The sequence below is a fragment of the Sylvia atricapilla genome, chromosome 1 (genome assembly GCF_009819655.1).
Source record: "Sylvia atricapilla isolate bSylAtr1 chromosome 1, bSylAtr1.pri, whole genome shotgun sequence".
In the NCBI taxonomy this organism is placed as follows: Eukaryota; Metazoa; Chordata; class Aves; order Passeriformes; family Sylviidae; genus Sylvia; species Sylvia atricapilla.
In genome coordinates, this window is record NC_089140.1 from 90,583,223 (window position 1) to 90,655,311 (window position 72,089).

The 72,089-nt window shown below is 40.3% G+C and overlaps 1 protein-coding gene across 1 annotated transcript; it reads left to right on the plus strand.

Moving 5' to 3' along the window:
• Positions 1-1,581: 1,581 nt before the first annotated feature.
• LOC136366523 (gamma-aminobutyric acid type B receptor subunit 2-like) lies at positions 1,582-39,040 on the plus strand. The gene is made up of 2 exons (XM_066327631.1): positions 1,582-1,938; positions 37,923-39,040. Exons 1-2 carry the CDS (start codon positions 1,624-1,626, stop codon positions 37,950-37,952), a joined length of 345 nt encoding a protein of 114 aa, XP_066183728.1. The 5' UTR covers positions 1,582-1,623; the 3' UTR covers positions 37,953-39,040.
• The last annotated feature ends 33,049 nt before the right edge of the window (positions 39,041-72,089 follow it).

A 72,089-nucleotide genomic window follows, 5' to 3' on the forward strand; every position in this document is an offset into this window, starting at 1 on the left:
GAAAGTTTTGCATTTCGCCTGTACTGCCTCCTGTGTGGGATCCACCTGAGATGAAACAGATCAGTGAACTGCTGCTCTGGGACTCTGCGGATCACGGATGTGGGTGGGCAGTGTGAACGCGGGGTGGGGGAACAGTCTGGGAGCAATGCAAAAAGCCATGGGCTGTCTATGGGATATGCCCCAAAGCCACTGAGATGTGGAGACAACTACTTGGGAGAAGAGGCGTGGAAAGGGCTCGCTTCCCACAGGCTATTCACAGGGTTGCGACAGCCCTCGGGGAAGTTCTGAGTCCTATCGCAGCCTTAATTTTTTTTTTCTTCCTCCCCCTTTTTTTTAAATTTTTTGGTAACCCGAGCGGTGTCAGCCTCCGAAACAACCGCCAATTCTGCGGGAAAAAGAAACCGGTTTGGAAAAAAAAAAAAAAAAAAAAAGAAAAAAAAAAACACCAAAAAACCCCAACGAAAGCCCACGACTTCTGCTCTAGCGAAACGCCCCGCTCCTGCGTGCCGCAGAGCCGCCGTGGCCCGGGCCGGCTGCGCGTGTGCGTGTGCGGGGTGCCGAGCCCGAGTGGGAGCGTGTCTGCGTGCGGCGTGTGGCGGGGGAGGGCGGGGAGAGCGCGGAGCCCGCCCGCGCCGGGCAGCGCTGCCAGCGGGCTCCGTGCCGCTGCCGGGCGGGTCGCGCGTGGGGACGGAGCGCGGCCCGCGGCTGCCGCCGGCCTCCCCTGCCCGCCCATGGGCAGCGGCCGCCGCTCGCACCTCCCCGCGCCCGCCCGCGCCCGCCCTGGCGGCTCCACCTGGAGAAGGTGCCCGACCCGCAGGCAGCGAACGCTGATGCCGTGAAGGAGGGGAGCTCGGTCCGGCCCCCGCCGCCGCACACTCGGCTCTGCCCGCATCCCGCCCGGCGGCTTTGCCCGGCCCGGAGGAAGGGCGCAGGCGGCACCTCGCGCCCGCGGCGGGGGCTGCCCCGGCTCCCGCGGAATGCGGCATTAGCACCCCCGCCCCGGCTCCGCACCGCTCCTCTCCTCCGCCTCCCCGGCTCTAGGGGGGGCTTTTTCCTCTTCGGCGTTTTCTGCCGGAGCATCCCTGCTTTTTTTTTTTTTTTTCTTTTTCCCTTTTTCTTTTTCACCCTTTTGGAGGAGGAGGAAGAGGGGGAAGGAAGGAGGTGTTCAATGAGGGCTGCTCGGCTCCCCCCCCCGCGCCTTAGAGGTGCTGTCCCTCCCTGAGCGGAGAGAGGGGACAGCTGCCGGGGAGGCAGAGGCAGGTCCCGCTCCCTTGCTGTGCCGCCGGGGAGAGCGGAGGAGGGTGGTGGGGAGCGTATCTGTGTGTGCGTGGTGGTGGTGGTTATTTATTTATTTATTGCTCCTGGTGGTTGCAGCTGGCAGACCTGGGAAGGAGTAGGCGCCATTGCCAGAAGGATTATTGCCAGGGGAGGGGAGGGAGGGGGGGGGGAAGAGAGAGGAGACCCCGAGGCTCCCGAGGAAGCGGAGAGAGGCAGATCTTTTCCTCCCGCCTTGCCTTCTGCCGCCGGGGGATGCGCCCAGACTGAGAGGGGCTCGGCTCTCTTCTGCCGCTCAGCCCGTTCCCCCACCCTCAGTCCTCCTCCTCCTCCTCCCCATCCAGCAGCATGCATCCCTCTCCGCGGAGACCGGCCGCTGCCACCTCCAACCCTGCCATGCTACTGCTGCTCCTGTGCCTGGGCTGGGCGCCGCCGGGCTGGGGCTGGCCGCGGGGCAGCTCCCGAGGGGCGGCCGGGCTGCCCCCCAACGCCACCACGCCGATCTCCATCATGGGCTTGATGCCGCTCAGCCAGTCCGAGGAGGACCAGAAGAGCAGGATCGGCCGGGGAGTGCTGCCCGCCGTGCAGCTGGCCATGGATCAGATCCGCAATGAGTCCCTGCTCAACCCCTATTTCCTGGACCTGCGGCTCTACGACACGGAGGTAGGGACCGCCGCGGGCCCCGCGCCGCCGGGCGCAGGGGGAGGCGCCGCCGCCCAGTCCCGGGGCGCTGCGGGTGCAGGGGCAAGGGCAGCGCGGACGCCCGGGCCGGGGCTGCGGCTGCCGGCGGGGCCGTGCGCGCCGCCTCCGGGCCGCCTTGCCCGCCCGGCCCCGCGGGCTGCCGCCAGATGTGCGGGCAGCGGCGGCGGAGGGGGAGGACGTGGAGCCGGCCGGCCGTATCCTGCCCGCCCGGTATTACCAGGAGCGGCTGCCCCGGCCGCTGGGGCTCGGCCCGCCGCCCCAGGAGCGCCCCTGTCCGGGAGTCGCCTGCAGCGCGGGGGTGGGCCAGGACGGGTGCCCGGGCGGCGGAGGTGCTCGGCGGTGGCGGTGGCTGGGATCCGCTGCCCTTGGCACGCACGTACAGCGGTGGGAGGAAAGCCGCCTCGCCCAGCGAAGCCGCGGCCGCATCCCTGTGCCAGCCGCCACCCGCTCAGCAACAGATGCACGCCGGGCGCTCGGCTCCCCCGCTCCGCCAACGGGATCGCGCTGCCAGCCCGGCTTATCCCATGCGGCGACGGGACGCGAAGGGCAGCGTTCGCAGCCGTAGCTTGAGGAGGAGGCGGGGAGGCTCTCGCAGGGTTTTGCTGAGTTTTCCCCCGTCCCTGCCCTCCGGCGGGAGTGGCTGAGCGCTCGCCCGGGGGTGCGCGGCGGCGGCGGGGCGCGGAGGCGCTCGCTTCTCGGGAAGAACTAAATTTGCAGTGCCGGTCCCCGCGGAGCGCCGCCAGCGCGGATGGATGCCTGCCCGCGTTCCCGAGCGCTGCCAGCGGCCGGCCGTCAGGGCTGGGGAAGTGGGGAGCCCTGCTGAGCGAGGAAACACATTCCCTTTACCTGAGAGACAGAGGCAGGAGGCGAGGGCTTTGTCGAGTTGGTTGCCGCTATCACCCGCCTGCAAGTGCCTTTGGGTTTTGTCACAACTTCGGTACCTGTGTGTTTGCGGAGGATACGCGCGGGTCCGGTACCGGGGCTCCCCTGAAGATGGCAGTCGCTTCTTGTGGAATGCTGGCGGCCGGGGCTCGCTTCCAAGACAACCCCCAGTAAAGCAAGTGACTGCTGAAAATCTTCCCGGCTGTAATTTAAGGAAGCCTCTGTCTGCTCCCCCTCTGTTCTCAGGGTCTGGGGGGAACAAGCTGAGAGCAGCCGTGACAGGCTGTACTGCTTCGTGACAGTGTTTCCGTCCCTGGAAGGACTACCAAAAGCCTCTCCTTTCCAGGGGTTGCTGCTTTTTATTGACATAAATTTGTCAGAGTGGTTTTGGGGTTGGTTTGGTTTTTTTGATTTTTTTTGGATGTCTCTGAGCAGAAATGCATAGAGGGCAATACTGCTGAGGATGTCACTTAGGAAAGAGCAGGCTGCCATCCTGTTGTGTTGTGTGAACAAGACTAGATACCGACAAGGAATACAGGCGAGATCAGCCTAGAGTAGCTGCTTGTTTCCTTAAAAAAATGATTCTCAGGGAACTCTGCAATTGTAATGAAAAGAATTATGGGGGATTTTCTGAATGGCATTACCTGTCTCATAAAGTGAGATGCGTGTTAGGAAAAAATCACAGTTCTCCTAATCCTGTTTTCATGACATTATTCTATATTAGTTCTTCCCTTGGATAGAATTATTACAAAAATAACATATGCACAGGAATTAGAGAAGCCTAGGCAGTATGTCCCTTATTCATACAGTAACATCTTAATCAATAAGGTGCTTCACTTCATTGCAGTCAAAATATTGTGATTTTCTTAATTGAGATTTTGGGTTCTGAACTAGGCAGTTATCACTAAAACGTTCAGCAAAAATTTACCCTGTTTGTTCTACAGTGAATATCAGTTTCTTAAAAATTGCATTTTTACTGTTTTGTACTCCAGGGACATAAGAAATCAGGGTCATGTTGCCAGCTTGCTGTGTTGCATTGAATGCTTTTAAGCAATTAATAAATGGATGGTTATGGAATGCTAAGTCAGGCGAACATATATGTTTGGAGTACAGTTGGATCATTATTCATGCTTAATAGGGACAAGTAAATAAGTTAGTGTCCATGAAGAGTGCTAGATTGACTGCACCCAAAAAGGAACAGGCTAATGCCTGGAATAGCCATTAAATACCTAATGGCAGCACAAACTTTTTCACTCGGTTCAGACATTACCCTTTTCCTTCGGTGCACTTACAGTAAGCAGGAAGGTAGCTGGCTCATCATGCCTACTTGATTCTCAGCCTATTTTCTGAGGCTGCCAATAAATAGATATGCTTGAAGGGCCTGGATCCTTATCATTGCATAATCAGAGACCAGGGAGTATTTCTCCCTCTCAGGGCTTCACAGGTGGTGCTTGTGACATTGTTGGCTCTTGAAAGAGAGAATGTAGAGCTTTGAACACGTGGGATTTCTTTAATAGCTTGAGAAATAATTGCAGTATATTTATAATGCTCAGGAAATGCATGGCAGTGATTTACTAACTCATGTATTCTCTCTTACGTCTCTCCAAAATCCCCCACTGTTGCAGTTTGATCCTTGTATTGCAATTTTCCGTAATGCTTTAACTAAGTGCTTGTGAAAAGCAATAATGAAAATAAACACACTGGACTTTTTTTTTTTTTTATTTTATTTTATTATTATGCATTCAGGTTCATTCTGTCAGGATTGAACTGAATATTCTAGCTGGCTTGATAGTTCTGGTTTGTATGAGGGAAGCATTATAATGCCTTTACTTTCTGACCAACCGTCTGAAGAACTGCAGTGTGCCTTCTAAGGTCAACTGCTGTTTGTCAGCACTTGAACTCGTTAACCTTTGAGGACATGAGCAGCAGCTTTAGTGTTTTTCAAAGCATTTAAATTGAATTAAGCACTTAAGTACAATGTTTAGTTTGTCTCAGTTGAGACTGTGTGAATTACATCTTTGTTACGAAATATGACCACAGGTTACATCATGTACAAAAATGCAGAGGCTTCTGTTTAGGGTATTTTTTGATCTTTAAATGTGCTCGGAGTGTGATCCTGATCCGGTCTATTTTGCTACTTCATGGGCATGTCTTTATCTATTTGGGCATTCCTATGCAGACTCAGCCAATAAGATGAAGCTCAAATGTAGGCATTTGCAGAACTCTGGTCTAAGTGACTTTACTTTGTGCTGTTCATTTCAATGAGCGTGGCAATCTCTCTCTAGATGAGACTTTTGGGCAAAATTTCATAATTGTGTAATTTTAGAAACTCAAGAATTTATAAAGTGATCATCTCTAAAGAGTCTCATCCAAACCCCATTGAAATTAATGGCAGTAATGCACTGATTCCAGCGGCCCTTGGACCAAGTCCTAGAAGTTAAGGGTGCTTGATAGTTTATGGCTTCAGATCAACAACCATGATACAATAGTTCTTCTTTTTTTTTGCCATCCCTATGATTGTAGCTTTAGTTGGTTGAAAAAGGAAAGAAATATTTTGCAAAATAATGAAAGAAAAGCCTCTACAAGCGCTAGATATAGCTCAAGATGCACATAAATCAGGAAAGATGATTTCAGTGTAAGCACTCTGACACACATCATCTGTTGGAGGAAAAAAAGCAGAATAACCCTAAAATAAAGGAATTATTCATTCTAGTGGACCCTATTATCAATTTCAACAGTATTTGATTTGCATCAGGCAAAAATTGACCATATAGTAACTGAAGGAAGAGACATTGTGGAAGAAGGCAAGGGAGGTTAATGGAAGCTGGATATCTGTCCTTCTACATCTGGACATCTTCCCTCAAATATGCACTGGATTTTCTGATTTCTTGTAGGAGCAGTGCTGCAAGTGGTGCCCAGACAGTATTAGTTTGTTTTGAATCTAAACATGTATAGTCAAGAAAGCACTTGTTTCTGAGGACCAAAGTGAGTCTTGACAAGGTAAAGAAAAAAAAAAAAAAAACCAAACAAAAAACTTCCTGAAGTAAGTGGATATATTATCACAAAGAGGAAAGAATATTTGTCCTGAGGGAGATGAGTTTATATAATTTTCTCTAACTACAAAAATACCTTGTGCTAATCATGATATAATCTCGTCTTTGTGAAATAATACATTCTAATACCTTTAGATAGTGGGTTGGTATAGAGGGGGGAGCTCTGGAAAATGCACAGGACTCCACAAAATCTGAAAAAAAATGAGCTTATTGATATTTGATATGTATTTGCCTTTTTCTATTCAGTAACTAAGTAGAAAGTGCCTTTCCTAATTTATCTGACAAGAAATTACAGTCTAGGTGTAGTATGTGTAGACTTTATCTTTGTTTCTTTCTTCTTTTTTTATTTAAAAATTCATGTATTTTCAGTAAAACTCTCCAAGCTTAAGAAAGGCTATGCATCGGTCTGAGTCATTCTTGGCAGCTGTTCTAATCTTTAAAAGACCCTGAGCCCCTAGATAAAGATGCCGCTTCCAGAAGGTCCAGTTATGAGTGGTGCCAACAAAATCCACTCATGTCTTGTTCCTGCAAATGGAAGTAAGAGAACTACTCACTCTTGCTAAGTATGGGGAGCACATTCTGGAAACGGGAGAGCAGGTTTGTGTAAGTGGTACAGAATAAGGTGTCTATCCACTGGAGCTCCACATGGTGGTCCCCAGAGAGGGACAAACAATACTGGTTGCTGTCTGAAAAACTCCACCATTACTGTAACAGGACTGAGCAGGGGCACCTCCACCTGCTAAAGAAGTGCATGTGATGTGTTGGTTAGGCCCTCTGTCTCAGGAGGCATTGATCCAAGTCCCTCCAACAGTGCCTGGATTTGCAAGAGGAAGCACAATGTACCAAAGTCAAGTGGAGTCTCTGGGTGTGAGCCCTGTCATGCTTGTGGGTGCTCTGAGCACTAAGTTGTCTGGAGCCTTATCTTGATTTCTGGACTGCTCACAGTGGGACAGGCAAGGTGGTGTTGTGGTCATCTGAGGGCAACAGCTGAATACACAGGAGATGTCAGAAGTCTGAAAGAGGGTCCAGGTTACAGCAGACAGAGCTGGCAGACCTTTGTTCTTGTATCATCAGGTGAGCATGTGTCTGGCATATGTTGAAGTAGTTGGGTAATTCCTTACCTTTAAATATTGCCCAGTACTTGTGCTGTCTGATACTTGCAGGGAGTGAGGCATTAAAATGCACTGTGCTGCCTGTGTGGTGACAGTCGCTGTCTACTCTGCTGGCGACACTCTCTTGGAAGGGACACACTTCTTTAAATAGTCGGTGTCCCCTTTGACTTCCATGTAACATGACTCCGGTTACCACATAACCTCCTTTTGCTTCAGAGTTTTGTAAACTTGAAGGGAATAATCTAAAAGTTAAGTGTTGATGTTAATTCTATGCTGGCTTCTCCACTGATGTTAAGATGTGGGTGGGGAGAGGAGAGAAATCATGTATTCACTGCACCCACTCCTCTGGGTGCGGATCCCAGACCTGCAGAATGTATATCCTCTAAATATCTCTGCAAAGAGATTAAAGCCAGTTTCTGGCATATGTCTTGCAATTTCTTGTATAACTTATCCTATGCATGCTGCAAAACACTCTGTTATGGAATCTTTTGATTCAAATGCCAAACACGCTCCATCAGCATGGAAAAACTATTTTTTGGAATAAATCTAGGAAGTAGTATCTATCTGCATTTGAAGAAAGAGTAGAAAGGCCTTGTCCTCCTATATGGTTATCAGCCAGAGTTAATTAAAAGAGTTAAAACTCAAGTTTATGAAAAAGATGGGGTGTAATATCCTGGTGATAACTGTGAAGAAAATATTTGCGAGAGGAGAACAGAGAAGAGGGAGCCAGATGAGACACATTTAATGATGGCATTCACAAAGAAAGTTGTTGATACAGTATTTATGTGGTTTTAATTAAATACATGTACCTCTTTGAAATGACATCATAAATAGCATTGCATGCCAAGGCTGCAAAACACGGTGTTGCATCAATAATGAGTATGATGATACATTTGTATATCAAGCTTTGCTTTCAATTTCATTGCGTTATGGATGTTCCCATGGCATTAATAATAATAATAATAATAATAATAATAATAATAATAATACCTTTGAGCAAACTGTAGAATCTGGGAACTAAACACGTCTGTCATGAAAACTCAAGTGGAGCCCATTGCTATGACAGGAAAGGAGGTACTTTTCCTTAGGAAAGGTTGAACCATTGACTGCAGAGGTCTGGCTGAAGGAATCAAGTGGTGGAAGCTAACAGAGGGAAACTCCCCATGATTCCTTTTGACTTGAGAAATTTTTGGGGCAGCTGGGGTTAGGAGAGATCTGTACTGAGAACAGTGAGCACAGCTATGACTCAATGGAGATGTCTGCTAATACGCAGCAGCTCCATATATCCCAGGAAGCCTATTTCAGACTGTGGGATTCCAAACTGAGATGGTGCAGTGCACATACATCACATTTTTTCAAATTTATTTTTGTACTAGGAATCTTGGAACTAAGTCAGTGACAGAGCCTCAAACTTTACAGCAGCCAGATGAACTGTTCTTTGATTCATGGGTCTAGCTGTGCTAGAGATGAGATTTGCAGTACTTTTGTGGTTCTTGGGCTGCAGCATTAATGGCCCAGTAGCCTGACTCCTGAATCAAACTCATTCAGGACACCATTGTTATGACCTGAAGAAGGTGGTGCCCCTAAAAACAGGTGGAATACATTTACAGTCACGCTGTGTCTCCCCTTGCCATGCCACTGACACTTATGGGATGCATTCTTTGCTAAGCAGGGATTTCTCTACTTGCAAAGCCTTTTGCTGTGGGTAACATCTGCTGGATTTGGGGACTGCTTGATACTGCCTGTGGAGTGGAAATTGGACATACTCACTGGCAAATACTTTTTTTTAAGTTTTTTTTTTTTTACCCCTTGTGATGGGGAGCCATGTAATTTCATTGCTAAGTCAGTGATTGATGTTCAATTTCTGTGCCATTAATTTTTCATTATTTCTGACAATTTTATCCATAGTATTTTTTCAAACAAGTTTTCTCAAATATGAAGAGGAAAGCTAACAAGTTAAATATCCACCTTCAGCCTGAAAACTAGATTCACAAAGAATGAAGAATATGTGGGATATTTTGGCAGGGTTGTCCAAATTGTTGTTACTGTGGCTTCTGAGAGATGAAGGCCCAGATAATGGACTAATTGCTTTAAAGTGAACTTCACGACTTTGAATGATGGCATTAGAAAACTTAGGTTTCTTGCTATGGCCATGGTACTTTCCTTAAATAATTAATGAGTCCTAAGATCAGAGGACCATTAGGATTATCTACATTTTACAATACACACCATGTATTTCAGATGGGGATTTCTGGCCACTCTGCTGCAAACTAGAATATATGCCTTAGAAAACCTTTCAATTTTGTTGTAAAGATCCCCCAAAATCCTTGTCCCTGGACAACTTTTCTCTGTGATTTGCTTGAAATCCCTTTAAAGGTCCATTGTTACTTCCAGCTTAAACTCTGCTGACCCTGCAGCAGCTGAAGCTGTGAGAGCAGCAGCTCAAATTTTTTTGTTATATACACTGCCCTCCCTGCAATACTTTACCAGCTACGGGCTCAGGACATCACCAGCAAAGGAGGGGGATCAAAACTTTCTAATTGTTATGGCTGTCTAGGGCATCCTTCCCTTGTGTGAAGGACTCTGATGGATTGGATCCTGATGGAATCGGAAGACTTCTTCACTTTGTCAGATTGTCACAGACTTAATGTGGAAACCTTGTATGCTTGCCTCTTTGCAAGCTGGGTCTGCCAGGCTCATGTGCTCATGTGCTCTGTCTCTGAGAGGGTTCTACAGAACGTTTTTTTGGATTCTTGGCTGAACTGATTTTCTTCTTTACCCCCACCTTTTTTGTAAGACCCTTTTTGCCACAATCCCCATCGGAGGAACTTACTGTGTCTTAAGTTATTTCCATAACCTCTTTTATTTTATTTATCAAATAATCATCACCGCATATCTCTAAGAGTCTTTTTCTTGAATCTTTTATGTCCTTAAAGTAGTCATGGATTCTAATTTACCATTTACCTAGGGTAGGCTTCGGTTTCTGCTGCAGCTTCATTGAACTACAGAATTATGTGAAGATGCATACACACAATAGGTGTCTAAGTAACCATTTTACATCCCAAACCTCCAGGGAGAAGAAGTAAGAGGCCCCTTTTGGGATGCTAATTAACTTCCTTTCCACTGTTTACTGCTCCTGTTTTCACAGGGAATTAAGTGTTTTTCTAGCAAAGAATAAATCTCTTTATTTACTATCTTTATATGAAGGGACAGTTTTTGACAGACTAACACTTAGTGTGGTATAAAATACAACACATACCATTTTTCCAGCATTGTCATTCAGATGTGCACTCGTGTTTATCTCACCAGCACTGTGTAGGTATATTTTAGTATACCTGTATGGTATAAAAATATTAAGCTCTGTGTTTTTGTGGGGGTCTTCCATATAATTTCAAAGTTCTGTAAAAGCACCTTGGGTTTTGCTTTCCATTTTCCCCTGTGAATTTGGCAAACCCGAAGTATTAATAATTAACAGGAGGTTGATCAAGAGAGAAAGCCAACTTCCTCTTTTTTTCCCCCCATCCACTTTCCCTCTTTCTAAAAACTGTAAGCAGGACAAAATTCCATGTTGTTGGTGAAAGTCTAGTTTGGAGGGATGTGCTCCAGACTTTGTGCCGATGTAGCAAAATAAATTTTCAATAGCTGCCTCTATATTAAGTGATACAAAATGTTTTGCATCTTTAAACTTAGCCAAGCTCCCCTCCGCTCTTCATTTTTTGCTGTGAAGCATGCTAATTGTATCAGCTCCACATCACTTTCTTTTTTTTTTTTTTTTTTTTTTTTTTTAAAGATTTTTTAGTTAGGTTCCTGAACTAAAGCTTTGCTTTCCGAAAGCACGGAGTGATTTGCATTTTCTGTCAACAACAGTGGGAATTGCTGAATGCTCAGCACTTTAGAAAGCCAGCCCACCTATGAAAATGCAGTACTTCTATGATGAGGAGACCTAGAATTGCCACTTTTAATTAAGAACAAAGGCACTCATCTTTACTTGCTTTACAGTCTCAAATTGCCTGGTGGAATAAAATGCTGATTTCACTCAGCCTTTGGGATAGAAATCCTTTCAGGATCAATGGCAGTATTAAATTTCATTTTAAATTAGATTATTACATCTCAAGCATCTCAGAGTTGCAAAATATGCAAGGTACGGGTATTTTTTTTAAAAAAAATAATCAATCAAAAATAGTCATTTTTATGATTAACACATATTTGAAAGTGGTGTGTTTGACCTTGGCAAAAATACCAGCTTGTATGAAGTAAACAGAAGGAGTGACACAGTGGGAGTACTGTGTCCCTAGGGCCTTGTTACTCAAGGCAGGTCTCTGTGGCTGGCACGATTCTGTCACTGGTGGGTATCAGGAGGTGTTATCTCAATGTCAGTAGAAGCCCTTACTGTAGTTACAGCAGCAAACATCTTTTTTTACCAGATCTATCAAAGGTGATTTTGTTAAAAGGGTGTAGTTTACTGAAGGGTAGAGAGTGTGTTTTCCTTAACCGCTCAAAAGTTTGGTACTAGTAGAAATTATTTTTTCATCCGCTATAGAGCAAGTTACAGATTAAGCCAGCTCTGAACATTAAACTAGATACAATAAATTGTTGATTTTAGTTTCTTTTTCCTCAGCATTTTATGTGTTCTTGTGTCTTTCCTCTCAATCTTTTTGCAGTTTATCATCTTCTTTCTCAAAGTGCTGCCACTAGAATTTAATCTATTACTTCAGGAGTAATCTCACCGTTGCTGTATATACTAGTAATTTTATCTCTCTTTTTCAAGCTTTCAGTTCAGAATGGAGGAAATTAATTTGATCTTTGTGTTGCAGTGCTGGGAAAGAGGGAAAGGAGGCAGGGAGATTTTCAGCCTACACACAAGGAGTGAGGCACTAGGGTTTGAGGCAAAACTAAATTTTCATTTGCTCTCTCAAAGTGAATCTTTCTAGATACAAGTGAATCTAATCAGACTTGGTAGGACAGGTGGATGCAGATAGCCTGTGCATTTGGGTGGTGCAATGGGAGGCAAATAATTTTATCTGGATAGCAGCTACTTAAAAAGCTGGCACATGTTACAGCAGATAGTAGCATCTTGATGGTGAAGCTGCTCTTGGCACTAGGTAAAGGCTTGGTCTCAATGTCAGAACAGGAGTTGCCATCCAGGATAAATGTATTGGTTTCCAGCACATTACCAAGGTTTCCTAGGATATGCGAGTGCCCTGTACTCTAATTACACTGAGCGATTAAGCAACAAGAGCAGAGACACATGGGACAAGAAAGGGTGAATGATAACCTGCTTTGAAAAAAACTAACATGTGAGGCTGGGATTAGAACATCCTATAAATGTTAATGGGTGTTATTCAAGGGGGGAGAAGCTGTGTGTGGGAGGTGTGAGGTGACATATAGCTTAAATATATAGCAAGCCTTTAACACAGTTAATACAGTCTATAATCAAGGTTTTACATGAACTAATAACTGTTTAAGTGATTTACAATTCAGAAATTCTGATCAGGGGATTGAGAACCGAATTTTAAGTGCTATAAAATTTGACAATAATGTGGCAAGGAGGACAACACTGAAAAAGTTTTCTCCTTTTGCCTTTGGAAAGTATTAGCTATGGACGACACATTTATGCCAGGTGTTAGGGTTTTTTCTATTTTTAAGTTCTTGGGGATTGTGCTTCTACAAGGGAGCACAATTTCCTCCTACAGTTTCCCTCTCTGAATATTACTCAGTTTGTGTGGAACTCACAAAGGAGATGCCAACTGTGAGTCATCTGGTCACCAGCTCTGTCCTAAGGTTTTCAGCTCAATCTTGCAAAAACTACTTTAATGTACTGAACAACAGTGATTGACCTTTGCAAAACTCCCCAAAAGAGTGTAGAAGGCAGTGTTTAAAGTCAAATGACCTTCTTTTTCTGACACTGGAATCAAGTTTCAAAATCAGTGCTATTTCAAAAGCCTCACATTTGAGAAGTGGATGTAGGATGCAGTGAGTTGGTTTATCCTCTTAAAATGTCACTGTTGTTATATTTTAGTAGTAAATTTTGAGGGTGTTGGGCAAAGTCACTTGAAAGACTCTCTTCAAATGTGTAGCAGTGGCTTAGTTAGATGATTTTCTAAGTATTAAGCGTCAGGAGATGCTATTTTGAAAATGAAGATTATACCTATATGATCAGTCATGAGCATTCCAAATACAGCTATTTTATTCATAAAAATGAGAACACACAGGCTTGTTTTGATGCAAGTTTTACAGGAGTAGTTAGCAATAAAAATACTTTACAAGAACCAATTGTCTGGTTAGGTAGTTAAATGTTTCTGTCAGGAAGCAGATTTGCAGGACACAGGTGACAGGAGGCTGCTCTAGTTCATAATCTTGTTTGCTGCTTTGCCAGGTATGGGTTAAATTCAGCAATGCTGAGGGCACACAGAAATAGCACCAGAAGAGAAAAAGACTGGTCTAGGTTGAAGCCGGTCATGGATCTACAGAATAAGGTGATGCTCCCTTAAATGTGTGTCCATCCATGTGGTACTGAAGATTATTTCATAACCTCTGATTTATCATTGCCATCTCATGAATTTAAAGGCAGTGGCTAAGCAGCAGGGCTTCAGTGGTGGCAGATTTGTGTCTTTTTGAGCGCTGAAGCAGGTATTGGATAGTGAAACCACTTTTTTTTTTTTTTTTTTTTTTTTTTTTTTTTTTTTGTAACCTACCTTTGTCAGCTGAAGGCATGACTCTGTGGAGCCCCATGTTCTCACTTTGCTGGTGAGAAGCTTTGGGCATGGGAAGAAGAGCAGTTCAGAGCACCTTAGCTGCTGAGGCTTGGCAGCATGAATGCTTGCTTTCCTCTCCTCTTCGTTAATGTAGTCAATGCTGAAATAATGCTGGTAAGGAAGGCTGGTCCAAGGACTGTTCACCAACAAAATCCCATTTAAGCCTCTAAGAAAGGTATTAAATGGGATTTAAGCAACATCTTGGCCTATACTGGCCCTCTGCTCAGGAAAGGATTTCATCTTAAGTTAAAAAAAAAGTTTTAAAAGTATGTTTTTAGTAATCACATTATAGAATCATAAGGCTTAGGAATGGAAAATACCTATTAAGTCATTGTGTTAAATTGTTGCTATGCAGACTATCAGTGTGCTTCCTACTTAGTGTTGTGCCCAGACAATGTGTTAAATTTCTCGGTTTAGGAAATATCCATAATAAATTTTGATTTTACAGCGTTTGATTTGGCCATAGCCTTGTACAGGAAGAAAAGCAGTGTCTCCTGCCCCACACAAAGGGCTCCACACAGCCTTTCTGCTTTCTGATTGTGGGCAATGGTGATGAAAAAAAGCAGAGGTTATGTAAGGTTTTTTCTCCACCCTAAACAAGGGTATTTCTATTTCACCTTGTGTTTGTCTGTAAAAATGCATTGGGCACTTTCTTGTCCATCCAGTTGCTCAGGTGTGTTGGCAGAAGAGTCACTGAGGACAGTTAGTGATTAATTGAGTGTATCTCTTGCTTGGAACTATTTGCTGGGCCCAAGGTAGATGTTTTTTGCTTATTTATACATTATTATTTTGCTATTTTTAGTTTTATTTAATCTATTTACTTCCATGTCACTTGACATATATATTGGAGTTGTAAATTAGAATGTTTATATCTAGAATTTATGTGGAGATTTTCTGTAAAAACTTCTTAGTTGGATGTCAGTTTCAGAATAATTTGTTGACCTGGAACACCGTGTTTTCAAAATTAAAATAAGACAAGCTACCCTTACTTTCTGCAGCAAACTAATGCCTTTTTTCTTTTTAAATGTCAGCTATTCACCAAATAAATTGCCAAGCTCTGAACATATAATTTCAAATTTGATTTATACCAAATTAACCTTCTGCTTATGAGCCCTTCCATTTGTTTTCCTTTCAGATTATTGAGTCATGAAAACCTTTGAGGTTTTGGGTTTCCATCCCAGCTTGGCACAGGGAATTCTTCTGAAACCTTGGATTTCCACAAGATGGTGAAGCAATTTGTTTTCCAGCTGCATATATAATGAGACTTGCTGAAAATCAGAGCTTTTTTCCTACTTGGAGAAGCAAGCATCTCCCAGATTTCCTTATTTTCTGTGCCCCTAGGCTTGGCCCTTTTGTTTCCTTCCCTTGCCTATGACAGCATTCCAGGAGGTGTGTGGGGCTTGCTGTGGATGGGGAGAGCTGGCTGCTTGAAGGGAGGAGAGGGGTCACCCAGGTGGCTGCCTCCATGAGAACAGTGTCATTGCTATAGGTCTTCAATGTGTGTGACTTAATTTGACAGTTTTCCTCAGTTGTACATAAAGAACTATATATGTCTTTGTTCATTACTGACAAGGGAACATATATTTAAACAAAAAGATGATTAGGGAGGGTTTAGGACCATCAATTCTTTCTTCACCAGCTGTCATGTATTTGCTATAACACATCCCTAAATCTTCATTCATATGTATTTTTATTTATTTTACATTTACATAGGCAAGAACTCTTACCTCAAATTCATCAAAATATTACAAAAAGTTGTCATTGGATAAGAAAGAGCTGTAACACATTCATTTAATTCAAAGTGTGCTTGAAAAATGGCTATACGAGGGACTTACTTTTTCTTTGCTTTTACAATTCACTTCTGCTGCTTTTTCTCACTTCTTCAATGTTGTACAGTTCAGTCACTGAAGATGTGGTTTTTTCCCTATCTTGCTGCTGTGAAAGGGGCAGGGAAGATCTGCCTGTCTGTGGGCTGCCAGTCCTGGGGAGCAGAGGTGCAGGTTCTTCCATGGTGTGGTGATCCTGTATTTAATCCCTTCCCACCCTGGTGAGTTTTGATTAGCAGCAGGGAAGATTTTCTCCAGCATTACTATTTTCCCTGCATTTCTGTGTGTACAGCATCCATTCCATTTTGTAGCCTGGTACATTACTTGGAAAACTGCAAATAGTGTGTTGAAATTACTTAGCTAGCTACAACAATATGTGAAATGCCTGTCAAAAGCTATGTGCCTGTAGATGGGAGGAGCAGGCCTGAATACTGAATTTTCTCACAACTACCACTGATTTTAAGGGAAGCATGGGGTTTCTGACAAAAAGCAGAACCAGGAAGAGGATGTACAGCTTTGAGCTGATGCAGCTTTTGCACTAGAAGTATGTAAAATATTATAAATATGCAAGACTTCATATTCTCTGTTTGACATGTATGAAGCCAATAGAAAATGTGTTTGTGCAAGACAAAACAAACTGAAGCAATCTTCTGACCCAGTGGCATAAAGTTGCTGTATGCAACTCAAATATGAGTTCAGTATGCAACCACTTTGACCAACCCCTAGAATATCTATTTTCAAAGGCATATGAGTTTGTGTATTGATTTGTCACCTATGGTTGAATATTTCTCCTACAGAATGTTTAAAATTACACGTTTAAAATTAGATTTGGCAGAGCAATTTGTCTAGAGATTATTCTTGTGAAGTATTGATTCACGGCACTGCTGTGAGCTGGATTACTGTCCAAATTGGAAAAGCCAGTCGTGGAGAGGTCTTTATCCTTTAATAACAATTAGCTGCTTTCTTAGAGGGACACAGCTGACTGAAGCAAAGGAAAGCCGCAAGATGTCGGGCAACCAGGGAATCTAAGGCCTTCTCTTCAGGGATGTGGACTGCTGGGGAAGAGAAAGAAAAAGAAGAAAAGCACCAAAAAAGATGGTTTTCTGGAGCTGGAAACTAGACACTCTGATGCTGTTTATGTTACTAATAATTAGGTGCTCTGAGGAACTGAATCGGACTCGCCTCTCTCTTCTTGGGCTTTTACCCAACAGCTGCCTGATTAATCAGAAAAACCTCACATCAGACGTGTTGCCCGCGGTCCATTTAGCCTTGAAACATTTATACAAGCACAGATGGATGCTCAAGAACTATGAACTCCAGGTATCATTCCATGACACACAGGTAAATGGCTGTAGGTGTAGAGTTGTGCAGTGTTTGAGCCTCCTCTGTGAGCACACTTTAGAGTGCTTGTGACTGAACTCCTTCCTGGCAAGCCCTGTTCTGCTGAAACAGAGCAAATGTGGCTGTCCAGCAATGTTTGGGCTCTTGGGTGGATGCCTGACTGTGATGTGGATCTTGCAGAGCAATCATGCCCTGCTGGTGCTAGAAGCAGGAATATAGAGTACGTGAATTAGGGGGGTTGGCAAGCACCTACGGCTCTTGAGGAGTGTTTGAGGTCACTCAGAAAGTGATTCCCAAATCCATAGCTTGCCAAGTCCCTCTATTCTTCTGCACTGTCTTCTGCATCTTGCTCTTCCAGCTTTCCACGGTGACAGATTTATAAATCACTGCCTTTCTCTTCCTTCTTCTGTGTGAGCAGGAGAGCAGCCTGTGCTGTGCTGTCAGAGCAAGGTGGTGATGTAGAGCTTTGCTTACCAGTTTAAGGAAAAATTAAAGGCTGATATGAGAGATGAGAGTTCTGAGAAGCAGGATATATTGAGATGATATCTATTTTTGCAATAATTTCAAATTTGAGAAAAGTTTCTTCTAGAATTGAGATATCACTTCATCTTCTGTACAGAAATTAAGGCAGTCTGATTCTAAAACCTGTCTTTTAGTCTGGCCAGAAGAATTGTGTTAACAATTAAGAGGAGGAGCTCACATATCAGGGTGGTCTGGGACTGTAAACATATTCTTAAGGAGATTGTCACTGATAAGAATTTCTGCATCCCACATCAGAAGCTTGTGGTGGGGCAGATGCCCGCAGACTCATACACACTTACAAGCTGCTTAATATTTTGAAGTTGCAATGTAGTGTGTCTCACATGTTTGCTTATCTATAAATCTTTAAACATGTAGTGTTCTGTTATGATGCAGTTATTAAAATTTGACATTATTACACCAATAACAGTTGTGCTGCATTATATAATGGGAAGAAGGTATTATATGTCTTCTTTTGAAACTAGAAAATTAGCCAAGGGAGAAAGTAGAATGTAATTTTAATAGTGTATTTGGTTCGTAAGTGCTTATGTATCATTTTTGAAGTGCTTAACATATAACAAACATGATGCCATATGCTATAAAATTATTGAGGATTGCCTCCATGTTTAATAATGGAACGCAAATGCATCAGCTGCATGTTCTCATCGAGAAACTGCCTGTCTTGTAAATTACATTTGATACAATTCAATAAAAAGTAGTGTTTTATTTATTTGTCTCTATGTTCCTTATGGAAGTGTAATTATAGATATGCAGTCCTGAAAAACGTGTATTTCTTACTTTCTCATGTAAAAAGAGTAACATTTCACTTACATTTCAGCTTAAATAAGTGGAAAGTGTGGATATGAGTTTAAGTGGACAGCAATTAAGACCTACTTTTATTTGCTTAGATTCAGTGTTTGGGTTGGGCTATGGGCAGTTTTGTGGAGGTAGATATTTATTTGCTAATTGTGTTTACATAGTTTCCAGTTCTAGGAGCAACTCCAAAATATTTTGCCCCACAGAAATATTCAGTGGATTTGAATTGCAGAATTTCAGCTCTGTTTCACTGACCTCTCAATTTAAATTAAAATATTGAAGTAATCTATAATTATATTTTTGAATAACCCCTGGCAAAACACATGTCATGGTGATTTGTAAGAGATTAACAGAATGTGGATCCTTAAAATTTCTGATTTTTCTTCCTGGTCCTGAGAATAGAGTACACACTCTTGGGTTTAAAGTACTGATTACAGACATGCTGCAGAGGTCCTTGTATTTAATTGTTTCTCAGGGACGGTATGAATGCAAGAGAGCTGATTCTGTTGTTTTAAAGCAGTGAGCCTAGACTTGCCATATGTGACCTTATACAACCTTTGGATTAGCTTCTTTTCAAGTAGAAAATACAGATACCTGACTCTTCGGGTGCAAGATCTGACATGAGGGGACAGATAACTGACTTTTGGCCATTGTTCACTAGGAAGAGAGAAAAGTTACATCTAAAAGTACTTGTGTTGCTTTTGCTGAAATAAAAAAAAATGGGAAGAAAACATGACTCCCAATATATGATGATGCACAAGGCTTGAAAACAGTTTTGTAGCTTCATTCATGAGCAAAGGGAGGAGGATTGGGCTCTGCCATGAGCCCTTTTTGAACATTCTCTGCTGCCCAGGAGGGAGCACTGCCCTGCCCCAGTGCAGGATCTTTTGTGCAGGGTGTTCAGTCTTTGGCTTTGCTACTGTTTTATTTCAATTAATTAAGTTGTCACTACTCCAGACTGCAAGCGGTAATCAAGAGGGGAGGGGAGCATTCTTGCAAGAGCTGAATTCTTTGTATTAAATGATGAACTTGTTTCAATCTGGAGCCTTTGGGAAACTTTCTTCAGCAGAGTACTTTGTAATCTGGTGGCTTTGGCGCTGAGCTGAGAATGGAATGGTCTCTTTGAATGATGTCTCTCAGGTCTCCCGTGATTAAATGTGCATTTCCTAATTACTGTATTGTCAATTCCTTTTAAGTGGGACTCCCTTGAAAATTCGTGACATAGCACTTTCACTTAGAGAAAAAAAAAAGCTTAAATATTCACTAAAAATTAAAAGCAAACAAATGAAAATGGTCTTACAGTTCGGTAAATGGCTGCTTATCCATCAAATGGTACATCTGTGTCTGCAATGTTTATTTGTTTATACGAGAAGGACGCTGTTAACAGGGCTGATGTATCTCTCTATTCCAAGCTCTCTCAGCCACCCCAAGCAGCGGCAGCTTGGGGAGGTGTATTTCCCTGCCTCTGACACGGAGGGAGGGCTGAACCTGGCTTGTATGGAGACCACAAGTCCTTAAAATGTTGGACAAAGGATATGGGAAGGCAGAAAAGCTGCCTTATGCAGATTTGTGAATCCAGCCATGGAGAAGCTTTTTAGTGTAGTAGGGGAAATTATGCCCTTGAGATTTTCACCCATGGGGGTGGGGAGCCAGGTATAATGGAGCTGTCTGAGCATCACTTTATTTCTGTCTTTCACCGTATGGCTGACATCTGGAGTCTCCCCTTCTATGCTGTCCTCAGGGTGATCAGGCTGGTGGATTGTTACAGGCTTAAGCAAGTTCTAAAAATAGTTTTACTGTCGTGTAAAGAGCAATATGTTGGTTCTTCAAAGTTATTTTTCTATTCTTACCTAGTTTTCTGAATTAGTAGCCAGCTAAAGGGATGTGAAGCCAGGGCTTTATTAGCAATGGTGTTAACAAGAAAGGTTTATGTGCTGTAATTAGGGCATGGCCTGAGCAAACCAATAGACTTCACCACTGGGATTTTCTGAGTAGCGCTGATTTGCACTCAGCTTGCTAGTTGACACTTGGCTGGTCTATCCTAATGTGTATCATTTCTGACAGCAATGCTACAACATATCCCAGTCTGACTTAAAAGCTGGTTGTCTTTTCTGTGTTAGTAAACTGATTCCTTTGTAATGGAATGACACAATAACATGATAGCTATGTGTCAGATCATTTAAAGGCATATATTTTTGTTCTTATTAAACAAATGCAAACCCTCCCCCGAACCCCCTAAAACCCAGCAGTGGAACAGTCACTGAAAGTGACATTGATAAGCAAATAATTTCTAAAATGAAAATTTCGAGGCATGCTGGTTTACTTATCCTACCTAAGTAAGAAAAAAAATCTGCTTCAAGTTTAAGATGCAATAATGTGAAGCATTACACTGGTTTTGGGCTGTGCATGTATGTTAATTACTTAAAAGCATAGACATTTTGCAGTGATGTTAGCATACATTGCCAGTATTATTCCATAAATATGACAAAGCAGCTGCTGTTTTTTGTGTGGGCAACTCATTGCATACAATGTGTAACTCCACCTTGCACATTCCTACATTCTGGGATGCTTCATGAAACAGTTGGTGACCTAGGAAGTTATTAAAAGACCATGTACTTGGTAAATCAGTTCTTGACATCTAACATTCATGTGAATGAGATATTCTATTTTACCTCTCAGAGAATGCAGTTTCTCAGTACAGTGTTGTAGGCATGAAACTTGTCAACCATAAAATACTTGTCAATATGCTAATTTTAGCTTTCCTGAATTGTCACGATTATTATTGGAAAAGTCTAACTGAAAACAGGAAGAAAAGTGTTATGTTGTTTATGTGTTTCAGCCCAAAAAAAGTCTTTATTATGATTCCTAGCAATATATCTTTGTTTTCCAAATCATGTACTTAAGAAAAAATGATGATAAGCATGGCTAAGCTCCTTATAAACAGTTGTTTTGAACTGTCATGAAAGGTATCCAGTTTCAGTTTTATTCTAATGTTTCACTTTCCAGTGCAGTAGGGGTTCAGAGTTGTACAAAGGGTGCACAGTCCTCTTATGTCAGCCCTTCCTAAATGTTATTTGAGCTACTTCTCATGTAGCAGAAAGACAGTAGCTTTTCTTAACTCAAAAGACTCAGTCTTTGTTCACTGATGTAATTCTGTCTTTTTACTCTGTCTTCTTAGTGTCACCTTTCATTTATTTCAGGCCTTTGAAACTGCTGTGTTTAATGCACCTTACCCATATGCGTGCTGTACATGCAGACATCTGGTGTGAGAAAAATTACTTGGGCTTGGCATTTTTGTTTTCCTGTTACTGCTTCTGAGCCATAAGGAATTTGATCAGAGGAGATGGTTGGTGAATCCAATGAGGGCTGACAGCGCAGGAGAGGGGTTTGGTGCTGTGAAGCCAGTGATGTTCCTGGGCATCTTCAGGGCAGAAGGGCTCTGGACTTCATCTGACCTGGGTCTGGAAGTGTGGGCTGGGGATATCTCCCTTCAGCTACTGTGCCGGGGTTCTTGTGCCATCAAGGAGTGGGCGCTTTTATTTGGAAAAATTCATCTAATCTATTTTAGATGACTATTTTTAAGATAAAAAGAATTGTATACTAGAGAAAGGCTATCTTTTTTTTTTTTTTTTTTTTTTTTTTTTGTGAACTATAAAGGGAGCCTCAGTTGGCTAATGTAGATACAGATGTCTCCTATGTGGAAGTCTGTATTACGTCAGCTAGAGACTATCCTGGGTGTCTGGGGGAATTTTAATGTGAAACCCTGTAGTAACAATGCATTTCCGTCACCTCTGGCTCTCCGTGGGTTTCAGCAGATGGTCCAGAGAGCTCACTTCCCACCATCCCCACTTCATCTTTATGGTTACAAAATACTTTTCTTTGGTCTCTCAGGTCTACCCAGAAAAGCCTGGAAACCAGGTCAGCGTGTCCTGTGGTGTGTGGGGAAGCAGGGTGGTGGCAGCACAGTGGCCAGGAGTGCACACCAGGAACTCTTCCGTGCCAACCCTGGGACACTCAGGCTGTCCCTCACCTCAGCTGAGGATGGGCTCCTGCTGCCATGTGCTCTGGGGCTGTGTCCTCCTGGGGAGGACCTCACCAATTAAAGCTTTTTTGTGGATGAAATGTGATGATGCTGGAGAAATATGTCCTGCTCTCTGGTCTTGCTTTCAGCTCTTGTATAAGGAGAAAATTGTGAGGAGAACTATTCATGCAGAGCACAGTTTCTTTCAAGATCGCAAACACTAGGAAACCACATTACTATCACCACACCTTAATTTCAAAAATCAAGGGAGGATAGTTTAGATAGTCTTGACATAATTTTTGAAATTTCATGCTCTTGTATTTTCTTTTCAAAATTAGTTTCAATTTAGATGTCAGTGTTTTTCTCTACATTCCAATTAATTCAAGATTAAAAAAATAAAAAATGGCATTATTTTTTATGAAGATTAGGCGTTCCCATCAATAAAAACTGAATTATTTTCAGAATTCTCTTTCATGGTGAAATCCAATGTTTGTGATTTTTTGCCCCTAATAACATGAAAACCACTTGCAAGGCTTTACAAATCACTTGATCCTGTTCTTCACCTCCCTGGTCATATCTCCTCATGGATGTTTTCCTTCTGCGAAATTCTACACATATGTGTTTTCTGATCTTTATTGTGAAAGTTTCATAAAATGCCTCTTTTTCAATTTGAAAATAAAAAGGGAGATGCATCAGAACAATCAGATTGTGGAAAAGTTAGTGCATTTAAGTATGCTTTGTTTAGGGCAACTTAACGGTTTTATGCTGGTGTATTATGTTTGAATGGATCCAAGTCTCTGAATAGTGTTGCTTTTGAAGCAATTTGCTTGATTTGGATTTTTCACTTGTGCAGTCATTCTCTAAAGAAATATCACCAATGACATCTCCACTCTGCTGTCATTCCCAGACAAACCGTGCAATTTCCTTAGCTTTCACTGCAAAGCAGTGATAAAACAATGCAGGAGCCTTGTGAAGGCAAAGAATTAAAAAAAAAAACCCAGAGAGGGTGTTGTTAACTTCTGGATCATTTGTAGCTAGGCTAAAGTGTGGCAGCCTCATATACTGCTCTGAGAATGGCAACTTGCTGGACAACTAGTACAGGAGAAGTAAACCAGGGTTTGTTTCAAAGTAGGAGGTGGCCAGATCTCTTGGTTGATTTGAGTAGTTCCACTGAAGGAATAGACATTTTGACTTTGCATCACAATTAAACTGTCTTCGTTTCTTTTGCACAGGCAATCTTTTAAACAAAAAGTGTCTTTTACTTTCAGGTACTGTCTATTCACTTCTCTGATACCAGCTGATACCATACCATTAAAAGTATTTCCTTGTTTGATTGAGATGCACAGTAAATACTTTAAGCATAGAGATGTAATCTGGAAGGTTTTTTAAAAAGAAGAAATGTGACGCTGTTCTCTGAGGGTGTTCATACCAAATTCTAGTTCTTCTCCAGACCTTCTATGTGCTTCAGAGTCAAAGAACTCAGTCCTGCTGCCCATTTCCTCCATTTGTGGCTCTTACCCTCTTTTCCCACTGCTGGGATCTTTTTGCTCTCAGTTAGCATATGCTCTGTCTTGGCTCCCATCACTGCAGCTCCAGAGCTCCTCTCTCCTGCCATGACCACTGACTCCGGGTGCTCCGTGATTTCTCATCTGCCCACAGTAAGGAGAGAGGCAGAGATCCAAGAGAAAGGAGTCATCAACAGGAGGCCAGTGAAATGTTGTGAAGAGTGAGTGGGTGTTTCACAGGGTTATAAAACAAGAAGGATCAGGAAAAATGTCACCCCGATGTCTTATGAGCAACTTCCAAGCACAGGAAATCTTTAGGAGTGTGTGGCTTAGTACCAGCTCAACCACAAGAAGTTTAGAGATACAAATGTGATTAGAGTGCTGTATTTGAAGATGTGGGGCTTGAAGCTGTAATGAGGAATTTTAACTCCAGAGGTATTTAGCAAAAGGAAGAAGAGAGAAATGAATTTTTATTCACATTTTTGTTCAGAATTTGCTTCTTGTTGCTGAGTGGATCCAGTATTGCTACAGTACTTTATCAAGTGTATTTAGTAGATTTGGGCCTGGAATAGAAGATTTTCTGAAAACTATGCTAAATGCATAATTTAAGGAAAACCATGAGGTTTTTCTGATTATTTTCTCAGTTTTGTGATTAAATTATCTCCCAATAGACATTTGTTTATTTTTATTATGAAGGCAGGGGCATTTAAATGCATTTACCACTTTGTTCCAAATGATGTCCTTATTCTGGAAAAGCAAACTGATAGAAACAAGAATTTCTTGATACATAAGAAAACTCACATGAAGATCTGAGAGACAGATGGAATTGATTTATGATATTAATGTGATACATATTAAATTATTTAAACTTCACTGATCAAAACAATCATATAGGTACTTGTATAAAAATGGCAAAAATACTCTTGATACAATTCTCGTTTCCACAAAGTACAGTTTTACTGAAACTGACAAGGCAAAGGTGCCTTGAAAAGATCTGATCTTTAAGTCTGCATAGACAGAAACCACAGTCACAGCCAAAGTAGTTGACTTCAGTGTAAGCTTCTCTCCCCAGAACCTGAAAGGCAGCATTAATAAAGTAAGACATAAAACTTGTAGGGTGGATAGAAATGCAGTGGGACGATATAAAAGTCAAGAAGTTGTTTCTCTTAACTTTGATGTGCTGGTAGCTGCAATCAAAGTGGTGCTATGATACAGACATGCTTTAGAGCCAGGTGGCGTGCCAGGTTTTATCCCTGGGACTACAATCTCATTATTCAGAGGTCGTGCAAAGAACTTTCTACATGGTAAATCATGGGTAAGTCATGGAAGAAATACCAGAAAGCCTCTCCTTTGTAGCACAACCTACCTCCCAAGCAGAGAAAACTAGATGAATGAAATGCAAAACACTGTTTGCCTTGAAAGGAATGCTTGCATGTAGATACTGGTAGATCAGCAGTGTTTTTAAACTTGGCAGTGGTCGTCACGGTGGTAGAAGTCTTAGGAGATGCTTATAACAAGAATTTCTACTTCTTCTTGCCTAGTTTTTGTTGTTGCTGTTGGCTGTCCTAATGGGGTCAAAAACCTGTCAGTAGACTAATTTACAAAATACGGCAATCTTGGCTTCATTAGCCTTCCATGGACCAGTTACTCTATCCATCAAGAGATTCCTGCAGCAGGTTCCCCAGTCTCCCTCAGAATTGCTATTTATCTTTTTGAAAGATATGTAATTTTTATTCAGAGTCATCCAAGGGTGAAGAGAATTTACTGCATTTTTTTGCAAAACTGTACCAATAGGTAATTTCACATATTATTTCTGGTTAAACATGGCTGGTTTTGTATTTCAGTTGTAATATTTGTAATATGTATGTCTCTGTTCGATTTAAGATCACAGTGTGATCTCTGTATATTGATTGTGGATCATGTTCGTCTCGTCACTTTCTGTTGGCTGTGATAAACAGGGGAAAAATGCTTTTATTTTCTTGCTGCAAGCAGAATTTTCAGGAGTTACACCATTCATCAGATTAGTTTTCTGGAGAGAGAACAGAGGAGTATAACCATTCTCCATTCTCTTACTTCATCCTGCTTTAACCTTACATTGTAGAAGCATGGTTCCCATAGCAATTGGCTCTGCTGTTCCTATTGGTGTGTGGAGGTCAAAAGAGCAGATGGGATACATATCTGATATAGGAAGAGCCCTATTTATCTGAAAATTGCAAAAGAAGGTAAAAGTGTGTCTAGAAATTTTGCTGTGTCCTTGAGTTGTCAGCACACACTTACTCTTCTGTCTTTGCATAATGCTGAGATACAGGCTGTATCTATCATAAAATATTGTGCCCATAAAATATAGGGAGTTTAGACTACAGTTGTCAATCGGAATATTCTTGATAGACAGAACCACAGAATCTTTTCTACTTAAAAGAAGTTTGAAACTCATCTTCTTGATGACAAAAAGTCAGCATGAGAAATGGAGGATATTTTAAGATTTTACAGTGTTTCAAATATCATTGCAAGGCTGTTAATCTTTATTTACAGAACACTGTATATATAAATACACATATCTCTCAGTAGAAACAATATGACAGATGTTTTGTTCCTTGACTTTGTTTACCTTTGACTTTGTTTACCTGTATGTGTAAATATGTGTAGCTATGTAGTACTAAAGGAGAAGGTTTGGGAATGTGGGTAGCTATGAATACAAATCCCAAGTGACTCTTTGCTTGCTTTGTGTTTCAGCTGTCCTTTATGAGAGCTCTTTTTGATTTATAGACATTTCTTTCAATCTATGCAAGAAAAGTTCTAATAAAATTAGGTGTTATTTCTGTCACAAAAATCGTGATATTTCTAAAGCTCCCATTCATAGAATCATAGAATCATGGAATCATAGAATCATAGAGTTGTTTGGGTTGGAAGAGACCTTAACATCATCTTGTTCTAACCCCCTTGCCATGCGCAGGAGCACTTTTCACTAGATTCAGAGCCCCATCTAACCTGTTCTTGAACAATTCCAGGGGTGGGGCATCCACAGCCTCTCTAGCCAAGCTGTTCTGGTGGCTCACCCCCCCTTATAGTAAAGAATTTCTTTCCACTATCTAATCTAAATCTACCCTGCTTTGTCTTAAGACCATTCTTCTTGTCCCCATTACTTTTTATTTGCACTTAACTTGTGAAAATTTCTGCCCTGCTCATTATTGAGAGTGCTTTCATTCTTAGTTTTGTAGTAGTACTGCTAGTTTGGCCTTACAGAGTTTCCTGCTTAAGGCTTGATCCATAACCAGGATGCACATGTATAGATAGGGCCCATCAAAGCTGAACTGAACTGAGAAGGGATGATGGATGCAAAGCTGATGTTTGATTCATCACACCTATTTTTTAGATATGTTAGTCTGAGTTGGTCAGCCTTTACAGTCAAGACGTTTAGATGTCTGCTTTAGGACGGAATGAAACCTGTACCCTAGTAGTCTGCTTCTTTCCACTGCCTATCCTAACCCATAATATTTAGCATTACTCCAAATTTGGTCAAATGAATCACACTATGCATCTGACCATATACAAAGGGATTTGTTGTTCATGCTGTTCAGGTACATGGTGATCACTACCTTGTTGACCAGCTTCATGGCAAAACTGTGCATTTCTAGGTTTTTTTACTCCTTCCTATTCATGAACCAGTCTCCTCTTAGTCTAGGAAATACCTTCAAGTCTGTGTCCTAATGGAATGCCTGGATACTACCTAGGTTTTTACATGACATTACCATCCATTTAGCATCTGAGAAGTAAAACCCACTAATGGCAGCCTATCTTTGTGCCTCAGGGACTGCTGCCTCCCAGCAGCTGCCTGTGTTACCTAATACGTGTTCTCTTTACTTCCACTGTAGAATTCACGTTTATCTAATTTTCTGCTTCCAGTGCCTCTTCTAGAACTGTGTTCAGATTGGTTTTGTTAGTGATATTTTAATTTTGCAGAATGCTTTTGCTAATAAATGCTCTTACATCTTTGAAAATTTAATCTCTTTTGTTATTTTCCAAACACATTCCTAAACTAAGTTCCTTGCCTTCATTAGTATTCTCAGTAGTACCCAGCTTAATAGCATCAGCAAATTTTCAGCAAATTAACCAGTTGTTTATGTCTTCAATATAAAAATTAAAATGTTAAACAGGACTGTTCCAACACTGATCCTCTGGCAGTCTAATCAGTCACTTTTCCCAAACTTAGCAATTTGTCATTTATCATCACTGTGGTACTGCGGCCATAGTTCAGACTGTCTTATCATACATATGTAATCATATGTAATTAATTTGGTAAGATAATACAAAATGATATGCTAAATTTCAAATATTCTAAGTGAGTTCAAGCTTAGTTTTCAATTAAAATTCCCACTCAGTGGGCAGATACATCACAAAAGCAGATACATTAAAATCAAAATGCAATGCATAACGAACGAGATGGAAAAGCATGGATGCAATATTATGTACAGATATTAGATAAGTCAGTGATACATATGAGCTGTAATCCATCATAAATATGAATACAGGTATAATAGGAGGGATTCAGAATGGGGGATGACCATAGTTAAAGGCCTGCAGATGCCTTTGCACAGCTAGGACCTGATTTGAAAGAGAGGGTCAATCCCAAGTATCACATTTCAGGAGACTTATTCAACTTATTCCCCTACAGAAAAAAGCCCAAACTTTCTTTTATGTTTGCATTTTACTTGAATGAAATATTTCTCGGCTCAGATATCACAAGCAGAAACTCAGGACAGTGGTTTTTGGCTTCACTATGATATCCACATAGATTCTTGGTATTGCTTGTTGTACTTGAATGTCAGTCCACTTCCTGTGTTGCCCAATGCATAATGCACGGGTGGGTCACACCCAGTTCTTTCATGCACCAGTTCCTCTAATGTGTTTGAACTGATATATAAAATAGTTGTTTCCATTATTATTTCATGTAAAGGTTGCCCTAGATCATCCTTCACTTCTTTTGAAGCTAGCTCTTGTGGTGCATAAGGAAATGTGGGAAGACACTGGGTCCTTGAAATGAAGCTGATGTCTTGGACACTTTCCATAGCACACAAGAAAAAAACCAAAAAAAAACACAAGTAGGAGAGAGCTTTCAAGTGAGTACTGGGGGCGGTGAGGAATGTAGTGTGATGAATGGTCAGGAAGCCACTCTAATGCTTTCATTTAAAAATAGACATGCAGCCTCTTATGTGGTTACAGAGTAGAACTTGAAAAGGTAAAAGGAGTGCATTCTGAAATCCAAAGGTAAATAAGCAATAAGAATTTATTATGATGATGGGTTCAGTTTCATGGTGTATTGGAGCCTGACTCACAACCTTTCAACATTCGTAATGGATGGCATTAGCAAAATAGGGAAGAGATTCATAATGTATAGCAGTCAAGTGAGGACCATAGTGCCTGTCAACCCTTTTGCAGTGAAATTTAATTTCCTGCCTTTTTGTCCTGTGCAGAGTAGACATTTTATTTTTATTGTTCCGTTTGATTTTGAAGAAATATACCTTGTTAACAACTTCACGCTTATGAATGTGATTTATCTATCTGAAACTTTATCTTAGCATTCTTCTTTATAATAGTAAGACATGGCATGTATTTCTTAAGAAGCTTTTAAATTTACATCCAGTAATTGCAATTCGTGTGGGTCTGATTATGCTGAAACGGAAATATTAGTTGAAACTGTGTGTAGAACAGAGCAAATAATTCTTAAAGAATGAAGTTGATCAGAATCCTCAAAATTTCTGAAAACAGAAATGCAGCGTAATAGTATTTTTAAACTGAATTTTATGGGTCAGTAAAAATACAGAGACAGATCCTTAGATAGAGAAAAAGATATACTCTTTTTCAATTCTAAAGGATGTTACTTAGAGCCTAGCCCTTTAACTAAATATATCCCTCCAAAAGACTGAAAAGACTGGGCAGTGTTCTTCAGAGATCGACCAGCACTGGAGCTGATTTTGTGTAATTCCTCTGTTATATTGTTGACCAGGAGGATGAGATGGAGTGCACCTGTCTCAAGTTTGTAAATGCCACTGGACTGGAGGAGTGGTTGATGACTGGAGGCAGAGAGAACTCTGCCACTGTTGGTTTGAAAGGGCTCTTGGATATAAGACATTGCCATAATGATGTGAGTCCAGCAGAGGGTTACCAAGATAGTTCAGTGGTTTAGAGCACATTACGTACAAAATGTGGTTCAAAGTTTAGTTTTGAATTACTGCATGTAAGGGAAGGCAAAGCAGATGGTATTTGATGACTCACTAGTATGAAGGTAAAGCGCAACTACCATACTGAGCTCTCATCTCTTCGTCTCATGGGCGGCTTGTCCCACCCTCATGTCTGTTGGAGGGACAGCACAGAAGGGCACAAGTAGCACAGGATGTTTCTGGAGGGCACTGGTGATAACTTCCAAGAAACATAAGTGATCAAGGAGCTCACAAGCTGATGAAGTAGGGGCTTGTGGGGGTGGATTGAAAGCTGTCTGAACTGACAGGCTCGAAGCGTAGTGATCAGCACCATGAATACTTGGGCAGATCAGACCCTAGAGGTGTACCCAGGCAGCAATACAGGGTCCAGCACTGCTTAATGTTTAATTAGTGATCAGGATGGTGGGGCAGACTGTACCCCCGGCAAGTTTGCAGTTGGGATAAATCTGGGAGAAATGGCAGATAAACCAGGTGTGTGTGGCTTGAAGCACAGAGAGGCTTGGATGGGCTGGAGAAGTGAACCTTATGGAGTTCAAGAGGGGGAAGGACAAAGTCCTCACAGGGAGCAGTAACACATGACACCAGTATGCACTAGGGCTGACCAGCTGGAAAGCAGCTTTTCAGAGAAGGCCTTAAAGGTCGTGGTGGACAGCAAGCTGACCAAGAACCAGCTATGTGGCTCTGCAGCAAAGGAGGACAACAACCTCCTGGTCTGGCTGCATTAGGAAGAATATTGCTGACAGGTCAGGGGAGGTGATCCTTCTTGTCTGCTTAGCATTTGTGAAGCCACATCTGGGGTGCCAGTTCTGGGCTCCTCCTCTGACACAACAGGGATATGGACTTGCTGGAGCAAGTCTACAAGGATTTCTCATATGTGGAGAGGCTGGGAGAGCTGGGATTACGTAGCCTGAAGAAGAGAAGAGTCAAGAGAAAGCTTATCAGTATTTATAAATGGAAAGGTGTAAAGAAGAAACATTTACACTCTTCTCATTCATGCCCACGAGAAGACTAGAGGCAATGGGCATAATGTAAAACAGAAAGTTGTAATATAAATATAAGAATTTATTTTTTTACTTTACTGTGAGAGTGGTTGCACACTGGAACACTGTCTAGAGATGTTGTACAGTCTCCATATTTGGACATTTCCAAAAAATAACTGGACATAGTCCTGGACGTGTTAGTTCTTCTGACCCTGCTTTGAGCAAAGAGATTGAATGAGATTATTCCCCGTATAGCCCTTTCAGACTCATGCATTCTGTGGTCTTTGACTGTCTAGCAAGATGAACTAACTTGAGCCTGAGTGGGAAGCACTGAAGGAATTTCAAGAATATCTGAAATACTAACAGACTGATAATTTCCTGATTTGTCTATGGTGAAAACCTCTGTGTAAGAACTAAATATGAGGTTACTAGATTTATTATTAGATAGAAAACCTCAAAGATAATTAAAATTGCTAAAGATTGAATATTTTACTTAACCAGGTTAAGAAGTCAAAATTACACATGTTACTCAATTCTCTTTTCAGCTTGAAATTTACAGAGTCTTAGTAGTGTGAAATAGTAGAGCTTAAAAAACCCCAACACCTAAACAGATGGCAAGTCAAGGGAGAAAAGTGCATAGTGAAATGAAGACAAGGAGGGGCATTAGATTATTTTAAGCCATATTTAACTTGAATTCTGTAAGAACAGTATAAATTAAAATCATTTGATGTTAATCAGTTATAAGCAAACATGCATTGGCTATCAATATTTTGCAAAAGCATGAGGAAATAAATGAACGAACTGTTCACAACTCTTGCACTCGGTGTCACAAGCAATTTGGCAGATAGATCACAGAGTCACAGAATCTTTAGGGTTGGAAGGGGCCTCTGGAGATCTAGTCCAGCTCCTCTACCAAAGTAGGGTCACCTGGAGCAGGTCACACACAGGAATGTGTTCAGATGGGTTTTGAATGTCTCCAGAAAGGGAGACTCCATGACCTCCCTGCCACCTGTCCTTACATTGAGGTGGAGCCTTCTTGTTATTCAGTTTATGGCCGTTGTTCTGTCACTGAAAACAATCTGGCACCATCGCCTTTGAGATATTTACATGCATTAATGAGATGTCCTATTCAGTATTTTCTCCTCTAGACTAAACAGGCCCAGCTCTTGCAGTCTCTCCTCCATAAGAGAAATGCTCCAGACTCCTCATCATCTTTGTGGTGTCTGCTGGACCCTCCCCAGTAGCTCCTTGTCTTTGTTGCATTGAGGAGTCCAGAACTGGTTATGGTATTCCAGAGGTGACCACACTAGAGCCAAGTAGAGGGGCAGGATCACCTCCCTCCACCTGCTGGCCACACTCTTCCCAATGCACCCAGGATCCCTATGGCCCTCCACTGCTGGCTCATTGTCAACTTGTCATCCATCAAAACTCCCAGGCCCTTCTCTGCAGAGCTGCACTCCAGGTCACACTTCAGCCTGTGCTGGGACTTGGGGTTATTCCTCCCCAGGTGCAAGATCCTACAGTTGCCCTCGTTGAACCTCACTAGGTTTCTCTCTGCCCAATTCTCAAGCTTGCCAAGGTCTTGCTGAATGGCAGCACAGCCCTCAGGTGTATCAGCCACTCCTCTAGTTTCATATTGTCAGCAAACTTGCTGATGATCTCTTGCATTCTTTCCCTTTGTCCAGATTGTTGATAAACAACTTGAATAAGGCTGGACCCACTAATGAACCTGGGCAACCCCGCTGACTACAGGCCTCCAGCTGGATTCTAATCCTCTCATCACAACCCTCTGAACTCTGCCATTCAATTAGTTTTTGATCCACCTCTGTTCATTCATCAAGCCCACATTTCCTGAGCTTACCTATGAGGATTTTATGGGACAGTCTCAAAAACCTTGCTGATGTCCTAATAGACAGCACCCACTGCTGTCCCCTCATCAACCCATCCTGCTATGTCATGATATAGGCTATCAGATTTGTCAGGGATGATTTCCCCTTGGTGAATCCCTGCTGACTACCCCTGATACCTTTTCTTCTACATGGTCATTGATGACCTCCAGAATGGCCTATTCCATCACCTTTCCAGAGATGGAGGTCAGGCTGACTTGCTGGTGGTTTTACGGGTCTTCCTTCTTGCCTTATTTAAGATGAGAGTAACACTGGCCTTCCTCCAGTCATTAGGCACCTCTCCTATTCTCCATGGTCTTTCAAAGGTGGTGGAGAACAGCAGAGTAACAAATCCAGCAGCTCCCTCAGCACTCATGGGGGCATCCCATCAGGTTTTATGGATTTACACATGTTAAGTCTGCCTAGCTGATCTCTAACCCAACCCTCTATGACCTGGGGGAAGTCTTCCTTTCTCTGGCCTTCTCTTATCCTGGCGTTCTGGGATTCCTAGGAGCCATCCTCAGCAGTGAAGACTGAGGCAAAGAAAGCGTTCAGTGTTTCCTCCTTCTCTGTGTCTTCCATTACCAGAACAAACATCTGAATCAGCAGCAGCCCCACATTTCTCCTAATCTTCTTTTTTCTGCTGATATATTTGTGAAGCCCTTCTCGATGTTCTTGATGTCCTCTGCCAGACTTAATTCCAAGTGGGCCTTGGCCTTTCTTCTCACATTCCTGCCGACTCTAACGATTTTTCTATAGTCCTCCCATATGGTCTGTTCCTTTTTCCACATCTCATAAATTCCTTTTTTGTATTGATAACTGTTAATAACAGATGGATGAAAAGATCTGTCCAACAAAGAAAATCACATGAGAAGAGGTCTGTATTTCAGTATGGTGTTAATTCCTCAGCCTGCCAGAGAAGTAATTTTTTTTCTATTTTTACAAGTCACTGAACATCTTAACATAACTGGAACCAGTCAGCAGTTGGGTTCATCTGTTATATTAAACCTGACTCAAATGTCAATCTATATGTAAGATTAGCAACAGTGGTAAAATCACAGTTATGAGTCTTCAAATGTTTTTAGGGCAGAATTTGTAAGTTACATCAGGAAGAAGGCAAAAAAATCTGTATTATTTGAAAATCAGGCCAAGAAAAAAAATTTTTCTGTTTATTCTGAAAGAGTATTCAGTCTGGAAGTCATGGCTGGTTTAAATCTGAAATTTCAATCTGAGATTTCAATATAAAAAGAGGTGATTATTACATAATTAATGTTTCTGGCAGTAACAGCAGTATTAGGAGTAGTACTAGTAGTACTACTTGTAGTAGTACTGTCAACAACAATATATTCTCAGACAACATGCAGTCCTGAGGAGTGGCAGGTGTCAAATTCCCTGCGATCCGAAATCCCGAAGATAGATACTGTTCACTTCCTCTGTACAGGGGAGCCCACAGTGCAGGCATGTGCCACTTTGCAAGTGGTGGCCTAGGTAAATAGCCTTGGTGGCTTTCTCACAGGCCACAGAAGTTGCATCTGGCACTGGTGGTACCAGCATCTGGTAGAATCAGAGGTGGGTTCTGACACTCTTCTTCCTTGAAACACTTCAGGATAAGAACTTAGCCATGGTTTTACACTACAGGCCTGGTAGGAGCCTGTTTGGGCAGTATTTGGAGAGTGAGACAGGGATGTATTAATGAGACAGAAAAGAAGCACAAAATCATGTCAAGGAAATCCTGACAGCGTGACCAGAGCCTGAAAGCTGATAGATTTGTCCTGTCCAGTGAATGATGGGTCTGAAACAGAGTCTGTTGGAGCAATGGCTGCTTACTTTGTTTGTTGAAGACTCCAAGTGGAATGTGTCTGGTAGCTCACTCTTGGTGGTATCCTGCAGCTTCAAGTTGCTTTTGCAGAAGGACTCCCATGGCTATTGAAGTTAATTGAGTAGTTTAAATAATACATTTTAAATCCTTCTGAAAGTCAGAAACAGGTGAACTTGGGGCATAATCTGTGAACATTCCTGCTGGAACTTAAAATTAAAAATGTAACATGTTCTTCCTATCTGACATCTGCACAGCAGTTCAGGACACAACCTGTAAGTTTGGGTTGATATTTTTTCCTTGGTGTTAGCTGGGAGATGGAACTAAAATTGAATATGGTCACAATGGATTGGAGAAGCAGTCTGGAAGAAACAGGTACAATTCAATGCAGACAAATGCAGAGTTCCAGCTTTAGCAATAAAGTTAATAAACATTTTCCTTACTTGGCTATAGGTCTTCTATGTGTGTGACTTAATTTGACAGTTTTCCTCAGTTGTGCATAAAGAGCTATATATTCCTTTGTTCATTACTGACAAGGGAACATATATTTAAACAAAAAGATGATTAGGGAGGGTTTAGGACCATCAATTCTTTCTTCACCGGCTGTCATGTATTTGCTATAACACATCCCCAAATCTTCATTCATAAATATTTTTATTTATTTTACATTTACATAGGCAAGAACTCTTACCTTAAATTCATCAAAATATTACAAAAAGTTGTCATTGGATAAGAAAGAGCTATAACACATTCATTTAATTCAAAGTGTGCTTTAAAAATGGCTATATGAAGGACTTACTTTTTCTTTGCTTTTACAGTTTACTTCTGCTGCTTTTTCTCAGTTCTTCAGTGTTGTACAGTTCAGTCACTGAAGATGTGTGTTTTTTTCCTATCTTACTATGCATGAATTCTCATATTAACATCTGGCAAATTCTGCCAGATGTCACTGAAACAGTTTCTTAGTTTCAGTGCTGGAGATACTATCTCAGCTTTAGATACACAGGAGGTTTGTGATTGCCGTGCTGTTCTGTCCTGCTGCTTCTGTATTCTCCAGGCACAGGGTGATCTGTGGGGGAGCTGCCAAAGGAGGAGAAATGTCAGGAGTAGAAATGTACTTGCTGCATCACAGAGACCAAAAACCCCACTTCCGCTCTCCTTTTCCCTTGTGAGATGGCTAGGAAGATCTAAACCTCTGGAACAGACCTTTCAATGTGTATAACTTAAAAGTATTAAATATAGTGGGATTTTTATTTTTTTTTTATGCCAGGAATAGTGAAACGTAGAAATCTGTTAATTTCTAAATCATTAAAAAACTCCTTCATAGTAAGGACCTGCTTTTACCTGCTTAGAGAGTGATCTCCTTTCTGTGCTTTCTCATGTTCCCATCACCTCTGACAGCAACCCCTGCATTCTCACTGTGCTTATGACTTGACATCCTTACTTTTCACTGTATCTGCTTAATTTTTCTATCTGGTTCCTGCTTTCCTTCTCTACATCTTTTCTTTCACACACAGTGCCATTTCATCTTGGGCTTGTAATTAGCCAAATGATAATCAATAAGGTTTTATATTCTGCGCATAAAAATAATATCCGGAAATTAGCTTGCTGCTTAAACAGCCCCACTTCCCTGCAACAGCCTGCTGAATCAAACATTACTGGAAACATTGATTGCTGCACTATTCCTAAATGAAATACAAATTTACATACTTTATCTTCCCATGACAATGGTAGTCTGAAATTATACCTCTGAGCATACTTTATTTTACTGTAGTTTATTTTGGGTAAATGGCTTTCAGAGATAAATCATCATATTGTCCTTCCAACCAGCCTTGCTGTAAGGTAGAGTTTTAAGTATTGGAATGTATGGAAACACTAAGATGAGAGGTGGAAGGAAAGTGTTTTGGTGCAGGAGTGATCAGTAGTGGTCTCCTACCTGAAGATATTCTGACATTACATTTTCACGCTTACCACTCAGAAAGATGGTTATTCAGATCCTTACACTTAATCATCTGATTGAAAGCACATGCAGAAGTAGCCTGTTCCCTGCGTAACAGACTGTGAAATGTTACTTCTTTGCTGCTAAAAGGAGATCCAGAGTTAACATTTGGCATAAAAATGCCAAAGGAAGTGGCTGATCTTTCAATCAAAGGACACAGATAATTTTTGGCAGCAGGAGGCTGATTCTGGATGATCATATGTAAGAGTTATACTAGGAAGTTACTTAAAAATTACTAGTCAGCCAGATAAGCAAATAAATAAAGATGCTGTTATGAAATCAACTTCAGGCACTTGATTTCAATTCTCTAAATTATGAGATGGATTAAAAAATAAACCAATATCATTGTGAAAGACTTATACGTGCCTTGGTGAAGAGAAGAAAATTGAGAAGGAATGTTGGTGTGTAATACCAGCAGAAACTAGAATTATCACACAGAGCTAATCCTAGGAGCTACTGCACTCATTTTACACAGCAGCAGTTCGGCAGGGATTCAAACAAACAAAAGTGGCACCACTGCTTTTGTGGTAAGTTTTCACGTCAAGGAAGATTTTTCTCAAGAAATTAAAGTGGCATAGCTGTTTAGAAGACTGTGACCTTTGACTGGTATAGTAATAAAGCATGTAGTCTAGCCTCTGCAGATCTGATAAGGAAAAAGAAAAAAAGAATGGATGCTTTGATCAATGCAGCATGGTGTCAGAAAGGACATAAAATATGTACAGCCTTAGACTTTGCAACCTCTGCTTCAGTCTTCTTGGCAGATTTGAAGGCTTAAATGTTTCCAAGCTCCCTGATTTGTGTATATTTAATAGCACACTACTATCAGAAGGTTATCAAACCTAATGTTGTACTTATTTTTTCTTGCCTTTGGAGTGATAAATTGGGGATGGAGGAATGGGAAAGCAAATGAATTGGTCTTAGTGCAATCTGAAAGAATGTTGCCTTGTATCCGTTTGAACCCTGCAAGGCAAAACCATTTTGTCTCCAGACAGAATCTGATCTCTGTGGTCTGTGGAGAAGATAGATCCATCAAACATTTTTTTCTTATTTGTTTATTTTGGAAAGATACTAAATATTTCTGTTTTCAATCTGTGCTCTAAATCTATATGCTGATTCTGGTATGCCTAGAATAGGTGTTTTCCATGCAATACATTAGCACAAAGCAGACAACATAGCTTGTCAATCACACTGATATGCATGTTAATCACTACTTTCCTAGATTCCTTGTCATCCACAAGAAATGCCTTGATGGCATTGGGACCAGCGGCATCAACATCAGTACAACATGCAACTCAACATGCTGTCAAAAACCCTTCTCATCTTCCTGCAGCTCTTGCTACAAACACTACTTTCCTTTATCCCCCCACAACAAGATCCTGATGTGAGATCACAGGACAAGACCAGGCATCTGCGCATCAGGTCAAGAGGAGATGTAGGAGAGGCATCAGGTATGAACAACCCTCCTGCCACAAATCCCCCTTTCTCACAACTGACGTTTTTATGTGCCACGTTCGTCACAGACGGATTGGCTGCCGTGACCGAACCGATTCACTGCGTATCCAGACTGTGCCTGAGAGGTGGTTGGATCCACTGGGAAAACAGCTCCAGGCTACAGATCTTGTACTCCATTGCTCTGTGTGGAGGCCAAAGGCAGCAGTTAACGTCATGGTGCAGAGGGCGTGTTCCTGTCCCACTGGCACAGGGATGAACAGAGACTCTGTTGCTTCCGGAGACTGATGTGTCACAGTGGGGCACAAGGTGCAGTTCCCTTCTGCTACACAATGTCTGCTTCACAAGCTGCTCTACTTCACAATTGCTTGAAATGCCCTCATAACCATCCCCATCCCCAGGACTCCTTCACTTCTGTTGACTGCTAGATTTCCTCACTTCTTTCTTTCTGCAAAATAAGACTCTGAGTCCATCTGTAGGCTTTTGAACATCAATTTCACCCTCTTGGAAAAAAGTATCCAAGAGACATTGCTTGAATATTTTTTCTTATTTAATCAAATACAGCAATGCAACAGCATTGACTCAGTGAAGCATAATTTAATAATAACTTACATTCTGTAGTGGGTTTGATCCATTTGTCTGAAAACACTTTAAGACATTAATGCATTAAATTTAACACTGTCCCTCTTGTGAAGTAGGTAGATATTATAGCCTTAATTTTACAGATGAGAAAACACAGGCACAAAGAATTGAAATGCCTTACTGAAGGTCAAATGAGAGATTCTTGCTAGAACTAAAAAACTGGGAAGAGAAGGAACTGTGTTTCCATTAGCATTGCAGAAATGTATCCAGCTTTTTATGGAAGAAAAATTGTGTATCTACACACATCAACAAATATATTGGTTTAACTTCATATATGGACCAAGACACTAGTATAAATGCCTGCATAATCAATAATATATTTTTAAATTAAGACAGTGCATCAGAGGGAGGAGTAGACCAAAGATAACATTTTGACCAGCAAATCTGTTCATTTTTTCAGTACTATAAACTAAGCATCCCTAGCACTACTATTTTTATTTCTTGTTTCTTTAATACAGTAGTTGGTTTTGAGAAATAAATGCACTAAATAAATGAATGTGTAACCCTTGCCATGGCTGACACAGATTAATAAGATTCTGGACTGCTGTCTCTGGAAATGAAATCAGTTGTTGGTCATTCCTGACATGGTGTTAAAAGAAAAACAGACTATAGGAATGTACAAAATTGAGAAAAAAAGCTTGATTACAGAAGTTTGTCATGACTTTGGGGTTTTGCCAGGAGAAAGAAGAATGTCTGGAGCACTGTTAGGGGCTGTTTTGCAAGGACAGGGGCCTCTGGGACATCCCTGAGTCAGTCTGGAAATTTCAGCCAGAATAGAAGATGTGTAAATTCACTTTTTTTCTTCTTAACTTTCTGGTGTAGCATGCCAGTCAAGGTAGAGCCATGCCATGAGTCTTATGATTTTCTTGTAGCTCTGGAAAATTGCTTTCTTCTTTTCAGCTGTTCAATCTTGTTACGTAAATGCACATATTCTGGAAGCACTTGCATGTTTCTGATTTTCTTTCTATCCTTTTCTTGTAATCAGTTGCTTCCAGCTACTTCCAGAGTGTATATTGGCTTGTTGTCAATTTGCCCAGCTTAATCTACGTAAATACATACAAATGCTTTTATCTCTATGCTCTTTCCCTCTCTACTTAACTCTGAGATTCTGTGCTTCTGCTCTGATTTGTGTTGCATGCAGCTCTGTTCCCAAGTTTTGAATAGATACATGCACTTATCCTGTACATCTCTGCTGTTACTGGATACCTGTAAATTCCATGCCTTTCAAGCAGTGCCTGTTGTATTCACCCACATAGGGAGGTTTTTGATCTTTCTAGGGAATATGAACAAAGCCCTTTGCCAAGGAAAAAAGTCCCACTAGATTGATTTTCCCTTATGGTCTCTGAAGAGGAGGACCAGAACAACAAATAATGAAATAAAAAATGTGGTCCTACTGCACATGCAGCAATAGCAGTTTTTGCTTCCCAGCTGTAAGCACTGAACTCTAGCTCCTCAAACAAAAAGGCCTAGGTTCTGTTTCTGTCTGGAAAAGCCCAAGCTGATTAGGAGATATGTGGGAGCTGGAGAGAAGTGACAATCCCAAGTGAAAACCTAGGACAAATTTCTAGTTATCATTCTCTCTTCTCTTGCATATTTTTTCATACCTGTTCCAATTTGCTGCTTTATCGTATGGTGCTCCACAAATATGATTTGACATCTTTTCTTAAGTCATGCAAAAACACCACAAACACCACATGGTGTTTTGCCATGACTTAAGTTCGGCCAGAGCAAGCTTACCTGAACTTACTTTCTTATTTTTCAACACCTAATTCCTGGCAGAACAGGAACAACAGGAGGCTTTCCTTCTCTTTCCATGTAGCTCGTAATTGCTCTATCCCAAACAAACCTTATTGAAGGGGTTGTTTTGTGTTGCTGCTCCTGAACAGCATTTCACAGTGTCTTGGACACTTGGCATGTGTCCTTGTGGTGTCATTGATGAATGAACAGCAAGAAACACTGGTTAAAACAAAGCAAAAGGAAAATCTCCTGAAACCAACAAGAAAGAAGTCATCTGTGCCTTGTCTCTTCCTTAATTGAAAGGGGAAAGAGATAACTGTTTGCTCCCTGCTAAAGGTTTATGTTTTATGTAGACTGATACATGATATCATTGTGAGTCACTGTGCTAGTGGATGATGGAGATGTTGGAGTCTTCTTTGGTGTGAAGCAGCAAAGTATTTTTTATAATCTGATCTTCTTAGATTGGCTTATCTGTATCAATATTATATTGATGCAGAAAAAAAGAGGATTCTTCTTTTCCTCAAGTGCTAGCTTTACACCACTTTTTTGAGTCCTACAAAAGCACAAAATGAACTAGGTTGGAAAAAAGCTTTGAGATTATGGAGTCCAACCTATGACCTAACACCACCATGTACATCTCCATAGAAATGGCTTTGAGCACGGAAAGTCATGGAAAGCATTTTCTAAATGAAAGATATAGAGGTTTGCCGAATAGCTGCCTAGATGGTCCAAGTGTTTCTTCACCCATAATGGGCCGAGAGTAGATATGACAGCCAGAGGTCTTTGCAAAGGCATTTGCTAAATTGCTCTCATTAACTTTTTTTTGTAAAAAAGCTTTTAACTCTTTTTATAATGCACCTAATAGTCTTCTCACCAATATCTTGATACATCAGAAGATATACTAATAGTATGGTATATGCATCATATATGGTGTTCTATATCGTAGTGTATAAAATTAAATAATAGTAATACAACATTACTGTGTCAGATGTGGCTTCAGACCTCTAAGGAGCTTGTTTAGAGTGTTTTTATTTCTGGATGTGTATGGTAACACAGAAATATTACTTGAAGGTGGTTACAATTCTTTTTCTTTTGACCAGAACTGCACTTACTTAGGTATGCAGTTGACTGCTGCATTTTGAAGCAGCCATGGTCCACAAAACACTGTATTTTTAAAGACAGGCGTAAGAAAGGCAAAACAGGAGGGTTTTTATCACCTAAGGTAAACTTCTAATTTCTCGGTCACTTAGAGTTGCACTGATGATAGAAAAAGGATGGGAAGGACATAAATAATCCACTGCTTTTCAGGAAGGATGTATTCTTGAAGCCAAAACCTCAGGAAAACAGAAGGCAAGTCTGCCAGTGCCAGCAGCATCCAAAAGTATCTGCATCGTTGTACCCTCCTACAAGTTAAAAACTTTCCAGGAACACTTTATACCTATTTCTGCCCTTAGGGGTTGTAGGCTTCTCCTTAGCAGTTTCCTTGCATGGCTTCCTTCAGGACTGCTTTAAAGGTTGAACCTGATCTTTGGCATCAGAAATACAAGCTCACCAAGTTGCTAGAAGAGCACTTACCTCAGCAGGTTGCAGTGCTGAGTTATTGCAACAATTAATCTGTCAGCAACGGAAAACTTGTCCATTTTCTTTCTATTTCAGGTATGTCCAGGAAGTCTTTTTTGAGAATGTAGGTTTCTATTTTGATCTGAGAATATTCTCTGAGTGGTTTTAAAATTGAAGTCTTTTCAAACCAGCTCTGTGCCAAATGGAAATCTTTTCCCCAGCTGTTCTCTGTTGCTTTGGGAGCAAATTCAGTGCAAGTCAGTTGTACTGTGGGCAGAAGTTGTCCTTTCCAGTAGTTTTCTGCTACTGGCTGACTGCAGAGGTCTGAGCCCAGGCACACAGATAATATGGAACTGATACTGTTTTTCAACATTTTTCTGATCCTGCTATTTTGTTTTAATGCAATCAAGAAATATGAGTTCTTTTATAAAGTCAAAATGTTATCAAAGATTAAATCAAGAGTTTTGGTAGGCAATGGAGGAGTGGCTTGGGCAGGCATTGTAGGCTAATGAGACCTCACATGTTCATTATGCCATATGCTCTGTTCTCAAGGTGTAAGTTATTGAACAAGAATCACAATCTTTTTGTCTTTGTGCTGGTTTTTTGGTGTTTTTGTTTTTGGTTTTTTTTGGGGGGTTTTTTTTTTTTTTTTTTTTTTTTTTTTTTAATCAAACTGTAAATAATAATTTCAATATATGTTACCACGGTATGGCATAGTCTATTAAAGTCCATGTGTGCATTTGCTTTCAAGGTCCAGGATTTAAACCACAAAGTTTAGTGCATTTTCTCAGGAAATAAGAAATATAAAATATTATGCAATGTTTGACAGTTAAGAGGATACTGTCAGAAAATTACACAATGATATTTTCAAAGGGAGTGGGAAACATGATACAAGCCATTTTCCTCTTCTTATAAAAGTACTGATCATCCTGGGTAGTGTCTTGGTTTGGGAAGACAGGTATCTGCCAGGGAAAGCTGGAGTTCCCCTTGGAATGGATAATGTAAACCCCCTCCCTCCAAATTATTATAATTTTGCAATTAAGAGCTTTCAAGCAAAGATTTGGGAATAGGAATAATAGTTCTTTGCTAGGAATATTGAGATTACAAATGTAGTAGTACAAAAAAGCAAGCAAGCAAACAAACAAACAAAAAAATCCTAGAAACCCTGACAGAGTCAGAGATACGACCTGACAACGTGTTGGTCAGGGTGTTGGAAGCAGTCCAAAGTAAGCCCTCCTGGAGTGGCAGATGTAGTTCTGTTGGAGTAGAGATGATCCTGTAGGAGTCCCGTGATGGTGAGATGGGTCTGGTCTTCCTTCAGGAATCCAGTGGAAAACCAGATAGCTGGAGTTCCTGGGTCTCCTTCTAGGCAGGAATGACTGGCTCCTCCTGCTGGGTGGAACATCTCACAATGGGATTATGTAATTGTATCGGGCATGCAGTGAGCCTTAATGGCCCATTAACAGCAGATATCCCCCAGGGAGGATGGGTTGTAGAAGAGATAAGGAACATTGTTCCATCTGATTTTAACAGCTGGCCTGTTAGCAGAAGGCACCTGCCCCCTCCTTCCTGCAGTTATGAGGAATGAGTTATACAAGAGATAAAGAAAACCTCTCCCCTGCTGGTTTCAACAGATAGAATAGAATAAACATTTTTGGTTACATATTGCAACTTAAGACAGGTAGGAAACCTTGTAAAAAGAATCTTGGTATGAAAGAATTTGTTCCACATAGCCATATTTTACTTTTCCCTTAAGAAGTTATCTGAGGATGACTATTTTAATGGCTGCTGAAAATCTGTTGAAGATCTGGAAGATAATCAGCATTAACAAACTTGCCTCCTGCGTACTTTTGTACATTGTCAAATACAGTCTTAATTTGCCACAGGCATTGTGTATTTATTAAAAGTGACATTTTCCCATTTTCCTCCAAGCAGATGTCTCACATGTGCAAAGAAAACTAAGTTAGAGAACAAAGACTGTGTGTGTTGCCTTAATGTTGCACAATTGCAATATTTCTGATTTTTATGGAAGTGAAGACTTGAAACAGACTCTTCCAATACCTACTTGTGTGGCAAAAGTTTTTATTTAAAGTAAGATGAACTGCTTGCATAATTCTTGCACAGTTTTCAGACTGAGTACTTAATCTGTTTGTGTATGTGAAATCATATACACATATGTATACTCACACATATATATGCTTACAAATGGGTTAAGTTTATATTGTAGCCTATTTCTGTTTTTTATTATCAAGACCAGATGCAATGTACATTAGGCTTGATCATTTTGTCTTGGACCTTGGCTTTATAAATTTAATTTAATACAGATAGACTTTTTTGATCTATGCTACATAAAGTCTTAGGCATGTACAAGAGGAATTAGTGAGATTAGAGTTTGTGAGCACTCTGCAGAGCCATAATTTGCATCACAATGCCTTACGAAGTCAATAGTAGTGAGAATTTTTAGCATTCATTTAAGATGATGCATTATTCCAACAAGCAAAACTTTTTTGGACTTTGACCCAGAAAGTATTGCCAGCAGATTATGAATGGAAACAATTCCTTCTGGAAAATCCATTCATCTGCCTGGGAAGAGTTTGCCGAAAAGTGCATATAGTCAGATTAGCCTCTTACATGAATGGCTAAGTGTAAACAAGGGACTTAATGCTAGTCTGTAGGTCATGCATCAGAGCTAAGCGGTTCAAATACAAGACCTTAATTTCTTTGCTTCCTTCCTTACTAATCTTATGTTGTGCTCACATGAGGTGTGTATGTCCAAAGAGTACTAAAAATGCTGATAATCAATTTCTTATTTGAACATCCTCAAGAGAATAGCATCAAAAACTGATCAGAAATTTTAATTTCTTGGTAAAACTGTGTGTAGGGCATAAGCACTTTGCAGAACGAGGGACTCTTTTGGTTTTCACACATTCATTTGAAATGCTTTATTTACTTCAAAAGGATTAATCTTAATAGCTTTAAAAATGAAAGCCCAAAACTAGCCAGAATTGTTGGCTTAGGACCTGCAATAGGGAATTAGTGGCTTCCCACTCACCACTAATGAGTGGATTTTTTTTAAGCTCTGTTTATTTATGAGTACTGTTGAATACAAATTCTTGTTAAACAAGTCATTTTAGGGAACCTGCTCTGCTTGACATTAAAATATATTCAACAACCATGTTAACAAAATGCTATTTGCCCAAGTGGCCATATGACTTCATCTAACATGAAAAAATATGCAGCATGCTTAAAGAAGAAAAAAATTTAGGTTATTAGTAACTGTAGACTTCAGAAAAGTTACCTCCTTTTCTTAGCATGGGGTGCTTGTTGGGCAACCTAAGATACAGGTACGTACTATCATGCACTTAAATTATGTATACAATATACTACATAAGCATTCCAGAAAATACATATCTAAGGTATGTATGTACAAGCTTAGTAAAGTGATTTGCTCATATTGAAGACTACAGGGTTTAAGGATATTAGAGGGGAAAATAAGATACAGTTTTTGGGGTAAGCATAAGCGTTCCTCTGCAAAACCTTCCTCTCTCGTGCCAGTGTTATTCCTTTTACATTAATAAAATATTTGAGCAGATTAAAACCAATAGGCTCTGTATTTTAATATATAAGGACAGAAGTAATTTTTTATTGTTGTTTCTGGGAACTGACTGGTAACACTTACTCTAGGTTTTTCTTTTGTATTCCCTATTTTGATTCTATTTTGATTATGTGTAAGAGAAGACTATTTAGCCAAGCCTAAAGATTTTTTTGTTGTTGTTGTTCTTCCATGACCTCAGGTTTTGTTTTAAAAAAATTTTTTTTGGTTATTGTTATGAAATTAATTTTTCTTTTTCATGTAATGTTTTCATTTTCTCAACTTCATGCTTTTTTGCTTTTTCATGTTTTCCTGCTTTTACATTTTTGATCACGATGTTCTCTTCCACCATTTTGTTCTTGCTCTGTAGCACTGAGGTGTGCCGTTTCTGTCAGGCAGTGTGCCATGAGGAGTGTTTCTGTAGCTCCCTTGCCATGAATGCTCCAGGCTAAAGCTGGAGTTCAAGCAGCTGTAGGTGACCTTGGAGCCGCTACAGATGACCTTGGAGTAGCTGCATGTGACCTCAGTGAAGCCCCGACACTTTACTTGCCCCTTTTGCAGAAGTCTTTGGATGCTGGGCTGGGATTCTTAAGTAAGGGTTTGCTTGTGTCTTCTTTCTTGACACATCTAATAACCCCCAAAAGCAAATTGATTTTCACAAGGAAGCAGAACCACTCAGCTTTGGCCATCTGCTGCTGCTTAGCAGGAGAGCGATTCTGGTCGTGGAGGAGCATATCAGAAAGGTCAACTAGTTTTAGTTCCTCAAATTACTCCATTGACAGATTGACCTGTAATTGTCTTCTTCCATTGTGACAAATTAAAACTCACTTACAGTGGATAATGATTTGCTCCATTATATAAGATGGAGGTGGGATAATTTACTGCATTCCTGTTCTGTGCTGGAATTGCCCATCAGAATAATTTTGGGGAAAAAAATTACACTGCTAAAATGTAGCATTAAGTGGATTGTAGTCCAGCTCCTGCATCGTGCAAGTGAATGTCTCATTTTGCATTTCTGAAGCAATATATACAATATAAAAGTGTTGTTTTTTGCTAAAATATGTATATGTATGCACTCACAGAAAATCTGATCTTTGTTTGTCACTGACAAAGGTGTATCTTGGGGACATAGAGTTCCAGATCATTACAATAGATATTTAAAATAATTATATATATAACATAGTAGTAATATATTAGATATAAACTTAAAAAAAAGTTTTAATTAGTGCGTGCCACCAAAAGTATTGAAAGGTTGCTGCCTGACAAGGAACATCAAGCTTGCCCTCGAAATAATGTTGATTAAAATTACAGTGTTTGAAAAATAAATTATAGAAACATATGGAAAAGGAGCCATTTACGTGCACTTGTGTAAGTATCTGCAAATATAGCATGGATTTTTTTTTCCTTGTTGGCAGTGTCCAGCTAAACTGCTCTGCATCAAATTCCATCATTATGTCTGTCAGCTTCACTGCCACATGGTTTTAGAGCTTTCTGTTATTTCAGCAGTGAAGCAGAGCAAGCACATTACCGGTCAAATAATAATTAAAAGAACCCAAAACAAACCCCAAAAATTTAATTGATCTATTTGCTGTACCCATGACAATGAAGATCAGTAAGGCAGGAAGACTTTATTACATCATCATTACTTTACAGCTTGTGACTACATAACGAGTTGTGAGTTTCCTGGTATGCACAGCATCAGCTCCATCTCCTAGCATCACTTTTTGCTAAGTTTTATTGTGCTTCTTAGACAACAGTCATCTCCCTCCAAATTTGTTTTCTGGATCTCAAATGCAATGGTGCTAGAAAGAAAATAGTACAGAAATTATAAAAAGTGTCTATCTGGTATGGAAATGATAGCTTCAGATGCTTTGAAATGGTGACCTTTCTGGATCTCCCTAAATAAGCAGATTTCCTTCTTCCCCTCAAGAAAGTATTTTTATGTGTGTTATTAACATTTTTTAGATGCACCGCAATGTGAAAACCTCTGGATAGCCTGGATCATGAAGAAATTCTTACAGAGGCTCTGTGAGCTGGAAAAAAGCAGCAAGTTCAGGACAAGTGGGGGGAGATGACAGATATTAGCCCGAGAGAGTTCTGAAATATACTTTCTCCCACCTTTATTACTGCTGTGAAGGATTTTGTTGTGTACTTATGCTTTGTTTTGTTTGAAAGGGTAGTGCATTCATAATAAATATGAAAACGGTGGACCTTTACCTTGCTTATCCAGGAGCAGTGGACATACTTCTTGATTTTTTCTAGCCCTTTTTATACACAGCAAAGGTTTACTGTTTGGATTTATGCCAGTGGGTTGTTCAGTTGCTTCAGTTTGTTTTAAAATCTGAATAGCACATAAGTGGCAAAGCCATGATGCACTTGGAATGAAATACAATTCCTGTCTCCTTCACACATATGCACCTACCTTTAAACAGAAGAATGAACATTAAAGCAGCTGAAGGCAAAGACACAAATGAGAACTGACGTTGTGTGAGTAGACCCCCTTATGTAAATATCTCTGAATCAGTTTGCACAGAAAGTACTACTGTTGAAAGCTATAAATACTGTTTTTAATTCTTTGTGAATGAAGATCTGTGTAAGGAGGTGTCTAACTCCAGTTTCAGTCAAGAAAAGAAATTATTCTATTTTAATTTTAAACGGAGTTATTAAAGTTAAATAGTGCTCACATTTAGAAGTATGTATTCAGGGTTGGTCAAAGGTAAGGAATATTTATATTTCAGGTGTAACTGTTATTCAAGCTCTACAAGGACCTCTTATGGATCTAAATATTCTCTCGAGTGCCTTCCTACCTTTGTGCCATTAGACGACAAAGTCGTCTAGGCTGACTTTCTGCTCCATGCAGTGCTTCTGCCCATGCTGCAGAGGGTCTGTCGTGGCTCAGTTGGCCAAATCTCAGACACCTCCAGGGTGTTTTACTGCAGCTTCACTGGGCCACCTCACCTGGTACTGCTCTAGTCAAAATGTTGCTCCTGATGTCTTGACGTATTTCCCAGGCTGCAGTTTGCAGCTGTTTTACCACCCACTGTTATGTTATCTGCCAGGACTGTCATCTCTGTAGCTTGTTTTCAAGTGCTGTTATATTGTCACTCAGCCAAGCTCAACAAGCCCAGCTCCCTCAGCTGCTCTGTGCTGGGTTGTGTGCTTCAGGCTGGTGACCAAGCTGGCAACTGGACTTTGGCTGAAGAACCAGAGCTAGAGAGAATATTCCAGATATAATGCCAAAAAGAAGAGACTAATATCTTCCTTCGTACTGTCTAATTACATCTACTTATATTACAGGCTAATTGCATCATGTCATAGTGTTTGAGAAATGTTTGAGAAATATGGTAAGGTTATTTTTCTGAAATACGGCTGTTCTTACAGGTTTTACAAAAAATAGGCTATGCTTCCAAAATGTCTTGCTAGCATAAAGAGTACTACATGGATCTGAGAAATTATTGCATATCTTCCTTATCAAAATCATAACAAATGACTTTAAGATACAAGACCTGTTTTTCTCAAATTTAAGATGAAGTTTGCACTTGATTAAGCTGGAGAAGCAAGCAACATGGAAAATGATTGTGAGCTAGTTTCATCTTTGCTTTCTGGCAGTGGACTCAGAAAGATGGGAATCCAGCACATACACATCCTTTGCATTGCTTTTTGAAGGGAGAACAGCACAGGGCGGGAAATGTGAGGCTTGAATGCCTTCCATCTCTCACAAAATACTTCTTGGTAGTCTTCACAAAGATATTGAGGATGGTATGAGGGCTTTGCTTCACTTTTGCTTTGGACATTTGTTTTTAGTTGTCTAATTAAATGGGACTATTATTTAAAAATGTATTTTTAATCACTCAAAATTACACAAAAAAGGTAAGTGTTGAACTCACCTTAATTCCATACAATGCATGGGATTTTTAAGAATATTAAGAATTAATTTTTAAGAATATTAAGAAAACAGGTGCATCCAATTCCAAACTTTTTAAGTCATGTGCAAGCTTCTGTATATAGTTTGTATTTGAGTATAATTTCTTCTATAACTGCTTTTAACCTCTATTTTCTTTGTAGTTCTTTGTCCAGTTTGAAATTTGCAACAGCTCTCATTTTAATAAAAAATTGGACACATATTTTCTGCTTTGATTGTCCTTTTCTTTCAATTCAACTCTAGAGGTTATTGGTTTCCTTTAGAAATGTATTTGTTGTGAACACCCATATCAGAATTGAGGCTTATGAAACACAGCTTGACATAAAGAGGCAGGCTCAAATATGCTTGTTATTTACAACACAGTTTAGAAGTTGGTGTCTAAAATGCTTTTTTGTTGTTGTTGTTATTGTTTGGTTTTTTTCTCTTTTTTTGTTATCATATCAAGAGGCCTCCTGAAAGAGTATGTTTTCAAGTGGTGTAACTTCAGTAACCAAAGAGATGTTCCTATCCCATAAATCCTGTTCTCTTGGTACAAGATGTATGATAGCAGTGGCAGGCAGCCAGTCTGGTAGAAAAGCACAAGCAATTAGTGTAAGAAAACAAGTTAAACAGATTGACAGGTGCATAAGGATTTTAAGTGTCCTGTTGGGATAGATTCAAAGGATGTGCTTGAAAGGGTATTTTTATGTATGGATTTTTTTTTGGTAACACAATGTGTGGACATTCATGGAGTTTTGTAGGGAAAATGACAACTTGGGATAAAAAAACCTCTTTTGCTGACAGGGGGAACACAGGACTTGATGCATTAACTGTGTATTGAGTTATTTGGGGAGTGATAAACAGGAGTTAGATGTAATAGTATAAAAATATGATAACATACTTGATGAGAGCAGGGTGGAAGCAGAAATGCTACCTTACACTTTTTTACACTTTTGGATGTGAAGCAAAAAATTAAAACATTCCAGTTTTGCAGGGAAAGATTTCCCCCCATACACATAAACCCCATAATTTTCTGGAAGAATTTTTTTTTTACATTACTGATTTTTTTTTTTTTTTTTTTTTGTCAATCTCACTTCCTGAAAGAATTGCAACAAAAAAATCTTACGTACAGAAAGAAATAACTGAATTGCCAAGTATAATCAAGAGTTTGTTTAAAAAGAAGACTGAGTTTAGAGTAATACTGAGTAGAACAAACTGCAGGGTAAGGAAGGACCAGAACTAGGAAATTTAGGAGTTGGAGAAGAAGAGGTGGAGGGGTAAATTAAGGTTGAATTTCTGGGTCGAGTGGATGAGGTGGAAGGTTCAGTAAAGAAAAATAATGATCTCATTTGCATGGATGGACTAAAAAGTAGTTCGCAAGACTGGGATGAGATAAAACCTGGTTGAGAGGCATAGCTGATGGCATCTTTTGTTTAGAGTGCTATTTTAGGATTATTTTGGATTATTTAAAATAACCCTCCTTTAGGGAGGGTTATTTTAGGATTTTTTGTTTATTTTTTTAATCTACTTCCTTTGATTAGAAGGACTTGTTTGGGTGGGACCTGGGTGGAAATGGGAGGCTGCTCCTGCTGAGGTAGGTGAACAGGGATCTGCTCAGAGGGAAGGTGGCAGCAGGATGCAGGGAGCCTGCAGAGCACCAGAAGGGTTAGGGAGGCAGTGGGAAAGAGTAAGGACCAATGTACTAGTGGCACAAATGACAGAAAAAATTCCCTACAGGCAGAGGAGGCTGGGCACAGTTTGCTGCAACTCAAAAAGCCACTCAGCTGGCCAAAACTGGGCTGTGAAGCAAGGATCAGCCTACGTTTGCTGCTGTGAGAATAATAAATCTGAAGCAGACTCAGAAGTTGTCTCTCTCAATTATCTTGATGATTTCCAGTGATTGAGGGCATCAGTGTCAAGCTGTTATTTCTTTCCAGAATGTAATTCTAAAATCAATATGTTGTACTAACACTTCCAATGCCAGTTATGAAAATAAAATAATTTAAATATGTAGTCAGAAAAATGCATCTATCATCCCTTTCTCTGCCATCTAAAATTACTCAAATTTTCAATGCTTGATATAGATTCTACCTGAGATGTAGCACTCCCTGTGGCTTTCAGGCTAATCTTCCCCTTCCCCTGCCCATGAGACAGACAATGCAGCTCAGCTGGATGAATTTGAATATATCAGCCAAAAAATTAATATTGGAAGAGTATCTTCGCATTCAAAGTTTGCATGCTTGCAATTCAAGGCCAACTGCTGTTACGTAAAAACATTTTGTTTGTTTGTTTTGGTTTTGTGCTTGGGTGTTTTTGTTTGTTTTGTTTTGTTTTGTTTTGTTTTTTTGGGGGCGGGGGGAGGTGTTTTTTTTGGTTTTTGTTTTTTGTTTTTTTGTTTGTTTGTTTGTTTGTTTTAATATTGCTTTTTCAATTTATTCACTGAATTCTCCATTTGAACCTTCTGTTTTTTGATTGACTTTTTTCGGAGGCCATGAAAAGGGCTGAAAAGTGCAGCTAGCTCTAGATGCTGGGGAAAAACAAGTGGCTTTTCATTTATGAAGCAACTCACACCTTTGGAAAGGACTTGCATTACAGTAACGTGCTCCCAGGCTGTGTGTTAGCCAACGAGGGTGTTTGCTTTGGGCTCAAGCACTGGCACTACATTTGCACAGATGGGATAGCCTGGTAAAGTACACAGAGCCATTTGCCCAGCTCTCCCTCCACCAGAACCCACAGCACAAGAGGACTGAGAAGATAATGCACCCTGAGCCCCACCCCACTTAAAATGACATGGTTTCAGTGCCTCTTCATGCATGGAAAAATGTTCTACTACACAGATTCAGTCAACATAACTTTGGCTTTCTGAAATTTTTCTGCTAATGAGATTGAAAGCCTAGTAAGATCTTACTTGGTTTTGAAACTTGTGAAAAATAGTCACCTTCCAGCTGGAAATGAACCAAAGGCAAGCTACATTTGTCATGCCAAGTTATCATGGCTGCTGCCTAATAAAGGTTATTGACCTGAGCAGGATGGCTCTGTTTCTAACAAGCTGCTGGTGGGAGGGACAGATGAACCAAATTTACCAAGGCAGACGTGGGAGTTTTCATGTTGTGATTTTGGTTTGAGATTTTTTTTTTTTTGCTATTTTTTTTTCATTTTCCCCAAAGGAAAGCAAGTATTTATTTGTAAATGTTTATCTTCTAGGATAATGTGATGTTTACATTCTTGGAGTGCAAAACACTGCTATGCTGCCTGTTGTTTTCCTCCTTATCATTTCAGCATCTTTTTAAAATATATGAATATACATGTCATGCAAATGAGGGTTTATAAGTCAATAAATAATTGTAGTTGCATTACTGCAGATGCAAATTTTGAGGTCAAGTTGCAGTCATTAAAATAGTTTTATAAGCATTTCTTTTTACCTTGAAAAAATAACTCATCTTTGAATCAATTACTGTCATGCAAGCCACTCAACTGTTTTGGACAACTTGTTTTTGCTTTGCAATGCTATTTACTCTATCCAATGTGGCTAATCTATGCAAATGCAATAGGAAAACAATTTGCTTGCTGCTAATCCTATTGTTCAGCAGGCCAGACCTTGTATGACATCTCTGTCACTCTGCTTGTGCAGTGTCTGGATTAAGTGACTCCCTTACTAGCAGAAGCAAACATGAAGTGTATGTTACATGGCAAAGGAATTCACCTTGCATGAGCTTCTTGCTCCTTGGGGTGGAGCTGTGAAACAAAGAGGGAAAAGTAATTCTACAAATAAAGATCTGGACATCAGGGTTATGAGATAAATATCTTCCAGAGTTGGGGGGAGTAGGGTACTAGAGGCATACCCAAGGCCTATGACTTCAATAATGATGTATATCTGCTGTATATAGAAACATTTATGACCTCCTGCTGTAATTTAGGTGTCCTTTATATAAAAAGCTGGACACATTAGGAAAAAGTTTGAAGTGATTTGCTTGAAAATGTAATTTGGAGATTATCCCTGTGAGATATTGCAAAAGCAGTGTCTTTGAAAGAAGAGATCAAACCAAACTGATAGCCTGGAGGGAAGCAGAAACTTTAAAATAAGACCATATGATCATCAGAGGGAATAGGCAGTGCAGTAACTATTACAGAAACATAGGTAAATTCATAGCTACTGACTCACTGATTTTTCACTGCATATGAAACTATTCCTAATGGATTTTTTTAAAAAAAGCTAGCAGTCACACAGGCAAGAGCCTCAGTGTTAAGGTATTTCCCTTCAGAACATTTTCAAACACCAATTTACAAAGAAAACAACTTTTTGACCTTCAGGATGCCTTTTGGCTGATATAAGTAGCTTTGAAGGACATTTTGCTTTCTTTCTAGTGCTGCAATAGTGCCAATGACAGTTCTGTTGTATGAGGCCTCAGGGGGGGTTAGAGACAAACACAGATGACACTCTAATGTTTGGCTGAGGAAGTTCTTGATTGTAACCTGATAGCATAATGAACAACAGAAGGTGTCAAGTGTTATTACAGTTAATGGGCCTCAGTTTTCTTGTCATGAGCTTGAACACATCTAATTCTCTTTGCAGCACAGCTTCCACCATGATAAGGGAGAAAGAATTGTCAGGACTGCCAAAAACCTGGGCTTTAGGTTTTATTGTTTTTCCCTCTCTACCCGCATCCCCCCATCTCCAGATGGAGAGGGATAGGTAAGTGGGAGCATATCAGAATAACAAAGTGTGTAGAAAGAATTACTAGACTAGAGAAAAACATCAGCAGAAGGCAAAGGCAGCCTTCCAGTACAGCTCATGTCACACGATGTATGGACCATCCTGCTAATAGCAAATGAAGATTTGAAGCCAGCAGCAGCTGAAAATGTGACTGCAAGCAGCAAGCCAGTGGTAGCTAACCAAATATTGCTGTGCAGATAGCCAGATTCCTGGGGCTTAAATATTCTTGTTAACCAAGGATGCAACTGGCATCTAAAACCAGAGGTAAGGCATGAAGGGCACAAGAAGATGCAGGCAAGATTGGTGTCTAGAAGCAAAGAACAGATGACAGATTCAAATGCACAGGTGACTGCTTCAGCACCAACCTAGTGGTATGGATTGAGACAAGATGAACAAGATACGGCAATGAAGTCATTGAAGACAACTTACCAAGACAGATGTAGACAGAAAACTATGACAAAAGTAAGAAAAATCATGAAGAGCTGAATAAAGCAAATTGAAATGAAAAAATTATAAATAAAAAAATTATATTTATTTATAAATTTTTATTTATAAATGAAAAAATCAGTATTTAAGTAAAAGTATTTCAGTAAAAGCAATGCAAAAAATAATAAATTGTCCTTTATGCAGGCGATTAATGTAGAGGACAGAAGCCTCCTAGCATTAAATAATGCTTTGCTCATTAGTCTGAGTGGTTTATGCAATCGGTATTTACAATTTTTGTTATATCTAACTACGAATAAAAAGGGAATTCATAAAGAGATTGGAAATAGAAGGGAGAAAGATAACACAACATCATGTAGCTTTATAAGCTTCAAATAGCTACTTGAGCGGAAGAGAGTTCCCCAGAAAATTTTGCTTTCGGCATGCTGCCAGAAGTAAGGTCAGTCTTACTACTGTGTCTCCCTATTGTGTGTGGCCAGAGGTACTGGCCAGCACTTAATGACAGTGATGAGAGATTTATAGCTGAGACATAAATACAGTGAGTAGCAGAAAGGTTATGTATAATGGAAGTGCAAGTCATGTTCCTATACAACCATAATTCTGTAAGAATAAACACTAAATTCTTTTCCTTAGGGAACAATTTGAATTATTCCTATGGCCTGGTCGTGAGCATAGCTACTTGCACTGAGGCTTCAGGCTTGGTAAAAATGGTGTGTGAAAATGAAAATCAAAGCATGGATGTATCTTGAAGGCAATCATGAAATGAAGAACATCACCCAGAAAAAAATCATGAGTGAATTGTAAAAGGTCTAAAAAGCTCTACAGGCTCTACATCCTACTAATATTGTACTGTTTTTTCCTCCTGTAGGGAGAAAGAATCATCTTTAAGGGAGCAGCTATCTGGAAAAGACTAATTTTGTCACTGCTTTATCTTGAACACAAGCTTTTGTGGCTCTTGAATTCTTGCAGTTCACAACTTTCAGGTGGCCCAAGTGCAATTTTTGTGTTGAAGCAAAGCCATGCACCTGGAAGCTGGCACAGATCCTGCTGGGTACAGCAGATCCTAGATGCTGCAGGCAAGTGGCCAGCAGAGCTATCCAAGCTCCTGCTCCTGGGCTCCCCCAGTTCACACTACTGCTACTCTGCAATGAATTCAGAAGTTGTTCACAGGCAGGAAATACTAATTACTTCCACCAACTTGAATTAACTCTTTCACAGTCTGGTCCTGCATTGAAAGAAAGGTCATGTGGCAGGTGACATAGAGTCAGCCAAAACCTCTGCAATGCTGATACCCACACAACAGTGGGGCTAGCTAGGCCAGATCTTTTTCCACCTCTCAGGCAGGTGTCCTTCAGAGGGAAGACATCTGTAGAGCTTTTCCTCTTGTCAAGCTCTTTATTAAATTTGAACTCAACTTGAGTTTGAAAATAGTTTACTATTTTCTTAAAAAATAAAATAATAATAAAAACCCTTCATAAAACAAACAGCTATCTTCCCTAGCCTTAGGCACAGCTGTGAAGAAACATTTTAGCTATTGCTGTGCCAGTCACGGCAGAGGAACAGAGCTTTTCACAGGTGGCTCTCATTTTCTGGGTTGCTGACTTGCGACCTCACTGTTTGATTTACAGAAGCACTGAGTACTTGCAGCTGCAGCTGGAGTTAATAGTAGCTGGGCTTTGAACATGGAAGAGCATCATGAAACAAGTCTTCTGAAAAGCAGTTTTCAGCACTTTCCGACTGAGTATCTGAAATTAGTATGTGTGTGGTGGTTTTTTGGGTGTGGGTTTGTTTTTTTTTTGGTTTTTTTTTTTTTTTTTTTTTTTTTTTTTTTTTTGTTTTTTTTTTGTTTGGTTTTTTTTGGGGTTTTTTTTGGGTTTTTTTACATTTTTTTTCCTCTGGGCCTTTTAAAATAACTTTTTCTTGCTGTATGGATGCTGTGAAAACAAATTTATTACAATGTATTATCCATGTAGATGCTATAATAATGAACCTATGGAGAAACCACAAAAGAAATTAATTGTTTTCAGTCTAAACTCCTGTTGAGTTTACACAAAGAGAATTTATGGAAGTAGAACATGGTAGGGCTGTGTGCTGAATCAAGTAGGATAGAACAAACAGTGTTTATCGCTTTCTCTGTGTCTTGCTCTCAGAATTTAACGAAATGGTTTAAATATATACTGGGAGCTGTAAGGTCAGGCACAGTCTCTCCATGCTGTGTAACTCGTTTCACTTCTATTATCACTGCCTTATTGTGGTGTAAATCAGAAGGAGTAAATCTTGAAAGAAAGAAGCCCTTCATCACAGTGCAAAGAGAGGTCTTTTACTGTCATGCCCTAACATAGTTTGTAAGTGCACTCAGAATATTCTGAGCAATGAGTTCTCATGTGAGGGGGCTGTGGTAGCCCCAGGTAAGCAGCACAGTCAAAGACTGAGCTTCAAAAGTCAGTGGTAGCTTATAAATAACAGTACTGTAAGTATATAAAACATGGCATAATGGTTTTTCCTAGCTTCTGTAGTTACTGATGGTTTTGCTTTGTTATTGGGACAGCATAGGGACAGAGATACATCAAAGAATCATTGATGTGGTAGTCAAATAAGGTCACCTCCAGTGACAGGTGGAGAAACATGAACTGCTGGGTTTGTCTATTGCTTAAAATGTTAGAGGGGAAACAGTGACCTCTGAAAGGATAAGGAATCCCTAAAATTTTGCACTTTCTTTTTTCTGCATAGATGAGGCTGATGTAAGAATTGCTGCAGCTGATTCTGATTAGTATCCATGTATTTAATTGCAGTCTGCCTGCTTATGATTGATTGTGCTTAGGATATTACGGCAGTTTTGCATTGCAATTAGTTTAGAATCTGGAAGGTGAGTTTTGATGTATTTGCTGGTACTGATTTAAGATTTCCCCTGGCTGTCGGAAATTACCGTCGTCATTATAGTGAGAAAGAGACGTGTACCTGCAGTTCCTCTTTTCTGCCTCTTAACTTATGAGGGCTGACTCATTGATCACAGTGGATTTCTGTAGGAAGCCAGAGTGTTAATGGGAAGACCTAAAGTGCAGCTTCTCATCTTGCTCCCTTGGGCATTTGCTAAGGGCCAACTTGGGGCAGAGCAACTATGTTTGGTTCTTGTGCTGGTACCCAAGTGTCAGACTCCAATGTGAAATTTTAAAGCTCTTGCTCTCCCCTACCTGCCTATGAAGCTCTGTTACCATGCTGAGGAGGACTTGGGGCTCCTGGTGGATGAAAAGCAGGACACGAGCTGGCAATGTGTATTTGCAGCTCAGAAAGCCAGTGATGTCCTGAGCTGCATCCAAAGCAGTGTGACCAACAGGGAGAGGGAGGGGTTGCTGCCCGTCTGCTCTGGTGAGACACTCCTGGTAGACTGCATCCAGCTCTGTGGTCTCAGCACAGGAAGGACATGGACCTGTTGGAGTGAGTCCAGAGCAGGGCCACCAAGTTGATTAGAGGGATGGAGCACCTCTCCTATAAGGAAAGGCTGAGACAATTGGATTTGCTTAGCCTGGAAAAGGTAAGGCTTCAAGGTGACCTAATTGGGGCCTTCCAGCGGAAGACAGTAGGTTTAGATTAGATATTAGGGGGGAAAAAAATCTTTACTGTGAGGGTGCTGAGGCATTGGAACACTTAGACCAGAGAAGCTGCAAATGCCTCACTCCTGGAAGTATCCAAGGCCAGGTTGGATGGGTCTCTAAATTAGTAAACGTTGTCCGTACCCACAGTGAAGAGATTGGAATTATATTATCTTTAAGGTCCCTTCCAATCAAAAAATTCCGTGATTCTACAGTACTGTGGTGTCAGTCTGCAGACTGATGCAGTGACTTGTTTAACTTCATACACCTTATCAATGTAAAAGTCACTGTAGGTTTAGTGCCCCTATAAACCAAATGCATGATACAATACAATGTCTAGAGAATATTTACTAAGGCAGGACCATTTTTCATGTTATTGTCAAAACAATGCAAATATTGAACATCAGCAGGATTTTGCAGTTTAAGAAGTCAAGTACATTGTTGTCTATTACAAAATACATAAAGCAAAGAGAGTATGAAAGCATGCACGGATATCTTTATACCAGAGAAGAAAACTATTTTCAACATTGGCTCTGTGTGTCTCCAAAAAGATAGTCAGCTTTTTTAATTAGCAGCAAACTGAGTATGCTTCAGCAATTTTCTACAGAGCCCATCATAAACCCTGGAAAACTGTTCTGGAGTCCTCCTACCACTCAGTTTTCAAACACAGGGTTTTTGCTTCCCTGAAATTCAGCTTTGAAATTATTCCAAGCATCACCCCATGCAGCAGGATGACAATACCTGGAAACTGGGACAGCAGAGTCACAAGAAAGATTGCATGCTTTCAGTAGAGTACAAATGAAGGAGACTTTCTAACTCCTAGTAATAACAATAATACTATCTCAGATGGGAGAATAAATTCCACCAGCTTTTTACTTTGCTAAGCTGTGTGCTCTGAAATGAGTCATCATCAATTCATTTGGGTTGACCCAGTTCAACTTAAAGTAGAGCTTCATCTGCCCTCATCTGCTCAGAAGCTACACAGCTTGTTGGTAGCAGTAATGGTTGTGGAAAGGAAACTACAGTGATTAACAAAAATATTTTATTACACCTACAGCCTTGCTCAGTAATCTGTATAATACTATGTCAGCATATGGCATGTTTTTTACATGTTGGTTTTTCAAATATACAAAACCTTGTCATGCTCTTCTGCTAAAATTTCTTGAATTTCTGGCTGCTCTTATTTCTGTTGGCTCTTCTTTCTGTTCGTAGTTGTGCCTGAGAGATTTTTTGTCCTTGCCAAAGCCAAGGGTTTGAAGGTGAGAAGCTGAGCTTCATGGTTTCCACAGGCTTTAGCCCTGCTCTGTACTCAGAGCAGTATGCTGGTGTCCTGTAGCATTGCAGCAGTGTTTCTCTGTGTTTGCCTGCAGTGCTGTTAGCAGGCAGTTGGGATGCAATGAGGAAAGGATCTTTTTAATACCCTGGTGTATCTTTACATATCTGAAATTTTCCTTCACCTTTTTGCTGCTGTTGGCTGCATAAGCTGATTTGCTGTGGGCTATAAACTGGATGGTGAAACAATACTGCTGCCTGCTCCTTTGGCTGGCAAGTCTTAGTTCTGCTTTCATCATCTCTTATCCCAATTTACCTGGGTAATATTTTCTTGAAAGCTGCATACACTTTGCCATTAAACTGGTTCCAGCGTGGGAAAAATGTGAGACATTCAAGTTATGCTCGTGATATAAACTCTGCAAATCCTTGACAGGTAAATTGGAGAGAGCTGAAAGGACTCTGAGAGGCAGTGTTTTCCATATATCCATCCAAATATAAGTGGATTGATTGTAACTGTCATTTCTTAGAAGTCTTTGTCTAATCTATTCTTAAAGACCTCCTGTGATGGAGATTCAAATCCTTTCCTAGTCATATATTCCAGCTTGCAGTGTTGGGCACAGGAAAGGTTTTCTGCCTTAAATTTGTGATGCAAGCCCATACTTTACTGCTAGAAGATGTGAAAGAGAAAATGATACCTTAAGCTGCTTTAATTTGCCACTTAGATGCTTGATGACTCTGAATGATTACCACTTTTCACTTTCCAGGACAAACTGTCCCGACACATTTAACCCTTCCTTGCAAGCTATACTTTCTAGTCTTCTGCTTGGTTCCATTAGTTACCCAATGGTTAACTGTGAAGAGCCTTGGCATATCTTTAGTTTTAGCAGTCACAACTGGGCATGCTGATAAAGACCTGGCTAGTGCCACACAGGGCAAAAGCACTGCTCTGATTATCTTATGGCCGATACTCTTCCTTTTATTCCATATTATTGTTATGGTTTTTGGTGTTTTTTTTTAATTAAGCATAAAATGCATTATCAGCTGAGATCAGTATTTGCCTCCTGCCCCTTTGTTTTCTTCGTGGCATAATAATTTATCCTATGTCTATAGGTCTGAAAATGTAAAATTTACATTTGTTCTTGCTGAATTAAAATAGAGGTCCATGATTTCAGTAAGAGCCCCTAGAAGGTTAGCCAAACTAAGCAAGTTGGTGAGGATGACTATTTTTTATTTTTTTTTCTTTTTTTCCTTTTCCTAAAAAAATAAATGAAAAATGTCCTAGTTTTCAATCAGCTGGATATTGTTTGTGTTAGATGTATGTGCTATTTTTAACCTATTAAAGATGAAGTATCAGAAAATCAACTGAAAATTTATTTGACTGGTGCCTGTACTTTAGGTGAAGGCTTAGGAAGAGCTCTGCTGTCAGAGGATTTCCCAGTGAAACAAACGGCATTCATAGATTTATAAGAGTGGATGTGTATTTTTGATGTCTTTATGGTAATAGGCAGGGAATATACTTCTCAGTTCTTCCTGAAATCCAGTCATGCCCTTTGTAATGAGAAGATGTATCTGTTCATCTGCTACTTAAAACAGTGCATGTACGATGGTTATATAATTTCAGACCAGAAATCATCTCTGTTGAACACTCAAACTAAATCTTTTGTGGCATTTTTAAATTTTGAAACTCACTAGCCAAGCCCTGACTCTGAGTTGCTGCTACTGTCAGTTACTCAGTGACATTTGGGATATGGTGTTCAAGAATTCATCTCCAAATGCTGACTTTAAGCTGTCAGCACTGAGATCTTAGCAATAAGTATTTGCAGTTCAGACTAGCAATTTATGGAATACTTAAAAAAAACCAGCTTGATAACTTGTCTTTCAAAATTGTGGATCTTTTACTTCATTTTTCTTGATAGATATTTTCTTCCATAGAATGCAATTTCATCTATGTCAGTGACATTGTTAAAAATTACATTAGGAAATTTTTTTTGCTGTTTCAAGTTGGTTTTATCTGGAAGATGAACTGTGAACAACTATTTGTTGCCATTTGCTAAGTGATATCCATTCAGCGCTTACAAAAGCAAAGAAAGATAGAAGATGCAAAAGACCTTGAAGCTTTTTGTGTCTATAATTTTTTTTAGTGATTTTACTCGTGATGATTCCAATATACTACATGAGGGTTTTAAATGACATTTAAAATCTTGGTCTGGAGTGTGATAGTTTATCTCTTAAATCACACTGTGGTGCAGTGCTCTACTTGGAAAACAAACTGGCACTGATTCTGGAACAATGCCAGCTAATAAACATGGTGGGGAAATGTTCGCCTAGCTCGCATTGCCCAGAATGAACTAGATGTGGAAAGCTGCAAACTCAAGGGACAAAAAAAAAATGTTTAGGGGCATCTTGCAGTTGGTAATTTATGCAAGGCTAAATTAAACCTATGCAGTAAACTATGGGTAGAACAGCGCTGTGTTTTTTCCAAAAGATCCATAATCTACTCTGGTTTCCAGTGGTAGATTATGTATTTATCCATTTTTTAATGTCCCTGTTCCAGAAATAAGCTTCAGCCCCTCCACTCCCCTTTATCCTTGGCATAACTTGCTGCCTGGTGTGTCACAAGCAGAATTTGTCCTCCCTCCCTCTGCTCCATTGTACCAGCTGAGTTCTAGCCTGTGGGTGAAGTCTTGCACTTTGACAGCACGAGATTCAGGACAGGCATGATCCAGCCTGTAAAGTCCAGGCAAAAGAGTTCACACCACTGTACAAAGTCTGGCAGCTGAAATGGTAACTTACAAGGAGAAGAGATGCCTCTTCCACCCAAAAGCAGGGTAGCTTTTAAAGTAATAAATAAATAAATAAAATAAATAAATAAATCCAAAGTCATTGCCTACCTGTTTGTCCTAAGAAGCAGAAATCCTACCTCAGTTGGACCTATCATGATGTGTAATCAGTGTAAATAGAAATGTGATACAAATGGAAATTTAGACAGGAAACATAAAGTTCCAGTCAGTCTTTTTTTCTGTTGTACTAATCCCTTGAATAACCTTTTAATTTAAGGTGTGTTTAATAACTGGATTAAGCGGAGTAAAGAAAAATTTTGCTTAATGGAAATAAGTGGAAGTAATGAAGTAAAATATATAAAAATAGCCCCAACAAAAACCTTTAAATTGCATTGTGGAGATGGGTGGAAAAAAAGACAAAACAAATTCCCACAGACTTGTCTCATGCTTACTTATGTATATATGGAATAGGGCTCCTTTTATTCTGAGTGACAGTTTGGAATTTATCTATTTTAAAACTTCTGTTGATTATAGAAATCGACTGAATATAAAATTTCTTAAAACTCATTATTCTGTCATAAACTAGAATTTAAGAGTTCTGGGGAGTGGATGACATTGATGGGCTTTATTTTGTTTTCCATTTGTTCAAATAGCAGTGTTGATTGCCTAATTATCTTTGATTTCCTGTGAGAGATAAAAAGCAAATGTCTTTTCAGCACATGTGGCTTTCACATAATATTAAGGTGTCATTGTCTTCTAGTAGCTGGCCTGTAGGCCTAGTAAATTTTTGTTGATTCAGTAAAGGTAAAGGTAAGCTGCAGGAATGAATAGACAAAAGCTTTATGGCGTCTAGAGATGTAACCTGGATGATAAACTGATAGGATCCAACTAGGTACTTAGAAATGTGTGGGAGAAAAGAGCTGTACATATGCTTTTTAATTTTATATATGAAAGAACAGATTGCCTTTGAGACCTAGAAAGAAAAATGCAGTACATAGGGTAATTGTTAAATAACTGCTTTCTCCTCAGCCTTGTCCTTATGTGGATTGTAGACAAGTAATGAGATTTGGGTTTGGGTAGTTCCTGTCTTCCGTAGACGGTCTACAATTGCCCCAGTGCTGCTGGTACCCTGAAGCTCCCTATTATCATCACATCTGGTCTCATCAAGAGCTAGTGATAAGCTACACACAGTTCTTCTTCTTCTAAAATATCTTGGGCTTCCTTAAAAAAATTACAGTGTTACAAACTGTAAGATTCAGTGCAAATGCATTCCTTGCTGCTGCATAAAGCCAAACAGCCACCAAAAGGGAAGTCAAAAACTCAGACTTTCATTGCAGCAAGGATTTGTTTAACAACTAGTCCAGCACAGCATTTACTGTAGTAAAGAAACACTTGCATGGGTATTGGAAGGGAAAATCTCTAAAAGACCAGCCAGCCAGACTGTCTTCCACATCAGGCAGAAATAGGAGTGTTGAAGCAAGGGATGAGAGTCCTGTATAATGGTTTAAAGGATAGCCAGGCCAAAGGAGCTTGCAGGTGGCACCATGGAAGGCTGTATGTTCCATAATCTTGATTGTTATTAGGAGGGACCAGTAAATCAACAGAAAGAAGTTTTACAAAAAGAAAGAAACTCCCTGCTTCCCTCCTTGTTGCTTTTAATGTCTCTATTTTTTTTTCTTTTTCTCCAGAAATCTCCATCTCCCTGTTTTAAGTACTCAGCAATGGGCTTAGTTGATTCTAACTGTAGAGCTATTTTTTTCTAAATATAAATAAATATGCATATACAGCAAATATAAAAAGCAAAGCCTTTTTGCTTCTAAACAATTTGCATTTCTATCAGATGTGAGAGATCTAATTATAGAAACACATACAGGCTGCTCTGTACTGACATGCTGGAAAAGTCTGAACAATTCTGTTCCTCTATCTTCTGATTCCTTTAATCTCAGTGTTTTCAAGAATTAGTTCTGAGCATGATCTCACTTCATTTTTACATAAATGGAGCATACTTATCATTATTTAGAGATTTGGGTCCCTTAAAATAAGTTGTTAAGCAACTTTAAAGCCTACATTCTCAAAATTTCAGGAGAGAACTAGATATGTGAATCACTGACGTTTTTGAAAATATTGCTTCAATCCTCTCTTTCATCTTGTAATTTTAAAGGATTAAAGGCTTGACTGTCCTTTTAAGTCACAAGCCAGCATTATCACTGGGAGTAATGGCACTGTATTTCAAGACACATAGAGCTGTCTATCTTTAGAAGACTTCTGAAAGCTTGCTTGTAAACTAGATAGATGTAAAGATCATCCTGAGAATGGAGAAGGCTGTGGAGACACAGGCAACTCCAGGAGTGGTGTTTTGCAGAGGTGACCTGTTACAGCTGTTTGAACAGTTTCTTGGGTGTAGTAGCAGGTGAACAGAGAAACTCCAACTCTTTGGGAAGAATAGAAAGGAGGATATAGTGGTACCTCAGACCAAGCAAGCCCTGAAACTATAAATACGTTCTGATAACAGAAAAAAACTTGTTGGTTGGCCAAAAGCACTCAGTTTGGCAATCAGAATAAGGTGACAACAAAAATCTGTATATCTCAAGTGAAAAAGAGCACTCAAAAATAACTTGGGGGGGAGGTTTAGTGTCGTTTTTTTTCTTTCCTGCCCCAGAGCTACTTAGTGTATGCACTTAAATACAAAGCAGTGCCAGTATAACTCGGACTAGGGCTAAAGTAGTATTCTCCTCAAAGTAGGCTTTTAGATATGTCTCACTAGTTCCTAACATTGTATGTGATAGAGTGCTTTAGTTATATTTTATCCTTGCCCTTTACTTTCCCAGAATTACTGTGGTATAGATGGATATCTTTTTGGATGCAAGAGCATCTTTAGTTACAAAATGAGGCAAAGGTCTTTTAAAGAAAGATGTTTATCCAGTCATTTATTGGGAACAGTTCTTCTCAAACACCTTGCTGCAAGACCCTCCAGCACAGTGGATCTTGCTTTCTGTGTGTGTTGTCTTATTTGGATTAAAGCATCCAGGTGTCACTTACAGTGTCCTTAACTTTTACAGTTGCCTGGTTACCCTCATATTTTTAAAAGATAGTTCCTCAGACTACTCTTCTACCTGGCCTGTTGTCACCTCCTCTCCCTGGCTTCTGTGCCGGTCCCATCCTGCTCAAGCTGCTGGTTCTCTTCACCTTGTTAAACTTCCAAAATGCAGCATCAAGCCCTCCCATATGCTGCTTTTCCACAGCTGGCCTTCCCGATATAGCTTTGACTTACAGCAAAACAAATTTGCGGAGAAAGCATTTAGCTGCCTTGATTAAGCCTGTATTCCAAAGAATTTTTGTAAAGCAAATAATTTCTCCTCTCTACACTGATAGGCTTTATTAAAGAGCAAGAGGTTATTATATTTCAAATGACAGGTAGAATTTCAAATCAGAAACTAAATCTCATCATAAATGCTTGAATTTAAAATCTTCGTATTGCTTCTGCTGCACTGAGGGAGTCATAAGCTTGTGTATTGTCTGCTACAGCTCTATACAGTACATAAGGGAACCTGTAAAAACACCATATGATATTATTATGCAACATGCAGCCCTTAGATTTCATTAAACTCTGGCTGGTAGATTGGTCTCTAAAAATAAATCCTTTCTGGACTATGGACATTTACGAATTGTGACAAAATGCCTCCTGATTTCATCTTTGATAAGATAAATGGAAGGAGATCTTTAAACTTATTAGGCATGACCGCCTACACTGGCCTGTAGAGGTTTCCTTCACTCAGTAAGTTTATAGGTTGGATTAGTGGGGATGGTCATAATTATTGCATCTTGCCAGCAAAAAGGATGATAAATATCTCTGTTCTCAACTACTACACTGGAGAAAGAGTAAACAATCAAAAATATTGGATAAGTAACATTGCAGGAGAACTGATTTGTTTTTAAAAAGAGTCTTTGTTTTAGGAGCCTTTCTGGAGGAAGGACTCTTAAAATCTAGTAGAGAAACTCGTTTTCATTTTTCTGATCCCTTCCTGCTTAAGAAAGACACATTCTTTCAGGAGCCTTTTGAGATTAATGTCACAGACTGACCCAAACCTGCTAAATAAATAGCAGATTTTAAATAAATTTTATACATGAAGTTGGGGTCTGAAAACAATTAGCAACAATTTACTTGTATTCGTAATTCAGAGTGCAGAGCTACCACCTCTAATTGTATTCCTGCTTTGTGTACATTGTCATTGCAATATTTGGTATGATGACAGTAGTAAAGAAGGGTTCGTGTTTCACTAGACAGGCTGAACAAAGATCTGTAATTCTCAAGTGTAGGAACTTTTTATAAAGTTTTTTCTTAATTGAACATTAAAACCTTTACTTCAAGAGTATACTCAGTTCTGGTTTATGCATTCAGCAAAGAAGCTGGAAAGGATTCAAAGTAAAAAATAATGAGTGATGTGACATTTGGAAGAATAATCTTAGCATAAGAAAAAAAAAATAGTCTCTTTTATTAGAGTTGCTTCAGAACTGTCCTGATCACAGCCTGGGGCAGGATTTTGTTGCAGACAGTTGTGCAGGGTAGAATTGGCTGTAAACAAGCAGGGAAGAAACTCTGACTTGTCAAAACACCAGCTGCCTCCTCACTGACTGCCTTTAACTTATAGGCAGGTCTTTAATTTGGTAGGAAGCTCCCAACTTTAAAAAAATCCAATAATAAAATTATTTTGTTGTGCTGTTTTGATAGGAGTCAGAGGATTTCTAGGCTACAGAGAACATAAGCACGTAGCAGGCATGTAGCATTAAACAGTACATTTCTACCTACTGAAAGATTAAAACAGAATTACAAATGACTATTGAAATTGGGAAGCATTCTCTGAGATGTCTGTCAATTTAATTGAAGTGCCATTGTGAAGAAATTGGCTTTTTAAAATAATTTTTTAGTGCTTGGAAAGGGTATATTCATGTAGCAATGTCACAGATTTGGCTTAATGACTAGAAAAACAGAAACATCCTGAAGTTCCCTAAAAAGCCACAAAAAGGGCAAGAACAGCAATCCAAACCTCAACTCCAGCAAATTAATTATGTGTAATAGGACATCCAGTCTTTGTCTGGAAAACACGGCAGAAACCTAATTTGATGCTTAATTAATAGATATTTCTGGTTCTATTCAGTCATCTTGATCTACTGCAGAGGAAAATATGTTTGTATTTGTTAGCCATGGAGAAACAGCCCAGCTTCAAGACTGCTTGCTACATGTCATACATCATGAACGTAATTATTTATACATTTCTGATCAACTATTCCTGAATAAAGAGAGATGCTACTGCTAGTGTCAAATACCCATACTTAAGGACTTTGAGCTATTCAAGGAGTTGTGTATGAGAAATAAGGCCCTGTCACATCGGGAATTATTCAAATGCTTATGACCCCTGGATAAAAACCTACAAAACTCCTCTTCAGCCTTTTTTTTTTTGTCCGTTTAGGCAATTTGTGTACTTTTTTTCTCTTGGAATGCTGTCAAAAAACTCTCAGAAACATCTTCCAAGTGGGCTGCTATGAGGTGGGGGAGGAAGGAGAGCAGGTGGCTGCTGCAGCAAACACATGCTGTTATTACCTGTAGGAGGTTTGCCCTGTCCCCACCTGTGAGCCCAGGGATGTTGTGGGGATGGTGCTTTGGGAATGGTACAAGATTCCTGGCTGCAGGGTGGCACCACAGCTGCCATAATTTGGCTTGGGAGCCTGAGCTGGTGGTGTGAGGAACAAAAACGAAAAAAAAGAAAAATAATGCAGATGGCTTTTATCTACAGCAATGAAAACATCTTAAGTTTGTCCACTGTTTCCATGGTGACCATGCCATCATATAGTCTCCCAGGGTAACAGGCAGGAGGTGGAGAATGCTCAGTCTTGAAATATATAAACCAGCATATTCTTATGAGAAATTGTTTTGCTCAAAAAGCAAATAGATGAGGGTGTTTTTTGTAGAACTGCATCTGTGCTTGCACTTGTGCAATCTCAGAATGACAGTGGCTCTGTTGACGGGGCTGTCAGCTATTCAAAAAGCTGTGTATGAGAAGTAAGCCCCTGTCGCATCAGGGGGAATTATTCAGAGGCTTGTGACACCTGGATGAAAAGCTGATCTGCACATTACATCCTTTCAGTTTTTGGTGTAGTCCATGCATATCCTGAAACTGGGTGACTGTGAACCACCTGCACTGGAGGGCTTCTTGGCACTTTTTGTTGGTGGTGCGTACTCAAAAAATACCCAACTCTTTCATGTTGATCAATTATTCTGTAGTGTTGTTTGCTTCAGTTTTGTGCTTCAAAGGAAGGAAAGAAAGGGGAAAACAAACTAAACAAAGGTGGGGGGAAGAGATAAAAAAAGGCAAGGAAAAATGGTATTTTCTACTGACAGGAGTAGACCAGCAGGGGAGCTCTGCCTAGGTGCTGGCTGCTGCACACTGGGCTAAGGAAGGAATCCTGCTGGAAGGTCAGACTGCACACTCTACGCCTGTCAGGGAAAAGGGTGCAACTAGGAAATCTCCAGGGGAGCCTGGTGAGAGAAAATGGAGGAGCAGTCATGCATGGCAAACAAGGAGCTTTGCTCACAGGAGCAGGCCAGAACAGGCTGGACTTGGAGGTTTTCACCTTGGGACCCCAAATTGGCTTCAGTCACTCTACCGTGTGACCCTGTTGTCTCAATTCTTTTGCAATTCTGTTTCTTTGTACCTTTCTTCTTGCAGTAGAGGTGGGAGGGGTGAGGGGTATGACTAAACCTTATGCCATCAGATTTTTCAGTTTGTTCTTGCTCTACTTGACTTCAGTTACCCTCTGTCCTGGCTTGCCCTTGCAGGTGGCAGCTCAGGTGGCCCAGTTCCTGGGCACAAGGCATTCCAATTCAGCTGGGAACCTAGAAGGACACTCTGGAAATGTGTGAAAAGGCTGGCTTTAATTTGCATGAAATGATGATATACATACATAAATACGCTGTGCATATTTATCATCTGCATCTGCAAGACTCATCTGTACTGTATCTAATAGATTCTGTACAGAACTGGTAAATTTTTGCCTTTTAAAGACAGAGTCAAAGGAAATGCTTCACTTGAGCTTCCTACAAAGCTAAGGCAAACAAAGGTGACATGGGAATCTGCAGCTCAAGCAAATCAAGTGCCATGGACCCAGTGGCCAGTGTTGACTGGTGCTGAAATACTTTGACCTTTTGTTACTTCAGAAATCCTGTTATGAATAAAGAGGAGGCATGTAAGTAAGCAAATAAGCATCCAGTTTATATTCGTAAAGTCAAGAATTTATTTGTAATATAATGGAAAGATCATGAATCTAATTATTATTAGTTATAGAAAAACAAGCCTAATAATGCCATTAAAATTGTCACGGACAAATCTTTGGGTTTTGTCCCATTCCTGGTGTTTTGCTGCGCCACCCATTCTTCCTCTGAGTTCTGAGGTTGAACAACCGTGTTGGTCCAGCAGGATCTACTGTTAGTAAACCCATTCTGACTCTTCCCATTCACTTGCTCTTTCATGTGCCCAGAAATGTGTTCCAGGAGGATTTACTTCATTACTTTCCCAGATCTGGGGTCTTCACTTTTTTCAGGATCTTGAATTCTGTTCCAGGGTTGCGACAGCCAGGGATTCAACTGATTCTTTCATGCTCACCTGGTTCTTCCTGTCTTAGTAACCTTCAGGTCCAGCTGTGCATCACATCTAGTTGGCCCATCCTATACCAATGTCAATAACCCTCCAAAATCTCTCTCAACTGCTTGTATCCTGCCATGTCCCTGAAGGTGTCAGGGCAGTTATAGACCTCTATGACAGCAAGGGAGATCCAGAGACTTCCTCACTTTGTTTAAAGAAATCTTCCTCAACTTCCTCACTTTGGTGTGATGTGGTACATGCATTCCATATCCTGTAGAAACCCACAGCATCTGGCAGCTTGAGAGGCATTCCCGGGCCCCTGTGCACGCCCTTCCTCTGGCAGCAGGATTTGGGATTTTGTTTTCTCCTCTGCATTCCAGTGCAGGCTGCTTCTCCCAAGACTAAGTGCTGCTGCCTGCTGCTCATTTCACTTGTGAGGAACTTCAGTGCTGTCCTTGTGGGAAATGGTACCAAGGGACTGTCTGCATCTGTGTAGAGAATCTTCCCCCTGCAGGTCCTGTCTTCTGCAGCAGCTGATACCAGTCCTCTGGGTGCTCCCTGTGGGTCCCAAAGTTTGATCCTGACTAAGTGCAGTCCTTCTCCTTAAGCAGAGGGCTTATTACTGTCTGTGTTGCAAGTAAGCTGGTCTAGCAGTACTGAAATTTCTCTTTTTCAGCCCATCTCTATGCTAAAGAAAGCTATGTGGAGCTGTTATCATTAACATTTCACCTGTTTGCCATCTTTCTTTCCTGTCACCTGCCAATTTTATCAGCAGAGATTTTTTTGAATTTGCTTTTGGGAATGGATCTGCCTTCTTGATGACCTTAATCAAAGCAGGGAGGTTTGAGATTTGGCAGACTGCTTGTGTCAAAGCATGACTTGATTGATGGTGTAGCCAAGGTGTGTTCATTACTCAGAACTGGAGGGTTAGATCTGCTTGTCTGGCTCCTAGGTACTTTCTGGCACAGAAGTTGGTAACTGGGAAGTTCCAAGGAGATATTCATATGTTCATACACCCTCTTACCTCCCTAGCCCAACCAACAGAAGATATGAAAATGCTGAATTAAGGTACCATTTAAAATCAAGTGATCCACAGAAAACAACATATGCTGTGACAGACTAAAGGACTTTGGGTGAAAATGGGAGAGTAGAGGAGGTGTGAACGATTTTCATACATGAAGAGGACCACAGGTGGTTTGTTGGTTGGTTCCCCAGGTATTTCTTTGTGGCATCTAAATTACAACCTGTCTTGTTTTAGAGAGTTCTGGAAACGAGAAAAGCTCTTTATTGTGAGTCCATATCAGCTGAGTGTCTTAATGCTTAAATAAGTCTTGCAGTGGTGATGACTGTCTCCAGTTTTTTGATCTCTCTTGGTATATGTCCTGTTACTCCCTTTTGACTTCTTTTCCTTGCTTTAAGTCATCAAATATTCCACAAGATGCATGTTTCCATGAAAAAGAATAATTGAGATGTAAGAAAGGTGCTCCTTCCAGCCTTCATATGATCACCACTACAGAGTTTATGAGAAAAGAATATAGGTGTTATGCTCTGGAGTAAATATACTGCCTCATATCTGCAATCAGTAGATCTTAGAGCTAAGGCTGTGCTTGTCTGGCATATTTTACTGTGATATTCAGCAGTTTGATAATCTGTCACTGAATGGTCATGTTTCCTTGTTGCTCAATCTCAGTTAATATCTGCATTCTCCAAGAGATCTGGATTTTTGAAGAACTTTGAGTGCTTTGGGAATTAAAGCTGTAAGGGTGGGAGGAAGGAGGGGAGGAAATACTTTGTGACCTCCTGTTCAGCAGTCTTGACAAACACTGGTAAATTGGCATGCCACTTCTAAATAACTGTAATTCTCTCAGGGTATGATAGCATTTCAGGTGAAGTTTCATCATTTACTTCTGCAAATAGGCATTGACAAGAGAGTTAAGATTTAAATTTTGTTTTCCAGAAAGTCATGAAGCAAGAGTTAAGATGTGGTGGAAAAACTGAGCTTACTCAGTGTTGTGGTTTGACTGGCATGGGCTATCTTGGGGGTAGTGTAAAGAGTTGTTTACTGTCT

Bases quoted from the DNA above. Each gene is read 5' to 3' on its own strand.
- LOC136366523 (XM_066327631.1), top strand. From the start codon at position 1,624: ATGCATCCCTCTCCGCGGAGACCGGCCGCTGCCACCTCCAACCCTGCC. The intron at 1,939-37,922 runs GTAGGGACCGCC...CTACTTTCCTAG, and splicing joins TGCGGCTCTACGACACGGAG to ATTCCTTGTCATCCACAAGA.